Below are 72,089 nucleotides of genomic sequence, written 5' to 3'. Positions count from 1 at the left end.
AAGTCTTCATATGGTGATTGCAAAAGCGCTCCAACATGATGAACCCTCTCAAATCATTCTAAGGATATCCTTCAGTCAGGAAGAGGCAGACATTCATTACTACAACCAAACAAAATTTGAAGATGTAATTAACAAAGTTTTTCTTCAACGACTAAAATAACTTATAAAAACGTACCTAACAACTAGATTTCGATTTTGAAAAAATTAAAAAGTTCGAAATGGCAATGAATTGACTATATACATTGCCACTCGCCCATGGATCCAAACGGAGTAAGTAACGTACAATTAATCACCCACTTCAGTCAAGAACTCATATGTACCGGCCAATGGCTTAATATATTAGTTTGATTCAAAGTGAAAATAACAAGTCATTTGTTTGGTTTTATGTTCCCATTAGCCTCTTCAGGTTCAAGGCGTCAGTGTATATTCTGAAGATCGAAACATGTAATGCAATGTTGCATAGTGTTGTTCTGATTGATGTCGCATTTATGTACAAAAAAAAAAAATTGACGTTAAGTGTGACAGAAAAGTTTTATTCCCATTTAACAGGTGCTGGCTTCATATTTGATGACATACGTCATCGAAGTACATGTAAGTAGTTACAGTAGCATTAGAAGCTACATATTGTAACGATATGACTGTTTTAACTTCTATTTGCTTGTTAACGCTGGTGATAACAACTGCATTTGGAAATGGTCAAGAGCTGAAACCGGTTAGTTATACCAAATAAACAGTGAAGTGTAACTTCCGCTTATTCCAACAAAGCAAATAGCCTGTGGTGGACAAAACGGTTTTGACCTCCACAAAAAAAGGATGTTGTCCCTATTAGCTCTATTCTTTCAACAACCTTTTCCTTAAAAAGTTAAGCCATATAGTAAACTGTAGATGGCCACGACGCAACCATTTCAGAATTAAAACCATGCATCCATACCCTCAAATCCGACTCACTCAGTAACAAACTCACATGTTCCTAGCCGGCCGGTGTGGCTGAGCGGTTCTAGGCGCTTCAGTCTGGAACCCCACGACCGCTACGGTCGCAGGTTCGAATCCTGCCTCGGGCATGGATGTGTGTGGTGTCCTTAGGTTAGTTAGGTTCAAGTAGTTCTAAGTTCTAGGTGACTGATGACCTCAAATGTTAAGTCCCATAGTGCTAAGAGCCATTTGATTTGAACGTGTTCCTAACATTCTAAATTTTGTCTTCCATGGTTTACCTTCAGCGCTTTTCGTCCCCAATATTTAACAAAACTGCTGATAGGAAACGGATGGACCAAATAAAGTGGCCTAGCACAGTACGTTTCAAATATACGCTACATCTAACGGATAAGTTTTTTTTCGGAACTGTTTCACTTGTTTGTATCAAGCCAACTCTTCGACACTTTAGTAAAGTTTCATCACTTTCAGTATATAATCTCTTTCCTTATCATATACTCTGAGGTGACAAAAGTCATTGGCAGAGCTGTCATTTGTAATCACGTGAATCATGTGAAAATATTTCCGACGTGGTTATGGCCGCACGACGGGATTTAACAATCTTGGAATGCGGAATGGTAGTTGGAACTAGACGCATTGGACGCTCCATTTCGAAAATCGTCAGGGAATTACGTATTCAGAGATCCACAGCGTCAAGAGTGTTCCGAGAATACCAAATTTCAAGCATTACCTCTCACCATGGACAACGCAATGGCCGACGGCCTTCACTTAACGACAGAGAGCAGTGGAGCTTGCGTAGAGTTGTCAGTGCTGACAATCAAGCAGCACTTCGTGAAATAACTCCAGAAATCAATGTGGGACGTGCGACAAACGGATCCGAGTACCTCTGCTAATAGCACGACGTCGCCTACAGCGCTTCTCCCAGGCTCCTGTAAGAGGTGCCCACCCAGCATATGCATAAAGTATGAAGAAGAGCAGATAGAAGAGGTTGACAGTCTTAAATTCCTGGGATTACAACTTGATAATAAATTCAGTTGGGAGGAGCACACTACAGAACTGCAGAAACGCCTTAACAAATCTGTATTTGCAATTCGAGTGTTAGCTGACATAGGCGACATAAAAATGAAAACGCTTGCATACTTTGCCTACTTTCATTCCATAATGCCGTATGGTATAATATTTTGGGGTAACTCTTCAAGTCAAACAAACGTTTTCAGAGTCCAAAAGCGTGTAATACGTATTATTTGTGGAGTAAATTCACGGACGTCCTGTAGAAACTTCTTCAAAGAACTGGGTATACTATCTACTGCCTCTCAGTATATTTACTCCTTAATGAAATTTGTCCTAAATAATATATCTCTTTTTCCAACAAACGAGCTCAGTTCATACATACAATACCAGGAACAAAAATGATCTGCACAAGGACTTAAAAGCATTTACTTTAGTTCAAAACACTCAGGAACACTCATCTTCAATAATTTGCCAGCAAACACAAAAAAAAAAAATTAGTTACAAATAAAGATCAGTTTAAAAGGAGCCTGAAAGACTTACTAGTGGCCAACTCCTTCTACTCCATTGACGAATTTTTTAATAGAAACAAATGATGTATTGTATATATTATATTCATACTATTAGTATTGTTATTTCAGCTTAAAAAAGATATTGACATGTTCCACATCCACGAGAATCTCCTCAGCACGGATCTATGGAACGAAAAAATAATCTAATCTAATCTCGTGACCATACTGGTTGGACCCCAGCCGACTGGGAAACCGTGGCCTGGTCAGATGAGTCCCGGTTACAGTTGGTAAGAACTGACAGTGGGGTTCGAGTGCGTCGCAGACCCTAAGAAGACATGGACCTAAGACGTCAACAAGGCACCCTGCAACCTGGTGGTGGCTCCATAACAGTGCGGGCTGTGTTTACATGGAATGGACTGGGTCCTCTGGTCCAACTGAACCGATCATTGACTGGAAATAACGATGGAATTTCTATGGATGACAATACGTCATCTCACCGGGCCACAACTGCCGGGTATTGGTTTGGAGAACATACTCGACAATTCGAACAGATTATAGGGCCACTCAGATCACCCGACATGAAGTCTGTAGAAAATTTATGGGACGTAATCGGGAGGCCAGTTCGTGCACAAAATCCTGCACGAGCAACACTTTCGCAATTATGGATGCATATAGAGGCAGCATGGCTCAATATTTCAAGAGGGGACTTAGAACGACTGGTTGAGCCTATGCCACGTCGAATTGCTGCGCTTTAGCGGGCAAAGGAGGTCCGACACGATATTAGGAGGTATTCCATGACCTATGTCACCTTTGTGTATATTTTTCTTTCTTTGTAATTTCTTCTTAATTTATGGATTTCAAATGTGTGCATGTCCCAGTCTGATAATTTATTGTATTTTCATTTAATAACATGACACCTACGCTCCACCTACACGGTACAGATATATGTCTTCCCCATGTCTTTCACGACAAAGGACAGCTTCCTGAAACGTCATTTGTAGGAACGCAATCCTTTAGCTCAGTTAGAGTCCAATCTCCTACTACATGCACATGTACATCTACATGCGTTCTCCGCCAGCTACCTAACAGTGCATGGTGGAGGCCATCTTGTGCCACTGCTGGTCACTGACTTTCGTATTCCATCGCAAATGGAGCGAAGGAAAAAGGCCAAAGGGCACGCGTTTGAGCTCACGCAGGCTGGTGTGAACGTCTGGAACAGGTCAAGTAATGGAGACTAGCAAATAAAGTACGTAGCTTCTGGAATACTTAACTTTAATCCATAATTGGTAAACATCAGTCTGACGGTACATGCATCACAAGATAAATAGCAAATGATAATGGCGCCTTGCTAGGTCGTAGAAAATGACGTACCTGAAGGCTATGCTAACTATCGTCTCGGCAAATGAGAGCGTAATTTGTCAGTGAACCATCGCTAGCAAAGTCGGCTGTACAACTGGGGCGAATGCTAGGAAGTCCCTCTAGACCTGCCGTGTGGCGGCGCTCGGTCTGCAATCACTGATAGTGGCGACACGTGGGTCCGACGTATACTACCGGACCGCGGCCGATTTAAAGGCTACCACCTAGCAAGTGTGGTGTCTGGCGGTGACCCGACATTCCTCCCCCGAAAGTCGGCGTACGGTTGTGTTATAAGGCTTCCGCCCGCCGTGGGGAGGACCCCATGTTCACGTATGCGACGAGGTGGGGAGCCTAACAACAGGCGAGGCTGTGCCACCCGCACCCTGCCATTCGGTCCGAGGGGAGCTAGGAAACGCCTGAAAACCTAGTCCAGGGTGCACGCCAACATGCGGTGTACGCGCCCGTAGAGAGACAGGAGGGGCCGAAGGGTCGACCTCCATCGGGTCAGGGCACCCGACGGGCGAAGACGTCGTATGGTCCGGAGCGGGCAAGAAGTCCATGGCGGAGGACAACGGGTCACGGGAAGCGATCGGCGGCTCGTGACCCAGGGAGGCGCCCGGCGGTTGCAGCGACGCGTCCACTGCGGGCGTCGCCGGCGGGAGAACAGGCGGCGGCGACGGTGGCGGCGCGTCGCCATGGGGCAAAATGGAAGGCATCGTCGGTAACACCTGGGGCTGAGGCGAGCCAGTAGATGGATCCCCAGGGCACTGACCGGACGGCACGGTCGCTGAAAGCAGACGGGGAGCGACAGCTGATTGAGATGACGACGCACCTCACTAGAGGCCCCCAAAACCAGATATATAGCGCGGCCGAGGCAGCGAAGAATGCGCCCTGCGAGCCAACGCCGTGAACCTCGATAGTTGCGATAGTATACAACGTCGCCTGGGGCAAAAGCAGGTGTCTGCCGCTGCACAGGAACCTGATGCCGCGGATGTAGCAAAGACATCAAGGTGCGATGAGGGCGACCGTGCAACAACTCAGCCGGCGACCGACCATCTCGGGGCTGAGAGCGATACGTGGACAAAAAGAGCAATAACGCGTCTTCCCGAGAATGAGACTCTCTCAACTTCAACATCTGTGACTTGAATGTCCTGACCAAACGTTCATCGGCACCGTTTGACTGCGGCGAAAACGGCGCGGACGTCAGATGTTGAATACCATTGGCCTTGCAGAATGACAAATTCTGCGGACATGAATTGTGGGCCATTGTCGGAAACAATAGTCTGTGGAAGACCTTCAATGCAAAAGATAGCGGATAACACTTGGATGGTGGCAGAGGACGTCGTGGAAGACATCCGGACAACAAAAGGAAAATTACTGAATGAATCGACCAGAACCAACCATCGAGCATTCCAGAATCGACCAGCAAAATCAATGTGTAAGCATTGCCAAGGGGAAGTGGCTTTCGGCCATGCAAAGAATTTCCGCGGTGGTGCGGATTGTTGTTCGGCACACGCCATGCAAGAAGAGCACATATTCGTAATCGCAGCATCGATTCCGAACCAAGTACAGTGCTGACGAGCAAGTTGTTTCGTTCTCACTATATCCCAATGTCCTTGGTGGAGAAGCCGTAAGACAGAGGACTGTAACGAACGTGGGACCACGACCCTGGACTGATCATTATCAGAACGCAACAGCAAAACAGCACGTCGAACAAAAAGTCTCTCCTTGTGAGCAAAAAATCGGCGAACCAACGGATCCTCGATCCGTGACTTTGACAAGGGCCATTGCGTAGCAACAAAACGCAGAATGGTAGCAAGGACAGGGTCAGCAGCTGTGGCTGTAGCTACACGACGAAAATCAATCGGAAACGATTCGACCACGTCATCGGTTTCCGAATCAATGAACATGCAAGCAAGTTCGGAGGAATCGAATGCTCTATCCTCCGCAACAGGCAAACGGGACAACGCATCGGCGTTTCCGTGCTTAGCAGTGGACCGATACAAGATATCGTAGCGGTACTGCGAGAGGAAAATTGACCAGCGAATGGATTTCTGCGCTGTACGTGGACGTACAGGCTTGTTCGGATGAAAAAGCGATGTCAAAGGTTTGTGGTCTGTGATGATGTTAAAGTGACGACCATACAAGAAATCATGAAACTTAGTAACACCAAATACGAGAGCCAATGCTTCTTTCTCGATCTGTGAATAATTTCTTTGCGCAGACGAGAGCAATTTGGACGCAAAGGCAATAGGGCGATAGTGCGATCCATCTGTGTGCGCAAGCACAGCACCGATCCCGAAATCCGATGCATCCACCATCAACAAAAGGGGCTTCCGGGGATCGAATGGCGTAAGGCAAGTATTGGAAAGCAACGCCGATTTCAACTGGCGAAACGCGCGTTCACATTCCGTCGTCCAGACGAACGGAACACCTTTACGGCGTAAGCGATGAAGCGGAGCTGAAATGGAAGAGGCGTGGCGCACATAGCGATGATAATAATTAATTTTTCCCAGCACCCTCTGTAGCTGCTTCAAATTCTGCGGCGAAGGCAAGTCTTGTATGGCACGGAGGTGCTCTGGACTGGGATGTATGCCTTGGGCATTGAGTACATGGCCCAGATAGGGTAAGTCACGAGCAAAAAACACACATTTGTCCTTCCGCAAGCGAAGACCATTTTTGCGCAAGACCTGAAATAATGTTCTGAGATTGGCTAAATGTTCTTCTGTCTTTCCGGAGATCACAACATCGTCCAGATAGTTTGCTGCAGTAGGGACCGACGCACAAACTGTTTGCAGATATTGCTGAAACAAACCCGAATGGCAGTCGTTTGAATCGGTACAAACCAAGATGCGTGTTAACCACCAAAACGCGCTGGGATTCTTCGTCCAACGGTATTTGCAAGTACGCATCTGCTAGGTCCAACTTCGAAAAATATTTACCCGGGCACAGTTTGTCAAAAAGATCTTCCGGGCGGGGTAAAGGAAAAGTTGCAATCACTAGCTGTGGATTCACTGTTGCCTTGAAGTCCACACAAAGTCTCAATTTTTCGGAAGGTTTTGGCAAAATTACTAAGGGTGATGCCCAGAGAGAAGCCTGCACATGTTCAATTACACCTTGTGATTCCAAATCGTTTAATGTTCTTGCGACCTCATCACGCAATGTGTGGGGAACATTGCGCGCTCTGAAAAATTTTGGATGCGCGTTTACTTCCAGTTCCAAATATGCTTTATAGTTCTTAGCGCAACCAAGGCCCGGTGCAAAAATGTCTGCAAACTCTTCACATAGACGAGAAACACTGTCTGAAGGTACAATCTGGTTCACTGATAGGACCTGATTGACTACAGACAAGTTGAACAACTGAAATAAATCTAAACCAAACACGTTCACTGCAGAAGAAGAACGAAGGACGTACAATGACAAGTTTTGTTTGTCCTTTGTATGTTGCAAGAAGGCTGCACTGTCCTAACACGGGGATGGCTTGTCCTGAATAACTACTGAGCTTAACATTTGTGGCACGCAACGGAGGTGTGCCCAGCTGTTTGTACGGGTCCTGATTGATCAATGAAACTGCAGCTCCGGTATCGAGCTGGAATGGTATCACTTTGCCATGAATGTCCAAGTCGACAAAAAGTTTATTGTCCTGGTGACGACAAGAGCGACTGTCTCGTGCACCGTGAACTGACACTGGTACAGAATCACTTGCGACTTGACGGGATTTCCGGCGATGTCGACGCACACTATTCGTGGGACGAACACAGTCACTGTTAGAGAGAGTGTCACTGGGCGGAGTGGCATGAACTACATGAATTTCCATAGGCGAAGTTTCGCAAGCCTGAGTATTCTTGGTTCGATTCCGATTCCAGCGCGAAGCAAAGGGCCTGGAATGGTTGTGAGTGTCCGATCTGAGCTTTTTCTTTGAACATGTCCTTTTTTATTACAGAAAAAGCAAATAGCTTGGCGTGAATGTCTAGAAGCGCACTGCGGGCATGATTTTAGCACTGCATTTGCTGTCTGGCGCGGCACCCGTGGCCGAGAGCCTGGCGGTAGCGCCGCGTCCGGGCGGGAGGACTGTTTACTGTTCCGTGCAGCTCGCCTGGCGGGCCAGTTAACGTGACACACGGGTGGCGAAGTTTCAAATGATTCCTGCGCAAAGTCAAGTGTGTCCTGCCGATCGAATATGTCTATCACTTGTTGAAGGGAGGGATTGACTAGTTTCAAAATCTGTTCCCAGATACGAACATCAGAAACGTTCTGTGCAATTGCATCACGTACCATAGCATCTGAATAAGGAAGTCCACATTGACACTCAAAAGCACAATCCCTAGTAAGGCCTTGCAAGGTTGCAACCCACTCCCGATTAGTCTGACCTGCCGTACGTTTTGTATGAAATAACGTATACTGTTTCGCAACTACATTGATTGATTCTTTGAAATATGTGTCTAATGCAGACAAAATTTCTTCGTAGGACAGTGTTGCTACATCGCGTCGGGGAAATAATTTGACTATCACACGGTACGTGGTCACTCCGACGCAAGAAAGGAGAAAAGGCTGCCGCTCATTACCTTGAATTCTGTAGGCGGCGAGATGGAATCCAAATTGGCGTGACGACTCCGTCCAGCTTTCCAGTGCCGCATCAAAAGGAGGAAAAGGTGGTGCAACTGTGTGTTGTGGCTGCGTGAGCGGTGAAGTGGTGGCTGCCGCATCGTTTTGCATTGCACATTGACCCTGGACGAGCTGGCCAAGGGCATCCAATAAGGCCTGCGTCTGCTGATTCTGCAAGAGATAAAATTCGGACAGTACATCTGGAGATTGTGGCGAAGCCATGACACAAGTAAATTAGGGCAACAGCAAGACGAACGCAAAATCCTCGTCGTCAACTTTTGTGGACTGGCAAGACAGCCAATCCACTAGGACGGGAGGCCAAAGGGCACGCGTTTAAGCTCACGCAGGCTGGTGTGAACGTCTGGAACAGGTCAAGTAATGGAGACTAGCAAATAAAGTACGCAGCTTCTGGAATACTTAACTTTAATCCATAATTGGTAAACATCAGTCTGACGGTACATGCATCACAAGATAAATAGCAAATGTTAATGGTGCCTTGCTAGGTCGTAGAAAATGACGTAGCTGAAGGCTATGCTAACTATCGTCTCGGCAAATGAGAGCGTAGTTTGTCAGTGAACCATCGCTAACATAGTCGGCTGTACAACTGGGGCGAGTGCTAGGAAGTCCCTCTAGACCTGCCGTGTGGCGGCGCTCGGTCTGCAATCACTGATAGTGGCGACACGCGGGTCCGACGTATACTACCGGACCGCGGCCGATTTAAAGGCTACCACCTAGCAAGTGTGGTGTCTGGCGGTGACACCACAAGAAGGTCGTTCTTTCTCCAGGAATTCCCATTAGAATTCACGGAGCACTTGTGTAATACTCAGCTATTGCTCGAACCTATAGATAAATCTAACAGCAAGCCTCTGAAATTGTTTCTGTGTCTTCCTTTAATCCGACCTCATGGAGAATCTAAACATGGGACCAGTACTCAAGGATGGGTTGCACAAGTGTTCTGCTCACGGTGTCCTTTATAGAAGAGCTACACTTTCCTAGAATTCTCCCAATAAATCAGCGTCGGTCATTCCCTTCCCCACAATCGATTTTACGTGCTCGTTTCTTTCGACATCGCTTTGTAACGTTACACCCAGATATTTAACCGAGGTTGTTGCAGCGAGCAGAACACTACTGATACTGTATTCGAACACAACATGATTGTTTTTCATACTCATCTGCACTATTTCATATTTTTTCACATTTAGAGCAAGCTGACATTCGTTACACCGAAAACTAAATAAATAAATAAGTAAATAAAAATCTGTCTTCAGTACCCCGTATCTTACAGTCACTCAAAAATGACATTTTCCCGTGCAATACAGCGTTATCAGCAAAAAATCGCAGGTTCCTGCTCACTTTGTCCATGGGATCGTTTACATACGCTATGTGATCAAAAGTATCCGGACACCTGGCTGTAAATGACTTACAAGTTCGTGGCGCTGTCCAGCGGTAATGCTCAAAATCAATATGCTGTTGGCCCACCCTTATCCTTGATGACAGCTTCCACTTTCGCAAGCATACGTTCAATCAGGTGCTGGAAGGTTTCTTGCAGAACAGCAGCCCATTTTTCACGGAGTGCTGCGCTGAGGAGAGGTATCAATGTCGGTCGGTGAGGCCTGGAACAAAGTCATCGTTAAAAAACATCCCTAAGGTGTTTTCTAGGATTCAGGTCATGACTCTGTGCAGGCCATTCCATTACAGGGATGTGTTCGTCGTGTAACCACTCCGTCACAGGCTGTGCATTATGAACAGGCTCTCAATCGTGTTGCAAGATGCAATCGCCATCCCCGAATTGCTCTTCAACAGTGGGAAGCAAGGAAGCAAGAAGGTGCTTAAGACATCAATGTAGGCCTGTGCTGTGATAGTACCATGCAGAACAACGAGGGATGCAAGCTCCCTCCAGGAAAAACACGACCACACCATAACACCACCGCCTCCGAATTTTACTGCTGGCACTACACACGCTTGCAGATGACGTTCGCCGGGCATTCACCATACGCACACCCTGCCATGGGATCGCCACATTGTGTACCGTGATTCTTCACAACGTTTTACCACTGTTCAATCGTCCTATGTTTACGCTCCTTACACCAAGCGAGACGTCGTTTGGCGCCGGCCGGAGTGGCCGAGCGGTTCTAAGCGCTACAGTCTGGAACCGCGCGACCGCTACGGTCGCAGGTTCGAATCCTGCCTCGGGCATGAATGTGTGTGATGTCATTACGTTAGTTAGGTTTAAATAGTTCTAGGGGACTGATGACCTCAGAAGTTAAGTCCCATAGTGCTCAGAGCCATTTGAACCATTCTTCGTTTGGCATTTACCAGCGTGATGTTTGGTTTATGAGCAGCCGCTCGACCATGAAATCCAAGTTTTCTCACCTCCCGCCTAACTGTCGTAATACTTGCAGTGGATGCTGATGCAGTTTCGAATTCCTGTGTGATGATCTGGATAGACGACCTCCTATTACACATTACGACCCTCTTCAACTGAAGGTTGTGTCAGTCAGTCAACAGACGAAGTCGGCCTATACGCTTTTGTGCTGTACATGTCCCTTCACGTTTCTATTTCACTATCACATCGGAAAGAGTGGACCTATGGATATTTAGGAGTGTGGATATTTCCCGTACAGACGTATGACACAAGCGACACCCAATCACCTGACCAAGTTCGAAGTCTGTGAGTTCCGCGGAGCGCCCATTTCTGTTCTCTCACGATCTCTATTGACTACTGAGGTCGCTGGTATGGAGTACCTGGCAGTAGGTGGCAGCACAATGCACCTAATATGAAAAACGTATGTTTCTGGGTGGTGTCCGGATGTTTTTGATCACATAGCGTATATAGAGAATAACAGTGGTCCTATCACATTTTCCTGGGGCACTCCTAACGATACCTTGTCTCTCACGAACACTCGCCGTGCAGGACTTGATACTGTGTTCTATTACTTAAGAAGTTTTCGTACTGTTCACATATCTGAGACCCTATTCCGTATTGACCTTCGTTAAGAGTTTGCAGTGAGGCAACGTCTCAAACGCTTGTCGGAGATCTGTGTGTATGGAATCTGCCCTTTGCTGTTCACCAATGGTTCGCAGGATATCTTGCGAAAAAAGGACAAACTACGTTTCGCACCAAAGATGCTTTTTAAATCCTTGTTGATTTGTGGATACGAGTCTTCCTTTCCCAAGGAAACTTATTACATTCGAACTTAGAATGTGCTCAAGAATTCTGCAGAAAATCGTTAAACATATTGGTCTGTAATTCTGCGAGTCGGTTCTTTTACTCTTCTTATAAACGGGAGTAACCTTCGCGCTTTTTCCTAGTCGCTTCGGACTCTGCGCTGGTAGACGGATTCGCAATAAATGCAAGTTAAATACATGCCGGAGAATACTCTCTGTAAAAAACCGAACTGGGATTTCTTCTGGGACTGGAGAGTTATTTGTTTTGAACTCTTTCAGTTACATTTTAAGCAAAGTATACCTATTTCCAAGTCCCAGATGTAAAATACCCCTTACTTTCAACCGACATTTTATTTCCTTATTATTATCCGGATTTACATTTTATCGCGTCTGCAGGTATCTGTAGCATTCAATTAGCTGAAGCAGAAGCATTACTGTATAACGGAGAGCAGGGAATAATATTTCGGTTCCCACGCTGGCTGAACAAGTCGCAGGACCATCTGGAGGCACTGTGACTAGCTGTGCGATAGACGGTTACATCAGCGCACGGTACGTAGGGAAACTACAGCCACTCTGGCGCGAAGCAAATGATTTTGTTCAATAAGTGTTTACTAATAAAAGCCACTTTCTCCACTGCAGATATTAGGAGAAGCCTACCGGTCATAAGCACTTTCTTAGGACAATATTACGAAGCAAGAAAGCAGACGCTTCAATAAACAAACAAACAGTGTTTAAGATAATGAAGTTGTTCGAACAGCTACGACGTTTCACGATTGTAAGGACGAGATCTAGACTGCGCGCTATAGTTGCCGGTCGCTGATAAGAGGCCTACGGAAGTAGTTCTGTCGTAAGACCATGCTCCCAAGAAATTGCTAGTTTTGAGTTATCAAGTAATATATTGTTCATTTATTTTCAGATTACGGTGTTTCCGTAAACAAACATGTCTTAAGGGCATCCACGATCATTATCGTAAGTCGTGTAGCACCCTGCATCATCTCTTAGAATTACAGGATACAAAATTGTACTTTCAAGGGAATCCTTCGGCGCTGGTATTGTTCCTGCGAGGGATATCAACCAGGAAAGCCTTAACGGACAGGAAGAACTGCTACGCGACAACTCTTTAAGATAATCCAAGAACGGATTGTATTAATTTCTGCAAATCTTCGATGGCAAAGCTCGGCTATCCATACGGTACATCTCTCACACCATCTTCTGCGGACTCACAAACTAACACGAAATTTAACACTTCAGTTTTTCTTTTGCTGACTTCTACTGCTATACCGCCCTGGTTGACAGGTCGCTGAATAGTTGTTGAGTGCTGTTCGAGGGATGACCGCTGTGACCGAGCGGTTCAAGGCGCTTCAGTCCGGAGCCGCGCTGTTTCTACAGTCGCAGGTTCGAATCCTGCCTCGGGCATGGAAGTGTGTGTTGTCCTTAGATTAGTTAAGTTTAAGTAGTGAAACATCCCCTTAGAAAAATTAACAAATGACAGTGCTGGTAAACCTCTTACGTTATTTGGTTTTCAAACAGCTGAGCAAAACTGTACGTACTCAGATTACTTATTCTGATCAACAGTAAACTGACACACAAATTTTTTTTAGCGCAGCGCAATCTGACTTTCAATAATCCCTACAAAAGAATGGCCGTGACTAGCAATAACCTATACCTTTCATGAATCACTTACCTCACAAAAACCTTCGTTGCTCGGACTACTGCAATACAGCGAGCGCCAATACTACCAGCTAAATAAAAGATTCTACTTACTGAAGGCACTAACTACTGATAGGCATAATCTAAATCTACATCTACATTTATACTCCGCAAGCCACCCAACGGTGTGTGGCGGGGGGCACTTTACGTGCCACTGTCATTACCTCCCTTTCCTGTTCCAGTCGCGTATGGTTCGCGGGAAGAACGACTGTCTGAAAGCCTCCATGCGCGCTCTAATCTCTCTAATTTTACATTCGTGATCTCCTCGGGAGGAATAAGTAGGGGGAAGCAATATATTCGATACCTCATCCAGAAACGCACCCTCTCGAAATCTGGCGAGCAAGCTACACCGCGATGCAGAGCGCCTCTCTTGCAGAGTCTGCCACTTGAGTTTGTTAAACATCTCCGTAACGCTATCACGGTTACCAAATAACCCTGTGACGAAACGCGCCGCTCTTCTTTGGGTCTTCTCTATCTCCTCCGTCAACCCGACCTTGTACGGATCCCACACTGATGAGCAATACTCAAGTATAGGTCGAACAAGTGTTTTCTAAGCCACCTCCTTTGTTGATGGACTACATTTTCTAAGGACTCTCCCAATGAATCTTAACCTGGTACCCGCTTTACCAACAATTAATTTTATATGATCATTCCACTTCAAATCGTTCCGCACGGATACTCCCAGACATTTTACAGAAGTAACTGCTACCAGTGTTTGTTCCGCTATCATGTAATCATACAATAAAGGATCCTTCTTTCTATGTATTCGCAATACATTACATTTGTCTATGTTAAGGGTCAGTTGCCACTCCCTGCACCAAGTGCCTATCCGCTGCAGATCTTCCTGCATTTCGCTACAATTTTCTAACGCTGCAACTTCTCTGTATACTACAGCATCATCCGCGAAAAGCCGCATGGAACTTCCGACACTATCTACTAGGTCATTTACATATATTGTGAAAAGCAACGGTCCCATAACACTCCCCTGTGGCACGCCAGAGGTTACTTTAACGTCTGTAGACGTCTCTCCATTGATAACAACATGCTGTGTTCTGTTTGCTTAAAACTCTTCAATCCAGCCACACAGCTGGTGTGATATTCCGTAGGCTCTTACTTTGTTTATCAGGCGACAGTGCGGAACTGTATCTAATGCCTTCCGGAAGTCAAGAAAAATAGCATCTACCTGGGAGCCTGTATCTAATATTTTCTGGGTCTCATGAACAAATAAAGCGAGCTGGGTCTCACACGATCGCTGTTTCCGGAATCCATATTGATTCCTACATAGTAGATTCTGGGTTTCCATAAACGACATGATACTCGAGCAAAAAACATGTTCTAAAATTCTACAACAGATCGACGTCAGAGATATAGGTCTATAGTTTTGCGCATCTGCTCGACGACCCTTCTTGAAGACTTGGACTACCTGTGCTCTTTTCCAATCATTTGGAACCTTCCGTTCCTCTAGAGACTTGCGGTACACGGCTGTTAGAAGGGGGGCAAGTTCTTTCGCGTACTCTGTGTAGAATCGAATTGGTATCCCGTCAGGTCCAGTGGACTTTCCTCTGTTGAGTGATTCCAGTTGCTTTTCTATTCCTTGGACACTTATTTTAATGTCAGCCATTTTTCGTTTGTGCGAGGATTTAGAGAAGGAACTGCAGTGCGGTCTTCCTCTGTGAAACATCTTTGGAAAAAGGTGTTTAGTATTTCAGCTTTACGCGTGTCATCCTCTGTTTCAATGCCATCATCATCCCAGAGTGTCTGGATATGCTGTTTCGAGCCACTTACTGATTTAACGTAAGACCAGAACTTCCTAGGGTTTTCTGTCAAGTCGGTACATACAATTTTACTTTCGAATTCACTGAACGCTTCACGCATAGCCCTCCTTACGCTAACTTTGACATCGTTTAGCTTCTGTTTGCCTGAGAGGTTTTGGCTGCGTTTAAACTTGGAGTGAAGCTCTCTTTGCTTTCGCAGTAGTTTCCTAAATTTGTTGTTGTACCACGGTGGGTTTTTCCCGTCCCTCACAGTTTTACTCGGCACGTACCTGTCTAAAACGCATTTTACGATTGCCTTGAACTTTTTCCATAAACACTCAACGTTGTCAGTGTCGGAACAGAAATTTTCGTTTTGATCTGTTAGGTAGTCTGAAATCTGGCTTCTATTACTCTTGCTAAACAGATAAACCTTCCTCCCTTTTTTTATATTCCTATTAACTTCCATATTCAGGGATGCTGCAACGGCCACATGATCACTGATTCCCTGTTCTGCACATACAGAGTCGAAAAGTTCGGGTCTGTTTGTTATCAGTAGGTCCAATTCCTCGAGGTAATTTTCAGATGTGCACTCAGTATAATGTCACTCGATGCTCTGTCCCTACCACCCGTCCTAAACATCTGAGTGTCCCAGTCTATATCTGGTAAATTGAAATCTCCACCTAAGACTATAACATGCTGAGAAAATTTATGTGAACTGTATTCCAAATTTTCTCTCAGTTGTTCTGCCACTAATGCTGCTGAGTCGGGAGGTCGGTAAAAGGAGCCAATTATTAACCTAGCTCGGTTGTTGAGTGTAACCTCCACCCATAATAATTCACAGGAACTATCCACTTCTACTTCACCACAGGATAAACTACTACTAACAGCGACGAATACTCCACTACCGGTTGCATGCAATCTATCCTTTCCAAACACCGTCTGTACCTTTGTAAAAATTTCCGCAGAATTTATCTCTGGCTTCAGCCAGTTTTCTGTACCTATAACGATTTCAGCTTCGGTGCTTTCTATCAGCGCTTGAAGTTCCGGCACTTTACCAACGCAGCTTCGACAGTTTACAATTGCAATACCGATTGCTGCTTGGTCCCCGCATTTCCTGACTTTGCCCCGCAGCCGTTGAGTCTGTTGCCCTTTCTGTACTTGCCCAAGGCCATTTAACCTAAAAAACCGCCCAGCCCACGCCACGCAACCTCTGCTACCCGTGTAGCCGCTTGTTGCGTGTAGTGGACTCCTGACCTATCCAGCGGAACCCGAAACCCCACCACCCTATGGCGCAAGTCGAGGAATCTGCAGCCCACACGGTCGCAGAACCGTCTCAGCCTCTGATTCAGACCCTCCACTCGGCTCTGTACCAAAGGTCCGCAGTCAGTCCTGTCGATGATCTTGCAGGTGGTGAGCCCTGCTTTCATCCCGCTAGCGAGACTGGCAGTCTTCACCAAATCAGATAGCCGCCAGAGGCCAGAGAGGATTTCCTCCGATCCATAGCGACGCACATCATTGGTGCCGACATGAGCGACCACCTGCAGATGGGTGCACCCTGTACCTTTCATGGCATCCGGAAGGACCCTTTCCACATCTGGAATGACTCCCCCCGGTATGCACACGGAGTGGACATTGGTTTTCTTCCCCTCTCTTGCTGCCATATCCCTAAGGGGCCCCATTACGCACCTGACGTTGGAGCTCCCAACTACCAGTAAGCCCACCCTCTGCGACCGCCCGGATCTTGCAGACTGAGGGGCAACCTCTGGAACAGGACAAGCAGCCATGTCAGGCCGAAGATCAGTATCAGCCTGAGACAGAGCCTGAAACCGGTTCGTCAGACAAACTGGAGAGGCCTTCCGTTCAGCCCTCCGGAATGTCTCTCGCCCCCTGCCACACCTTGAGACGACCTCCCACTCTACCACAGGTGAGGGATCAGCCTCAATGCGGGCAGTATCCCGGGCAACCACAGTCGTAGTCCGATCGGGACGAGCTGGCCGTCCCCGACAAACCCCCATCCGGACCCCCACAGTGATGCCCATTGGCAACAGCCTCAAGCTGTGTGACCGAAGCCAACACTGCCTGAAGCTGGGAGCGAAGGGATGCCAACTCAGCCTGCATCCGAACACAGCAGTTGCATTCCCTATCCATGCTAAAAACTGTTGTGCAAAGAACGTCTGAACTAATCTACAGAGAGCGCAAACAAATCGACACAAAATTTAAACGGTTATTAAAATACAAGATTGCCTAGTAAATACAGTAATGCTGCTACTTGCGGACTGCTGACACACTGCTCGGCGGCGGAAGGAGACTACGCGATTTTACCCCATTCAGGTACTAAAACGCGATGCTACAACTCTCAAATACTATAATACGCCCGAAATTTATTAATTAAACAATGCAAGTGCCAAAAACACGCAAAGAAATTAAGAATTAAACTATGTAACAAATGAGTGAGCTAGGAGTATACGACTTGCTGCTGCAGCTGCTTATCCAACGGCGGCAGGGAGCAAATGCAAGATTTTGATAGAGAACAAACAATGTATTTACCTTAATAGTGTTCAAAAGTCATAATATATATATCAGTTCATGACATCCAGTCTTATAAATGTCGTTTTTCTGACGGACACACGTCCAGATCGTCGGCTCTCAAAATTCTGCCATCTCTCTCCCCACATCCACCACTGCTGGCTGCTCACCACCAATTGCACAACGCTACGCGCTGTTCACATCCAACTGCCCGACACTACAATAGCAAATATTCCAACAATGCAAACCAGCCACAGATTGCACACAGCACAGTCAGTGATTTTCTTACATAGCGCTACGTGGCGTTACCAACATAAAAACCTAAACAGCCTACTTAAAGTAGTTCTAAGTCTAGGGGACTGGTGACCTTAGATGTTAAGTCCCTTAGTGCTCAGGGCCATTTGAACCATTTTTTCCTGTTCGAGTGTTTGGGATTCGCAGCAGGTCGGATTAATGGAAGACACGGAAGCAATTATGAAGCGGGCTGCTACATTTGCTACCGGTAGATTCGAACAAAACGCAAGTATTACGGAGATGCTTCGGGAACTCAAATTGGAATCACTGGAGGGGACAGAACATTCATTTTTGGAGTGCTATTGAGAAAATTCAGAAAACCGGCTTACAAGGCTGACAGCAGAGCGATTCTACTGCCGCCAATGTACATCGTGCGTAAGGACCATGAAGTAACAATTAGAGAGAGTAGAGCTCGTACGGAGGCGTATAGACAGTCGTTTTTTCCTCGCTCTGTTTGCGAGTGGAATGGGGAAGGAAGTGACTAGTTGTGGTACAGGGTAGCCTCAGCCACGCTCCAGACGGTGGCTTGCCGGGTATGTATGCAGATTTAAATGTAGAGTAGCGGCCAAGGATACAGTTGTGGGTGTTACGTAGGACCAGGATCTTATGTGTTTCTGGCAAGATCTTTCGCTAACGTGTGACTGTGAAAGTAGTTGTGTAAACGCACAGATTTCTAGAAATGTTTTGTTATCGATGTCTCTACTTTCTTATTTGAACCTAGAGTACAACGATCTCTGTTTTCTCAGCCTTCTGCAATTTTGTCACTAACCACCGTGTTTAGTGTTTGAACTTGGCAGTCTCCGTTTGCGCTGTCATTACGGGATACTCTGTACGGACTTCACCCCTAGGAGTGGGGGTGAGCGAGGGGTGCGAGTAATTAGACGAGGGTGTCGGCGCATCAGAGGGCGCACCGCAGGAACCAATAAAACACTTGGGGGTGGGGATGGGGTGGCGAATCAGACTGGCTGCCTCGCCTCGTGGCTGCAGACAGCGCGCACGACACGGGGTCGTTTGTCTGCCGGCTCTTAAAGGGATGGCTCGGGGGGGGGGGGGGGGGCGGTGGATGTGGAAGGCGGGGCGCGAATTAAAATGACGCACGGCCCGCCGCCGGTTATTTCTGGTCGCACCTGCCAGGAGCTGCGCTGCGTGGCCTAGAGAGGAGGGAGGGAGATAGGAAGGCGTGCAGGGCAGAACCGGGGACGTCAGATCCGGTGAACGTGCGGGCCGTGGGTGCTTCGACGACCAATCCACCTGTCACGGAATATGCTATTCAATACCGCTTCAACCGCACGCGAGCTATGTGCCGGACATCCATCATGCTGGAAGTACATCGCCTTTCTGTCATGCAGTGAAACATCTTGTAGTAACATCGGCGGAACATTACGTTGGAAATCAGCATACATTGCACCATTCAGTTTGCCATCGATAAAATGGGGACCAATTATCCTTCCTCCCATAATGCCGCATCATTCATTAACCGCCAAGGTCGCTGATGTTCCACTTGTAGCAGGCATCGTGGATTTTCCGTTGCCCAATAGTGCATATTATGCCGGTTTACGTTACCGCTGTTGGTGAATGTTGCTTCGTCGCTAAACAGAACCCGTGCAAAAAATCTGTCATCGTCCCGCAATTTCTCTTGTGCCCAGTGGCAGAACTGTACACGACATTCAGAGTCGTCCCCATGCAATTCCTGGTGTATGGAAATACGATACTGGTGCAATCGATATTGATATAGCATTATCAACACCGACGTTTCTGAGATTCCCGATTCTCGCGCAGTTTGTCTGCTACCGATGTGCGGATTAGCCGCGACAACAGCTAAAACACCTGCTTGGGCATCATCATTTGTCGCAGGTCGTGGTTGACGTTTCACATGTGGCTGAACACTTCCTGTTTCCTTAAATAACGTAACTATCCGGCGAACGTTCCGGACACTTGGATGATGTAGTCCAGGATACCGAGCAGCATACATAGCACACGCCCGTTGGGCATTTTGATGACAATAGCCATACATCAACACGATATCGACCTTTTCCGCAATTGGTAAACGGTCCATTATCATGGGTAATGTATCACGAAGCAAATACCGTCCGCACTGCTGGAATGTTACGTGATACCACATACTTATACTTTGTGACTATTGTAAGTAGGCTGTTTAGGCTTTTATATTAGTAACGCCACGAAGCGCTCTGTATGAAGATCACTGGCTGTGCTGTGTGCAGTCTGTGGCTGGTTTGCATTGTTGTTGGCCATTGTAGTGTTGGGCAGTTGGCTGTTAACAGCGCGTTGCGTTGCGCGGTTGGAAGTGAACCACCAGCAGTGGTGGATGTGGGGAGAGAAATGGCGGAGTTTTGAAATTTGTAAGACTGGATGTCATGAACTGCTATATATATTATGACTTTTGAACACTATTAAGGTAAATACATTGTTTGTCCTTTATCAAAATCTTTCATTTGCTAAATATGCCTATCAGTAGTTAGTGACTTCAGTAGTTAGAATCTTTTATTTAGCTGGCAATATTGGCGCTCGCTGTATTGTAGTAGTTCGAGTAATGAAGATTTTTGTGAGGTAAGTGATTCATGAAAGGTATAGGTTAATGTTAGTCAGGGCCATTCTTTTGTAGGGATTTTTTAAAGTCAGATTGCGTTGCGCGAAAAATATTGTGTGTCAGTTTAGTGTTGATCAGAACAAGTAAAGAGGGTAATGTCTGAATACGTTCAGTTTTGCTCAGCTGTTTGAAAAGCAAGTAATGTAAGAGGTTTACCAGCACAGCAATTCATTAATTTTTCTAAGGGGACGTTTCATATGTCGACCCTTAGACGGGGATACCTCACTGGAATCTTCTGATTTTTTCTTGTAGTTTGTACAATTAGTGCAGCCTTTGTTTATTACTAGCGCGTAATTGTAGAGAGAATTTCCTTTGTAGTTGTAGTTTTCATTCTTGTACAGTAAAACAGTTGTGGCATGCATGTAGATTTGCACCAAGTATTTCGCAGCTGCGCTTGCAATTAGTGAGATATTATTTTCAATGCTATGTTAATGTGTTTTCTTATTTTGCTCTTCAAATTGTGCTTTTCTGTGTTATCGTGTGAAATATTGTGACAATAATGGCGTGTGAAAAACGTAATACTAGGCTCCAACGTAAACTGAGAAATGACAGTGAAGATGAAAGCAGTGTGTTAGCGCCACCGTGTAATGAATTAACTAATGTTCAAAGCAGTAATTTGGTAATTGTGCATAGGGAAATGGAGCGGGCTGCAAGTAATGGTGTAGGCAGTGAAACAATTAGTGAACAGGGAAGCATTATCGATCGATCGGTCGGCAACAGCTTGCCTCAGGAATCCGAAATGACAGGACACAATCTTGCAAATACTGTAGATTCAGGTTTTGCGTCCTCGCCGTTTTCTCAAATAAGTCAAGACGCATTTTCTGCTTTTCAAAATGAGAATATTGCCGGTTCAAATGCATTGCCGAATAGCACTGAGGAACATGTTTCAGACACCAGTGCATTGTTATTACAATTAATGCAACAAATGGGACAAAAGCTTCAAAAGTTAGACACAATGGAACAAAATCTTCAAAAGTTAGACACAATGGAACAACAACAGAGCCAAACACAGCAACAGTTAGACACAATGGAACAAAATCAGAGACAAACACAGCAAAAGCTTCAAAAGTTAGACACCACACTTGAACAAACAAGTGAAGATTTAACTACTGAGTTACATAACATTGAATCGAAATGTCAAAAAGTCTGTAATGACGTAAAAACACACATTTGTGAGCATTTTCAACCTATTTTTTCGCGGCATGAAAATGCATTACAGAATCACGAAGCAGCCATAAAAGAACTGCAAACCATTGTTCATGAAAATCATGAGACCTTGTGGGCTAAAATGACTCAGTTGCATCTACCGATTCGGTTACGCAACTTGCAAAAACTCAGGAAAACTTAAAGAACACAGTAGATACGATTTCAACACAAATGGACACTCTGAAACTTGGTTCAGAAAGACACACTGAGGAAATAAGTGCACAATCGGAGAAAGTAGCCGAACTTTCGGTTCAGTTCACTAACTTATCTGCAAAGGTAGATGATGATCTGAATGACACAAGACCTGTAGCCATCACTGACACAGAAGAGTATGAACAAATTAAGAAATTCAAACAAAATCAGAATCAAATTAATACGCAATACAAAAGAGAAATCCGGGAAGTACAAGATCAGTTGGCACAAGTAATACAAAAATTACATATTTCAGAGGACAGTCGCGCTCCAACACGGGAAGAGGAACTTAGAAATACGGAAAAGCCACAAAATAATAACACAGGGCATTTCGGAAATTATAAAAGAAATTGGCAAGGTGCACCGAATTTAGAGATGGAACCGCCGACACGACGTAACAATGACCGATATGCTACTCGCCGACACGATGATTTTGACTATAAGCTGTTCATTACTACACGTAAATTCAAAACATTTAAGAATTCTGGCAACGACATTCATCCACAAGCGTGGCTCCATCAATTCTTTCATTGTTTTCCTCCCAACTGGTCATTAGAGCACAGATTAGAATTTATGTGTGGCTAGTTAGAGAATGAACCAGCTGAAAGAATGCGATCGGTCATTCACGATTGTCACAGTGAAGGAGAATTTTATCATGCCTTCCTCTCAGCATATTGGTCTCAAGCTACACAAGACCGAGTAAAACATAGCATCATAATGATGAAACATTTCGAACAATCTGAATTTTCCAGTCTTGTGAAATATTTTGAAGACATGTTGCACAAGAATCAGTACCTGTCAAACCCATGCAGCCCCTCAGAACTCATCCGCATTTGCTTAAACAAATTGCCTGAACATTTACGACATATTATTTTGGCAGGACGTTGCAAAGATGACACTGAAGCTCTTCAGGGACTGTTACAAGAATTGGAAGTTGACACTGACAACAGGAACACAACAATTACAGGTCACATCCGTCACAATTCCGCAATGAAAGAAATAATAACTGGACAGGACAAGGCTATTCTCACAACACAAATCGTGACCAAAACAGACACCACCCGTATGACAACCGTTGGCAGCATAGTAATATTTACAGGGAAAGATCACCTCTCCGCAGTAGTAACTATCACAGAGACAATCAGAGAAACAGACAATATGGGAACCAAAATAATTATTATCAGGGGAGACAGAATAACTTCAGACGCAACGGTCCACCGCGCAGTTACGATTCCGGGAGAAATTCTCCACCACATGACCAACAAAAAAGAAACTATGTAAACTACCGACAAAACGACAGACCTGAATTTCATCAGAACTGGCGGGATTCAAACAGGGCAGGGCCCTCTCGACAAAGGGAATTTGTAGAAGTTAGGTCTCCTAATCCTAATAACGACGCGCGCCAACAAAGAGACAGACAATGACTCGCACCACAGGCAGCCGCGTGCGCCGGCTGGCTCAGAGAAAAATAACATAGACGCTAACAATGAGAAAAATTCCAGCGATCCTTACCGACGTATACCACATGATAATTGCGTTGAAGTTGAAACTCTGCTTACTAGAAAGGGTAAAGGCTTGCACCACATTTCACATGTAAAACCGTTTATTGAAAGATAATCTACTTTTTAACTTTGTCTTTGCCATAAAACTTTTCACTTCACGTTACTACTATGCGTTGTCACACTTTGAAACTTATCATGCAACAATGTTTTAAGGTTAACTATCCAGTTTAGAACCTAGGGAACATATTTAGACAGTAATTACCACTGCATTGTGATAGTGAACAGAGGACACAGTGTTACTGTGTGTGTACATTCTTGCTTGCTAGTTGCACGATTACGTAACGACTATAAGACTTACATACTTAGAACATATACTGCTAATGAGATTTCAATGCAACATTTTGGTTTACTTGAAAAGACATTCCTTATTTGAAGTAGATTTTGTGAGATTAAAGATGACTTAGTATTTGGTTTCTTTGACAGCTACCTGATTATATCACGATGCTACTAATGTGTGACACAATTTACATTGTTGCTTTTGTGCTGTATCTGCTCAGTTTTTCTGAATTCTTCTGGAAAGTAAAACATGTTTTAGTAGTAACATTTGTGGTATAGCTAGAATGAGACAGCTTTTTTTGTAGCACAACAATACGTTACAGTATAGTACATTCTTGATCACAGTAATGTATGTAATAACTACGTAATCTATCTGCCTAGCATTTCACTTTTGTTTATCATGAGGTAAGTACATTGACTTCTGCAGAACTTAGCTTTCGGAGGACGATAACTACGACACTTCCACAGAGATTATCTTACAACAAGACGCACAGTTTAGCGCTACAGTACATGTATTAGAGTGACTAATTTTGTACTTAAAACATTTATTTTTAAAGATTTTTGAACTACAAAGATACAAAGGTTTTCCGTGATACATTTCATTCCATTGCTGTAATCTGTAGCACCTGAGGGTATAATTACATTAATCCTCAATGGGGTACACGCCTACTTTGTGTACCATGTGTTTGGCAAGCGCAAGGAGCCCTAGCTAATATGGTATTTGCTTATACAACTTTACACATCGGTACCATATTTCTCTAACACATAAATTACACAGCTATCTGATCATTTAACTGAGAGACAAACTTTTTTTTTTACTACATCAGTGACATGTTTACGCAATTACACAGCTGGATAACTTCACACTTATAAAAATGTATTTTGTCTGTACTTTGTGAACTGTTCATATTTTTTCGGAACCATTGTGATACTATGAGAGCTTTGAATGATATATTTGGTATGGGATCACGATTTTTAAAGTATGATTGAGGTAGATGACACTGTTGAAATGAGCAGAGAATTTTTTTAGGTTTTGAAATTATTGCAGAAAGCTACAACGTTTTTGAGATTTGACTGGGGTGTTATGATGTTATTATTACAATGACGATGTGTATTATACTGTTGAGGTATGTTTATAATCAATAAGCTGATACTATATGAGGAATTTGATTATGCTACGTATTTATTATGATGAAATATTGAAGAAGTGTCGACGAATATGTATATGTGTAATAAGGTAAGGTATAATGAGTAGTGAAAAAGGATGTTGGAAACCAAGAATTGTACTTTAAGAGTTATGAAATGTGTGTAAATGCGTGAATGTATCACAATGCCGACGAATATTTTTTGACACTGTTATATTTATAGGATTTTGTTTCTACAGATATGCAACGCAAATTCTCGACCTGTGAAATTTTTATACGAGACTGTCACTGTAGTGCAAACTGGTGTCGTAAATATTTCGGTAAGAAAGTTAAGTGGCCACCTTCACGTAATGCGTCATGGGCACCCAGCTGCGCGACAGTCGCCTGGAAAAAAGCCATTAGTGTGTGCTTTTCAGAGGCACAGGTGGAGAAAAAAGGAGACCATAAACCTCGCTATTGACATTTCTTTGTAGAAAGCATCGCAAATACGACACACTCAAACTTGAAAACATATGATTATACTGTGGAGCTCTCAATTTATGATATTTACTAAAATGACTAATGAAATGATGAGAAACATTTTACATCTATTGTCTTTCTAGTTGAGAGATTGCTTATTTTGTTTAATATCTAGTTTCTAGCTGCACTGCAGCATTGGTTAAAATAAAATTTAATAGATCTACTAATATCACTATTTTCTATCTACAGACCCAGTAAAGAATACGTTTATGATGTACTTTCTTAGAAAATAGAACACAAATAATCATTTCCCTTCACAGGAACTGCTTAAATAATTTTTTTACGATTTGGTAACTTGTCTGCTGGAGTAAGTTCTCGTGATGCATCACTCTAGTGTTAAGATGTGACATAGGTATTAAACATGGCCATTTTTACAGTAATATTTTTTCTGCTTGAGCTTTGTCATGTTTAGATATAAGTTATTACATTTACTGCTGCTTGCTTTGCCAATTTGCATTTTTTTGTCATTGCTGTTTGTATTAATTGTTTTGTGCTGCTGTGTTGCCTTGTCCCTTAGTTTATGCATCTGAGCTCAGTAGATTTAAGTTAGCTTAAGATGGGGTAGGATATATGAGAGAACGAGTTGTGATGGATGGAAAGAAATGCATTGAGAAGCTATAAGAAAATGGTTTGGCCAAAAAAGTATTTTGAAAGAGGATATGAACAAAAAAGTAGGGTTTAGGGACAACAGGTTTAGGTAGGATTTTCTTGGAATTAAATGATGAGGTAAGATAATGGAAAATAAATAATGAGGTAAGAAACATGTGAACATATAAATACAGAAAGCATGCTTGGATAGGATATTTTTGGTGGAAACAAATGTTGAAATAAGTCGAAAAATCTATGGAATGAAGTTTTGGGTTGGACTGCAGTACCAAATGTTACACTGAAAACAAACCCTGCACTTTCCTCTGGTGTTATTCTGCTATGTTTTTGTGTACTCTTGTGTATTTGTGTTTTCCTGTCTTTATGTGTTTCGCTGATGAGAGTTATGCTGTAGAATTTTTCTAATACTATGTTATTTACTTTGTAAAGATGTTCAGACATTATTTATTCTGTTTTGTTTTAATGCTCATGTGTGAAGTTGATGTTTCAATAGTTATTCTGATCTTTTATGTATGTACTTATGTCATAATTCTTGTAACACTGATGTACATGTTTATTTCTATTCTTTTGTAAAGCCTGTTTTACTACAAATGTTATTTGTATTGTTATGTTCTTTAATGATGTATTTTGTACCTTTGTAATTGTATTCTTATGTTGTAAATTTATAATTGTATAGACACCAGTTCTTCAAACTAAGTTACATTTCACTGCACACGTTTCTGTTGGTCATACTATATGCACAATATGTGAGAAGTAGGGACTGTTAGTGTTTGCACGTGTGTTAATAATTCAGCAAGGGACTGGATAACAGCATTGCTGGTTCTAAGGACATTTCAAAAAAAAAATTTTGTGAGTGCACAAGTGGTGGTTTATGGACTTGCTATATTGTCTGCAAGACTCTTCGATGGTGATTGTGCACCTGCACAGTCGCAACGGATGGCTGCTAGCCATTTCTACAAGGACTGCAGTGGGTCTGCACCTTTGATGGCCCACCAATACCACCATTGCTACAAGGACTGCAGTGGGTCTGCACCTCTGGTGGCCCACCAATACCGTAATCTCTACCAGGACTACAGTGGGTCTGCTCCGTGATGACCTACCAAACGATATTCTTCAAAACTTCGACTGACTCTGCTGCGGGATTGCTCTGTTGTGGCCCATTACCTGTCTGCATGTCGAAAGTCAGCACTGTCTTTCCGTTGGAAGGACAACACTACTTCTTCAAGACTGCATGGAAATCCACTACTTCCGTGTGCATTTTCTTTTACTGCTCAGACTTTGAAAAAAAAAAAATCTGCAAATCTGTATTGGCCACTGCCCAAAACAATTTGTAAAATTTTTTGTGGAGAGCATGGGGGCTATGTAAGTAGGCTGTTTAGGCTTTTACATTGGTAACGCCACGTAGCGCTCAGTATGATAATCACTGGCTGTGCTGTGTGCAGTCTGTAGCTGGTTTGCATTGTTGTTGGCCATTGTAGTGTTGGGCAGTTGGCTGTTACCAACGCGTAGCGTTGCGCAGTTGGAGGTGAGCCACCAGCAGTGGTGGATGTAGGGAGAGAAATGGCGAAGTTTCGAAATTTGTAAGACTGGATGTCATGAACTGCTATATATATTATGACTTTTGAACACTATTAAGGTAAATACATTGTTTGTTCTCTATCAAAATCTTTCATTTGCTAACTATGCCTATCAGTAGTTAGTGCCTTTAGTAGTTTGAATCTTTTATTTAGCTGGCAGTAGTGGAGCTCGCTGTATTGCAGTAGTTCGAGTAACGATGATTTTTCGTGAGGTAAGTGATTTGTGCAAGGTATAGGTTAATGTTAGTCAGGGCCATTCTTTTGTAGGGATTTTTTAAAGTCAGATTGCGTTGCGCAAAAGATATTGTGTGTCAGTTTAGTGTTGATCAGAATAAGTAAAGAGGGTAATGTCTGAGTACGTTCAGTTTTGCTCAGCTGTTTGAAAAGCAAATAATGTAAGAGGTTTACCATCACAGCAATTCATTAATTTTTCTAAGGGGACGTTTCACTATTACAGCGCTATCTATCACAAAGCGAAAAAAGTGGTCCACCTAAAACATTCATATTTCTTTACGTACTACACTATGCAATAAAAATTGGGTTTCATAATACACAAACGCAGTTTATATCTGTTTGATCTATGGCAGCGCCATGTAGCGGGCCAACCCTAGCGCCATCTGGTTTCCCCTTCAAGCTAGACGAGTTTCCCTCTTTGCAGTTTTTTCGATTGATGCTTATTTCGTGAGATACTTGGCTCGGTCACTATCAATGGACCACCCTGTACGGAAGTGATTTAACACTGCACGCTCACCGGTTAAAGTAAGTGGCAGGTAAGCAATTGAAAATGTGAAATGTTGGTACATTAGTAACTGGTGGAACAGCCAGAATGCTGAATGCAAGCACTCAGACATGCATACATTGTGTTGGACAGGTGCCGGCTGCCAGTTCATTGGATGGAGTTCCACGCCTGCTCCACTGGTCGGACAATACAGCGTCGGTTACTGCTGTTTGTGGATAATGCTGGTCGTCGGATGATATATCGTGTGTGCTCGATTTGAGGCTGATGCGGTGATCGAGCAGGCCTAGGTTGCATATCGACAGTCTGTAGAGCATGTTGGGCTATAACAGCGATATATGGGTGACCTTTATCTTGTTCAAAAAAAAAAAAAAAAAAAAAAAAGAAAAAAAGAAACTGGAATGCTGTTAATGACACCACAACAAGTCGAATCCCCAGACTGACGCAAAAGTTTGCAGACTGCGTGGGATAACTCCGAGAGTGCTCCTGCTGTCATACGAAATCGCACCGGAAACCATAACCTGAGGTGTAGGTCCAGTGTGTCTAGCAGGCAGACAGGTTGGTTGCAGGCCCCCTTCTGGCCTCGTTCTCGTCAATAGACAGGCACCACTGGCACGAACTCAGAACCAGCTTTCATCAGGAAACACGATAGACCTCCACCCTACCCATTAATCAGCTCTCGCTTGACACCACTGAAGTCGCTAATGGCGATGGTTTGGGGTCAGAGGAATGCACCCTACAGGCCATCTGCTTGGTACCTGCCCTTGAAGTAACCGATTTGTAACAGTTCGTTGTGCCACTGTGGCGCCAACTGCTGCCCAAATTGCTGCTGGAGCTGCAGTACGATGCGCCAGAGCCATACTCCGACCACGATGATCTTCTTTCTCTGTGGTGCCACTTGGCCGATCGGAGCCAGGTCTTCTTGCCACCGTATCTTCTCATGACCACCGCTGCCAGCAGTCATCTACAATCTACAGCGGAGCCATTCCTGCCACGTCTTTCTGTAGTACCGCAGAAGGAACATCGAGTATTTCGTAGCCCTATTACGCGACCGTGTCTCTGTCGCCTTAATAGCGTTCCTGACCAACATCAACTCACCATGTCTAATCTCAAAGGTAACTAACTCCCACGACCACTACAGTGAGTATTTAAAGCAAACCTGGTCTGCCTCCTCAAAGAGGTGCTAGTAGCGCTGTTACACTTTACCAAATAGGTTAACAGGTGTTCTGTATCACGGAGTTCTACGCGATTAATTACCGGCACTATTGTAGAGGGTTACTGCTACAGAAAGACAACGACCACGGTTGACGTATGAGAGGGAACCACCCAATTTTCTACTGATCCTGCTACAGTACTTCACTGCACAGTTTCATGGGCGATGAATTGGCCAAGGTGGTCCATTAGCGTGACCTCCACGCACACCTGACCAGAGTCCGCTGGATTTCTGGCTCTGGGGACATTTAAGGCCAATGGTGCGTGCCCACACCATCGAAAATGCGCTGACGTTACAGGAACCTGTGACCAATGCATGTGAAGCAATCCAAATGCAGCCAAGGGTTTTAAAAGAGTGCATGATTCACTGTCGAAGAAGTGGTGAAGTCCGGGACAGGATGCATGACAATCGCACGCAGATTGCCTATAATGTTCACTTCTAAGTAACAGAAAGATGGGAATGAGAGGACTGGAGGGCCCTTTACCTCAATATCTACTGGTTTCAAGGCGTATCATTATAGGGACTCTTCTTCTAGTTTTGATCACCTACGTCCTACAGGAATATGTGATACATTGTTTTAATCTAATTGTTTACCTCTAAAGCAAAGCCTTGCTTTTAGTCTGTAATTGTTTTACACGATTCCCAATTCGTAGGATTATCTCCGTATACCATGAAATCACCAGTATCGTGCTAATATTAATTTTCGTCGACGAGATGGGGGACTGGATGAGGGCATAAATACGCAAACAGTAGGCATGTTAAGTGATGAAAACATATCAATAAGTTTCAAGAAAAACTGCTAGTGTCTATAGGTTAATCCTACGGTACACGTGCTCACGACAAACCAAATAGTAACTGTATAATCATGTAAACATCATGTAGCACAGATCTGCAATGTAGTTTTAGAGGTGCACCGATATAAATTACAACTAACGAGAAGAACACAACAAGTTCCATAACCCGAATTCTCAGGAACTTAGCTCAGTTGAAATGGAGTCAAAATAAGCGAACACGTGCCTGAGCTTATGTGTAGATACCCGACCGTTTCTGAGAAAACGACGGTGAAACTTTTGAGAGTAATTTAGATGCATTTTAGCACACAACAATCTCAGCCGAAATGGTGGCACGGTGGCCAGCGGCGCGGTTTTCCCGCTTACGCACCCTGTGTTCGAAACCCGATTATTGCTTCTATTTATTTTATTTGTTCATTTATTTTCTCAAGTCTGTGGAACGGTTCTATAGGAATGTCTCTTTTCACGATAGGGGATACAAGGGCGTTATATTATTGTAAAATTGTAATTGTATTTCGTGATATATCTCATGTTGTTGTTGTGGTCTTCAGTCCTGAGACTGGTTTCACGCAGCTCTCCATGCTACTCTATCCTGTGCAAGCCTCTTCATCTCCCAGTACCTACCGCAACCTACATTCTTCTGAATCTGCTTAGTGTATTCATCTCTTGGTCTCCCTCTACGATTATTACCCTCCACGCTGCCCTCCAATACTAAATTGGTGATCCCTTGATGCCTCAGAACATGTCCTACCAACCGATCCCTTCTTCTAGGCAAGTTGTGCCACAAACTTCTCTTCTCCCCAATCCTATTCAATACTTCCTCTTTAGTTATGTGATCTACCCATCTAATCTGCAGCATTCTTCTGTAGCACCACATTTCAAAAGCTTCTATTCTTTTCTTGTCCAAACTATTTATCGTCCATGTTTCACTTCCATACATGGCTACACTCCATACAAATACTTTCAGAAATGATTTCCCGACACTTAAATCTATAGTCACTGTTAACAAATTTCTCTTCTTCAGAGACGCTTTCCGTGCCATTGCCAGTCTACATTTTATATCCTCTCTACTTCGACCATCATCAGTTATTTTGCTCCCCAAATAGCTAAACTCCTTTACTACTTTAAGTGTCTCATTTCCTAATCTGATTCCCTCAGCATCACACGATTTAATTCGACTACATTCCATTATCCTCGTTTTGCTTTTGTTGATGTTCATCTTATATCCTCCTTTCAAGACACTATCCATCCCATTCAACTGCTTTCCAAGTCTTTTGCCGTCTCTGACAGAATTACAATGTCGTCGGCAAACCTCAAAGTTTTCATTTCTTCTCCATGGATTTTAATACCTACTCCGAATTTTTCTTTTGTTTCCTTCACTGCTTGCTCAATATACAGATTGAATAACATCGGGGATATGCTACAGCCCTGTCTCACTCCCTTCCCAACCACTGCTTCCCTTTCATGCCCCTCGATTCTTATAACTGCCATCTGGTTTCTGTACAAATTGTAAATAGCCTTTCGCTCCCTGTATTTTATCCCTGCCACCTTCAGAATTCGAAAGAGAGTATTGCAGTCAACATTGTCATTCTCTCTAAGTCTACAAATGCTAGAAACATAGGTTTGCCTTTCCTTAATCTAGCTTCTAAGATAAGTCGTAGGGTCAGTATTGTCTCACGTGTTCCGATATTTCTACGGAATCCAAACTGATCTTCCCCGAGGTCAGCTTCTACTAGTTTTTCCATTCTTCTGTAAAGAATTCGCGTTAGTATTTTACAGCTGTGACATATTAAACTGATAGTTCGGTAATTTTCACATCTGTCAACACCTGCTTTCTTTGGGATTGGAATTATTATATTCTTCTTGAAGTCTGAGGGTATTTCGCCTGTTTCATGCATCTTGCTCACCACATGGTAGAGTTTTGTCAGGACTGGCTTTCCAATGGCCGTCAGTAGTTCCAATTGAACGTTGTCTGCTCCGGGGACCTTGTTTCGACTCAGGTCTTTCAGTGCTCTGTCAAACTCTTCACGCAGTATCGTATCTCCCATTTCATCTTCATCTACATCCTCTTCCATTTCCATAATATTGTCCTGAAGTACATCGCCCTTGTATAGACCTTTTATATACTCCTTCCACCTTTCTGCTTTCCCTTCTTTGCTTAGAACTGGGTTTCCATCTGAGCTCTTGATGTTCATGCAAGTGGTTCTCCCCTTTCTTCAAAGGTCTCTTTAATATTCCTGTAGGCAGTATCTATGTTACCCCTAGTGAGATAAGCCTCTACATCCTTACATTTGTCCTCTAGCCATCCCTGCTTAGCCATTTTGCACTTCCTGTCGATCTCATTTTTGAGACGTTTTTATTCCTTTTTGCCTGCTTCATTTACTGCATTTTTATATTTTCTCCTTTCATCAATTAAATTCAATATATCTTCTGTTACCCAAGGATTTCTACTAGCCCTCGTCTTTTTACCTACTTGATCCTCTGCTGCCTTCACTACTTCATCCCTCAAAGCTACCCATTCTTCTTCTACTGTATTTCTTTCCCCCATTCCTGTCAATTGTTCCCTTATGCTCTCCCCGAAACTCTGTACATCCTCTGGTTCTTTCAGTTTATCCAGGTCCCATCTCCTTAAATTCCCACCTTTATGCAGTTTCTTCAGTTTTAATCTACAGGTCATAACCAATAGATTGTGGTCAGAGTCCACATCTGCCCCTGTAAATGTCTTACAATTTAAAACCTGGTTCCTAAATCTCTGTCTTACCATTATATAAGCTATCTGAAACCTTCTAGTATCTCTAGGTTTCTCCATGTATACAACCTTCTTTCATGTTTCTTGAAAGAAGTGTTAGCTATGATTAAGTTGTGCTCTCTGCAAAATTCTACCAGGTGGCTTCCTCTTTCATTTCTTAGCCCCAATCCACATTCACCTACTACGTTTCCTTCTCTCCCTTTTCCTACTACCAAATTCCAGTCACCCATGACTGTTAAATTTTCGTCACCCTTCACTGTCTGAATAATTTCTTTTATTTCATCATACATTTCTTCAATTTCTTCGTCATCTGCAGAGCTAGTTGGCATATAAACTTGTATTACTGTAGTAGGCGTGAGCTTCGTATCTATCTTGGCCACAATAATGCGTTCACTATGCTGTTTGTAGTAGCTTACCCGCATTCCTATTTTCCTATTCATTATTAAACCTACTCCTGCATTACCCCTATTTGATGTTGTGTTTTTAACCCTGTAGTCACCTGACCAGAAGTCTTGATCCTCCTGCCACAGAACTTCACTAATTCCCACTATATCTAACTTTAACCTATCCATTTCCCTTTTTAAATATTCTAACCTACCTGCCCGATTAGGGGATCTGACATTCCACGCTCCGATCCGTAGAACGCCAGTTTTCTTTCTCCTGATAACGACATCCTCTTGAATAGTCCCCGCCCGGAGATCCGAATGGGGGACTATTTTACCTCCGGAATATTTTACCCAAGAGGACGCCATCATCATGTAACCATACAGTAAAGCTGCATGCCCTCGGGAAAAATTACGGCCGTAGTTTCCCCTTGCTTTCAGCCATTCGCAGTACCAGCACAGCAAGGCCGTTTTGGTTAGTGTTACAAGGCCAGATCAGTCAATCATCCAGACTGTTGCTCCTGCAACTACTGAAAATGCTGCTGCCCCACTTCAGGAACCACACAATTGTCTGGCCTCTCAACAGATACCCCTCCGTTGTGGTTACACCTACGGCTATCTGTATCGCTCAGGCACGCAAGCCTCCCCACCAACGGCAAGGTCCATGGTTCAAGGGGGGGATATATGTCATACATTTATTATATACGTATGTACAGTATTTTCAGGGTTTACAATATTTTTAAATTCTCATAACCTTATATTTCATTCTTATATCAATTCTTATATTAATTTTTATATTTTGTTCTTATATTTATTCTTGAGGAAGATACCGATTGTAGAAACATTCGAAAGATAGAAATTCTGAACACCATGAGCAATGCGTGAAGGCGTATTGGCCACAGTGACATTTCTTTGCATGAATATTGCCGGGGAAAGAAACGTTAACAAAGATGAAGATTTCACGCGTTGGCAATAATTTCGCGAAGACCACGGATAACGAATCACTTTACCGATATCTGGCGGTTGTAATTGATTATAGACCAAGATACACTACAGGAATTCCATTAAAAATAATTTCAAATAACTTTATCATTCATTTACTGTTTTTTTTTTTTTTTTTAATTCGTTCACCAGACGTACAATTAATAGACGAATGAGGACATCATCATTTCAATGTACGCTGGAAAACATTCATGTAGTAATCTTCTACGGACATGGGTAAGTAAATGAAAAACAAAAATAAAAATAACAGTCGGGTTTCGAACACGGGGCTCAAAGTTGTAGAGCCGCGACGCTGGGCATTGTGCCAGCGCTTCGGTTGTGCTAAGTACTCGCTATGTGGCACATGACGTACATAGAAAACGTTGGCAGTCGTTTTCTCAGAAACGGTCGAGTGTCCACGAAAAAGCCGAGACACGGATTCGCTTATTTTGATTCCTCTTTCACTGAGCGGAGTTCATGAAATTCGGGTTATAGCACTTGTCGTGTTCTCCTCGTAAGAGGTCTAAATATGCTAGCCCAGTCTTAACACAAATCCAGCCCAGCCACGTATTTTTTAAGAGTAATGAATAAGCAGCCAATAATAACAATAAAAATAAGACCGTGGTGGGTTCAAAAATGGCCGCTCCTGTGTAGAACAATTTGAAATTCATCTTAAGGAAATATTGCCTAAGAAGCAAAAATCTTATTGTAACCTTTGTAGGCGACTTCAAGTACGCCCATGGCCCCGTGAACAGACAAACACTCTCATATACGCCAAAAGAACTCGGAAAAAAGGCCTTGGCCGTAAATGAAGAAACACTGATGGAAGAAAAGTCCGAAATAAAATTCTGAGTAGGGATTTCGGAATCATTTGAAATCAAAACTGGTCTTAAGACGAGGTGATGTCCTCTCCTCAATGCTCTTTAGCGGCGTTTTGGAAAGAGTTAATAAGGGAATGGAATCTTAGACTTCGAGAAGAAGGAATTCACGAAATCTGTTTGGGACATAAAAACTCGAATGTCAAACTTCACTAGGTAGTCCTTACAGATGTTTCAGCAATATTTTCCAAAAACGTCGATACAGCAATGAGCAAATCGACCTGTTGAAACAAATTTCTTTCGAGAAGACTGAAATCAAAACGAACATGGTAAATACTCCAAAATTCCAGAGCAGAAGAGGTGGTAGAATCAACAGAGTGAATAAACTTACGTACTTCGGAGAAGGAATACAGCCTAACAATCTAAGTAAACAGGCAAATTAAATCAGAGCCCAATAAATGGAAATGGCTTATCAACTAACGAAGGAACTTACATCAAAAAATCACTCTCAGTTAAGAGTCCAGCAGTCATAAAACAGGGATACCTCTGAGCAGCACCGAGCGAGGTGGCGCAGTGGTTAGCACACTGGACTCGCATTCGGAAGGACGACGGTTCAAACTCGTGTCCGGCCATCCTGATTTCGGTTTTCCGTGATTTCCCTAAATCGCTCCTGGCAAATGCTGGGATGGTTCCTTTGAAAGGACACGGCCGACTTCCTTCCGTAATCCGATGAGACCGATGACCTCGCTGTTTGGTATCTTCCTCCAAACAACCCAACAACAAAATCTGAGCAGCGGAACGGTTACTCCTCAACAAAAAGGGGGGAACTGAAGTGTTGGAAATAAAGGAAATGAAGGTACTACGAACAATTCTCAGTCCAAAAAAAGTTGAAAAACTACGAGTTTTTATGTAAATGAGTAGCGGCTGAGATTGACAAGTCGAGTCAGCGAAAGTACAGAAACGGCGAGTTCGGAGATGACGCCACAGGACTCCCTGGTGTGTTCGAAGTGTGCATACAAAGCTCGTTGTCGATCTCTAGCACGCATCTTTTTGTCCACAGTTCAAGGAAAGTGTTACCAGTGAAAATTATTTTTGGCGTCTAATGTTCAGTAAACGAATGTTGAATTTTCTTCTAAATGAGGTCGGTTTTGTAAAGAGCGGATCCCATGACGGAGTTTATGTAGATGAATGGCTGTGTTTAAATTCTGAGTCGGCAGAACAATGGCATACACCATGTGGCATCATATATGTCCTAAACCCATGCTCCCTCTTCTGGGATAAGAATATGATTGATGAGTACACAAAGGCGACACAAAACGTAACACCACGTGAGATAACAGAGCAAAAGTAAACAAAGTAAACAAGCCTTTGTGTTTCAGTGTCGGGAGACTGGAGATAATTCTTGCAGCGAAGATAGCAACAATAGGGGTGATTTGGCTGCCCCGGCCATTGGGTTTTATGCAACCCGCAACGCCTTCTAATACCACCCACAAGATTATCAAGTTCTTTCGATTTCTACTTGCGAACTATTAGTCCTACAGGAAAAATGAACGGGACCTTCTGTGGGAATTTTAATGCAGTTAAAGTTTTATACTGAGATACGTTTTCGCTGGTTGCCACAATTTTTGGGTTATTCAAGGAATACGCGTTTGAATGTTACATTTGTACATTTTTCTAGAATAATTCCTAAACTACAGCCTGTAGCGAAAACGCAGAATTTAACTCTACTACATTTCCTACAAAAAGGTACAGTTCATTTTTGTGTAGTTTGCATGCGGAGGGCGAAAGAATCTGAAAATCTTGCAGGTGGTAGGCTTGTATATGAAGGTACAGTGGATTGTATAAAACCCAGTGGTTGGAACAGCTGAATCACCGCGTAATGAAAGCGAAGTTTCCAAGAAAGGTTCTCATCCAGCCTCAGTGCTAAGAAGCTTAAATAGTCGTCTTCATTAACTGCTTAGCTGTCTTTGGAGATCAAGAATTCGCTTTTATGAGAGTTCCGTACGAGAAACTGTATGCATTGCGTTTTCTTCCAGTTAAGCATTAATCTGTTTGTAAAACCATAAATGCTGATAAAATACCTTCTGAACCATCCAAAATTTTTTGCCAACTAGGATCTGTTGATAACGTGTGATATACTTTTATTTCTGAGTCTGTAAGCTTTATTACAGAAACTACATTTAATATGTAAGGGACGTAGTCGTGTATTTATTTGTGAACATGTACAATTCATTGTAATCATAATGTAAATATTGTAAATTGCTGGGTAATCACGAAGAGAACTTTGTATAAATGTATCGATATCAATGACGGAATGGCAGTAGCTGTACATTTTTTTCCTCGCGTTTGGAAAGTCTCTGTCGCACAGCAAGCAGAGAGAAGGCACAGCACCCCGAGTCTTGAAAGAGTGCGGAGGTGTTGTTCGGGCGCGGTGTGCAGCTATGATCGCGCCAATGTAGGAACACCTGCTTTATTAACCAGCAAGTATTGAGAGTAGCTCGGAGTAGACAGGTCGAGGAAGTTGCAGTTCTAACTATTGCCTGTTCCATAATTACCTGTGGCTCTGGAGATGGTTCAAATGGCTCTGAGCGCTATGGGACTTAACATCTGAGGTCTTCAGTCCCCTAAAACGTAGAACTATTTAAACCTAACTAACCTATGGGCATCACACAAATCCATGCCCGAGGCAGGATTCGAACCTGCGACCGTAGCAGTCACGCGGTTCCGGACTGAAGCGCCTAGAACCGCTCGGCCACCGCGGCTGGCTGGCGCTGTAGATGACTCGGGGTCCCTAACCAGCAGCAGCAGCGGCTGCTCGGCATTGTCGTCAGCTATATTCTCCACTGTCCACACAGCTAAAACATCCTGAGACTGTCGACTCACAGAGTTTAACTACCATTGTACAAGTGTTACCAAGTGGCGTTTCTTTAAGAAACTTTAATGACTAATTTCCTCGAATAGTATCCTGCAATAATTTAAACTTGTAGGGCACCTGTGTTGTCACTGTCCTCAGACATTATTATCAAGCACGGTCTCTACCCTTATCCACGTAATCACAGAGTGTCGTAAAAATATGAAAACTGGTTAAGTATTTACCGCCAGTTTTGTTTGTTTGCTAATGACCAGTTTAAGTGTAGATTTCGCTGCCTCAGTAACTGTTCATTCTTCATAACGAATTTGAAATTTGTAGTATTAACTTCACTCACTTAAAGTAACATAAAACTTCACCGGGAAATGTAATAACTAAAAATCAGCACAAATTAAAAGTGCGCAATTTCATTTATTCTGTATTTAGCTTTTCGAGTGACTTCTACTGGTTTGGTAGGTATTTTAATGTTCCTATGTTAAAAACAAAGCAATTGCTCATTTGCTTAAAGTAAATTAAATTCAATCTTTCAATAATTCAAGTTAAATTGCTTGATTTTTCCAAATTTTGCAATACGTTACGGTGAGGTTACTGAAAGTCGTTTTGTAATAACCAACTTATTCATTGCCCTAGTGGGCTGGCGAGCATGTAATCGTCCCTTTCGTTGCTTCTGGGTATTTTTAGCGTTACACATTACGTGGTACCCTTTTTCCCCCGTGTGGTTCGTGAGCGATTGCACTAAATTCCGTCCACTTCAAAATTATTATCAGTATTTAGATTAGGTTTAGAATAGGTTCTTCCTTCAGAAGGACCTGTTGTACACTTACCTCCTCGTAACAGCTATTATTTTCCCTCGGTCATGAGAGCGTATTTCGTTGTGAAATGTCATTAGGCATACACGATTACGGTCATTTTTATCGCAATCCAAAAGGCCGTTTAGTAAGGGGAAGTTACATGTTCTTTGAAAGCCAGGGGAGAGTGTAGAGTTTATTTCGATGAGATCGTGCCAGCTGAAACTGAGCTTTGCTTCTCGAAACCGATAAGTTGTCCTCAATGGTGAGTGTTCATCGGAAGTGAGGGTATCATCTGGAGTGCCCCAAGGAAGTGTGCTAGGTCCGCTGTCGTTTTCTATCTACATAAATGATCTTTTGGATAGGGTGGATAGCAATGTGCGGCTGTTTGCTGATGATGCTGTGGTGTACGGGTAGGTGTCGTTGAGTGACTGTAGGAGGATACAAGATGACTCGGACAGGATTTGTGATTGGTGTAAAGAATGACAGCTAACTCTAAATATAGATAAATGTAAATTAATGCAGATGAATAGGAAAAAGAATCCTGTAATGTTTGAATACTCCATTAGTAGTGTAGCGCTTGACACAGTCACGTCGATTAAATATTTGGGCGTAACATTGCAGAGCGATATGAAGTGGGACAAGCATGTAATGGCAGTTGTGGGGAAAGCGGATAGTCGTCTTCGGTTCATTGGTAGAATTTTGGGAAGATGTGGTTCATCTTTAAAGGAGACCGCTTATAAAACACTAATACGACCTATTCTTGAGTACTGCTCGGGCGTTTGGGATCCCTATCAGGTCGGATTGAGGGAGGACATAGAAGCAATTCAGAAGCGGGATGCTACATTTGTTACTGGTAGGTTTGATAATCACGCGAGTGTTACGGAAATACTTCAGGAACTCGGGTGGGAGTCTCTAGAGGTAAGAAGGCGTTCTTTTCGTGAATCGGTACTGAGGAAATTTAGAGAACCAGCATTTGAGGCTGACTGCAGTACAATTTTACTACCTCCAACTTACATTTCGCGGAGAGACCACAAAGATAAGATGAGAGAGATTAGGGCTCGTACAGAGGCATATAGGCAGTCATTTTTCCCTCGTTCTGTTTGGGAGTGGAACAGGGAGAGAAGATGCTAGTTGTGGTACGAGGTACCTTCCGCCACGCACCGTATGGTGGATTGCGGAGTATGTATGTAGATGTAGATGTAGATGTTTGAATGAATGCTATCTAAAGTAACTGGGTTAGTGTTCTTACTCGTCTATCGTTCTGTTTTCCGCAATCACGAAGTTCTTCGTAATATTCCTTATGGGTAAAATTAGCGACTAGGAGTACTTTCTGTGAGCTAGGACAACTGCCAAGACTTTACAGACAATTCCTCCTGATGGAACGCTGTTTGGACGTTTCGCGACAGACTGCGAAAGCTATAACGGTTCGGCGCCGTTTTCCAGAGGCCCGACATTCCTACCACGGCACTGCGATTCGTCGGAGTGCTGGCGCGCCTGGGAACGTGCGACGTTTCAAGTTTTACGGAGTGGACGGCATCCTTAGTGAGAGAAACGACCGACCGACTGACTACACCTACCCTTCGCCCCCTCCCCTCCCCACCCCCACACTTATCTTTCCGGTCACCACTTATCGCGGGAGATTTCCCTGGCCAAGCACCCTCCTCCCTCGCTCCCTCTTTTACTCGGCCGCGATTTGCTTTAATTGCCTTAATTAAAACAATGGGGGCGGCGATACTCTACTCTCGCGGAGGCAATGTGCTGAGACCGCTTTAAATTAACGGAAAATTGCACCAAATCTAATTACGACCGCTCCACTTAGCTCTCAATTGCCGGCGAGAATTAATTACCTGAAACTTTCTGCCCGGCAATTCATAACTTAATTTTTGGTGCGCGGGGCAAGTTGTCTGGCCGCGGTTCAGGCTGCGCCTACTGTTATCGATGCGAGATGCCAGGGCAGAGAGAGGAATGCTGGCATTATCTACGGTGTTCCGACAGCTCTCCCCACCGCCGAATACTTGCGCCCAACAGGATTTTCGATATGAACAGGTCCCTCACAACTCCCTGCATTTTGTGGTAAAGTGAGGCTAAGAACAGCAATGCAGTTATTGCTAAAATACGCGATCCTTCGTCCACTGCATACCGAATTACTTCCGTGATAGCGAATCGGGAATACAAGATCTAAAACAGTAGTTACAGTACGATACAAACAGAGCAGCTACACGGAAGCTAACAAGAAATGAAGAAATACTTAAATTACATTATGTAAAGTAACTGCTATAAACAGCATTTCGTCGAAATGTGCATCTCGTTAAAATGTGATACAAATTTTATGCAAAACAGGTAACCAATCATAATCGGTTGTGAGAACACCGACAGCCCTCTCTGGGCATTTATTGCAAACACGCAGATTGTATTCCAGCAGAGATAGTGGTTCAGTGACGCCAATGGTTCCCATGGAGGCGGTGTTGTGGCAGCGATAAGCGCGATTCTGCAGAAGATGTTTCAGAGGTGCGACAGCCTCTGAATGTTAAATACGTACTGGCATGCAGGTCGACCTGTAGAAACGTATACAGGTATTTCAGATTGCTCCTAGATAGAAGTGGCATCAAAAATACTGCTTGAGTTACGCCCTTATTTTCCATGGTAGCGGCGTAGAGGTGTCGATATGCACGTTTCGTCAGTAGACGAATTCATAGTTGCGACAGCGACTACTCGATACAAAGGACTGGAATGCAAGTAAGACGATTGTTTTAATATGTGTCAGATATCTCAGATGATGATGACCAAGTAACCAACAATATAAAAAGTAAAGTAGGGTACATAATACATAAAGCATTGAAACAAATGTTACAACAAAAGAACTACGGCACTGAGCTAGTCAAAACATATGATAGAACAATGGGCATAAGAAATTGATGTTTAAAAACTGTCTACATAGTTGTTTACAGTCATAGATATTCCACGAAATTCCATAACGTAGGTGTACATAATGTCAGATGTACGGAAATATAGATTACATCACTACAATATAATACATCATATACCCATACACGTAGTCATAAATGTAAAACAAATGCTTAAGCAGCCAAAAGTTATAAGACATTGTGAATATAGTTGTTTACAGTCATAAAAAGTCCATAAAATAGAAATAAGCATGAAGTTACAATTATTATTTGGAGAAACAAAAGAGGAACAGAAATGAACAGAAGTAAAATAGTGTTCTTTAGTTACCATAGAGTAAAATCATGATATTGCATGGAGGTAGGCACTGCACAACAGTTGTCGTAAAAAAAACTGGGACTATTAAGGTAGTGATGAATAAAAAGTAAAAAACATAATAAGGCAAGAGTTTAAAACATATTGAACAAAATTTTATACAATCACGAATAAATTTCATAAAATATAAGAGTATACGAGGAACAGAAGAGCAGGAAAATTCTACAGCGAGTTTTTAAAAAGCCCACAGAAATAGTTTTCTTTGAAGTCTAATTGCTCGTTGAGCATGGACGAAGGCATATTTTTGAAGTGATCATAGATTTCTATCTCTTCTAATGTGTTAAGTAACATTTATTTAGGTGCATTGTGAAAAACTTTGGCAGATTGTTATAATTTGTTTAGTTGTTTTTGGATCGCATCTGGTTCCAGAGGTAATTTAAGTAGTCTGTGAATTAGAGATTTGAAAAAGGCTATTTTTATTTATAAGGATGACATCAGTTTGAACTAATAATTACATCAGTGGCAGTTGCCTTCCGGTAAATGACAAAACAATTTTTACCGCTGCAATTTGAAATGGTTAGATCCAAAAAGTTAATCTTATTGTTGTTTTTGTGTTCTACTGTAAAAACAAAATTAGGATAAACATTATTTAAAATGTTAGTGAGTGGATACACCTCGTCTCTGGAACCTACGTATAACAACAAAGTATTATCAAAACATATCTCTTAAAATATAAACTTTTATTTGTGCTCTGCGGACTGTTTTTGCAAAAACTGTAATTCTACAAGGTTAACCAACATGTCAGCTATTGGTACCTGCTAGTGAATTGGTCATGGCTAATCTGTCCTTTTTGGAAATAGATAATGTCATTAAATGAAAAATAGTTGAAAGCAAGAATATTTTCGAGTAACTCAATGAACTCTGCTATTCCTCCTGTAATCATAATCTTATTTTGAAGTAAATTATTTGCAATAATGGCCGTTGTTTCAATGTCTGGTATTTTCGTAATGTCTTATGACACCAGTCTAGCATAGTCAGGAATTTAATTGTTGTAGATTGACTGTGCTACTTCAGAGCTGTTCTTTATGCTAAAAGCCGGCCGCGGTGGCCGTGCGGTTCTGGCGCTTCAGTCCGGAACCGCGGGACTGCTACGGTCGCAGGTTCGAATCCTGCCTCGGGCATGGGTGTGTGTGATGTCCTTAGGTTAGTTAGGTTTAAGTAGTTCTACGTTCTAGGGGACTTATGACCTAAGATGTTGAGTCCCATAGTGCTCAGAGCCATTTGAACCATTTTATGCTAAAATTCTCTTCAAAAACGTAAAAAGCTTTCAAAATATCATTAGGTTGTGCGATGGACAGTTTATATTATTAAAAATTTGAGGAAACGGCTTATTAAGTTTATATAGCTGTGGTTGGGATCTTCATTTATGTACTTGAGGATTCAACATCTTCAGTGAAGTTTTTTTTCGGTAAAAGAAGGAAATTATTATCATTACTCGGTTCTTTAGTCGTATTTTGAAATTTCGGAGCTGGATCCTTTTGAATTACGGTAATGTCATTTTCACTAAAAAAAACGTCAAAATCTTTGAGATATAACCACTTTCATTAATTTTGGACTCATGTATTTCCTGTATCTGGCTTTGTCACAATTGCTTTATTAATTTTAAGCTTGTCATTAAATTTTTTTAACTATTTGGGATTCATTTTCTCTTTTTCCGTTTACTTCTTTATGATTATGTCTTTAGTTTTTAGGGCAAGTTTGCAAAACGTCTGATTTACTAAAATGGAATCGTTCCTTCGCAACTTCAGCATTTGATGTTTACATCTTTAAGAGTGGGCGTTAAATTATATTTTAGTCTTGTGTTTAAAAGGTATGTTTCAGCGGGAGTAAAATGAATGTCAGGGAAATTGAAAATCCTTGGATAGAACGTATGCACACTAATGAAGGACTCCCATGCTATTTTATGTTGCTGGCTGATAAGAGTATCTGTTTTCTTCTGACGCTTATTCATGAGTATTTCCCATAAAAATTAATTCTTTGTTTAACAGGACTGAGTAGTATAGAGAATAGAGAAGATCAAAGTACGCATCTTACTTAAACACCGGGCTTGGCTAACGCTTGGATAGGTCGCCCGTCTGGGTCTGCCGAGCGCTGTTGGCAAGTGTGAAGCCAATTGAAGATGTACTTGACTGATAAGTGACTGACTACTCTGTACTGACCTCGAGCCCCTCCATTCTGCATCCAGTGAAGCCTATTTGCTGAGCATGACACGGTGGTCGGTCGGTACCGTTGGGTCTTCCGAAATCTGTTCGGACGGCGGCAGTAATTATGATAACAAGTGTTGATTATATCATATCTGTAGCGGAGTTAACTTCAAAACAAACAGCTGGGGCACACAAGGATGTTATGTAACCCAGTGACCTACTTGAATATGAATGTGTAAGCCTTCGAATCATATCACGGGAGAAAATAAAAAGTGACTTAACACACGTAACTGTTTTAATTTTCCTCTACATTGTCATCGTCTGGAGAAATTTCCCATAGCACTAAAACGGTGCACCTCCGACTTTACGATCCGCGTGAGAAATTTTGCACTAATCGGGCTGTCCTACCTTGCTCTGACCTTAATACCAGGCAGTTTATCTACATTTTGTACAAACTATGGTTCTCACCTGCTTACGTGCCTACCGCTCGCAGAGACACAGAAACTGAACGCTTTTGAGAGCAGTATCAGAAACATTCCCTCGTGTAATGGAACAAAAATACAGCAAATTAAACGGAAACCATCTGCTGTTTTCCGAACCGCTTGTAGCGAAATTGCGTGTGGTGGGAGGAACGTTCGCGCCCACACGCGTGAACCCGTACCGCGGACGCAAACGAAACGCATTTCGCTCGATTTGCTGCTAATGGCTTTGTGGTGTCGGAGCTGCAGATATACCCAGGTGGTGATTCCATCACGCCGAGTACCCGGCAACCGCCCCGCTGCCGCCGCGACGCAGGGTCACGAGATCGATGCCTCACGAAGACCTGTACAAAATTTCGCGACCGACTGGGAAAAACGCAGGGGGAACCAGAAAAAATGGAATAATCTCTGTTAAATGACACAATCATTTCGCCTTCCCTTCCGTTTATTGACTTCTCCAAGACGTGTTGCATACTTACTGAAACATAAATCGTAAAACACATTGTGAAGGACTACAGCAGCTAGACAAGTACAGACTTAGTAAATAAATAATAGTCGACGTGGAAGCGAAAATTATAACTGAAGAAGTAAAAATGCGCATTATACCCCTTCAGTTACATCGGTGTGTACATACACAGAAGTAAAGAGCGTGAAACAGGAAGCGAGAGGACTATAATGCTTAGATTCACCCTCTACAGTGCTTAGATTTACCCATTACATTGGTGTACATAAAATATACTTGGATTATACATCGCCACGCACAGGCTCACAATTATTGAACTATACGAAATAAAATCGTCATAACTTCTGTACGGTTTGCTTTAGGACGTTCAAACTGCACGGTTGGCACCGGGGCATGATGGGAATTAGTATGAGCATGCTTGGTTTGGTGCAGCGACGAAGCTCACTTTCATTTGAATGGGTTCGTCAATAATCAACACTCGCGCTTTTGGGGGACTGACAATCCGCATTTCGCGATCGAGAAGTGTCTTCACCGTCAAAAGGTGACCGTGTGGTGTGCAATGTCCAGTCAAGGAATAATCGGTGCGATATTCCTTGATGGGAGGGTGACTACCGAACAGTACGTGAAGGTTTCGGAAGATGGTTTCGTCCCCATTATACAAAAAGACCCTGATTTCGACAACATGTGGTTCATGCAAGACGGAGCTCGACTCCTTCGAAGCAGAAGAATGTTTGATGTCCTGCTGGAGCACTTTGGGCACCGCATTCTGGCTCAGGGGAACCCGGATGCCACTGGAATGGGACTCGATTGGCCGCCATATTCTCCTCATCTGAACACCTGCGACTCGACTCCTTTTTGCGGGGCTATATTAAAGACAAGGTGTACAGCAATAATCGATAAACCATTCCTGAGGTGAAAACAGACATTCAGGAGGTCATCGGCAACATCGATGTTCCGACACTTCATCGGGTCATGCGGAATTCCGCTATTCGTCTGCGCCACATCATTGCCAATGATGGCACGCATATCGAACATGTCATAACCTAAATGGCTGGCTCTGAGCACTATGGGACTCAACTGCTGTGGTCATAAGTCCCCTAGAACTTAGAACTACTTAAACCTAACTAACCTAAGGACATCACACACATCCATGCCCGAGGCAGGATTCGAACCTGCGACCGTAGCGGTCGTGCGGTTCCAGACTGTAGCGCCTTTAACCGCTCGGCCACTCCGGCCGGCATAACCTAAATCCGAATATCTGTAGTGACGTTTACATGTTGAGTAAAGTGTGTGCACGCTGTAGTTTGTAATTAGTTTGCGTTTTTTTCTCATATAGTTCAATAATTGTCACCCTCTTCATCCAGGTATATAAAGAGCGAACGCGAGCTCCATCGACAAAATGTCGGAGGTTGTTCAGGGATATTTTCTGGGTATTTCGTATGAGAGACCCGTGGTCTGCAGCAGATCGATACAGAGTAATAATGTAATTAGGATGTTTCGATTTGTAATCTAATTTATGATTGTTTCTTTGAAAATGACATCACAAAACTGAACAAGTGTGTAACATGCAATTACCATAAACTACAGCACAAAATAGAGAGTAGTGCTATAGTGGACAACACACTTTTATCACAGTGTGCACGATCTATTCCAACGGTGTACCGTACAGTTCATAACAAATGCGGAACTGTCTTCTTACCGGCCGGCCGGAGTGGCCGAGCGGTTAAAGGCGCTACAGTCTGGAACCGCACAACCGCTACGGTCGCAGGTTCGAATCCTACCTCGGGCATGGATGTGAGTGATGTCCTTAGGTTGGTTAGGTTTAAGTAGTCCTAAGTTCTAGGGGACTTATGACCACAGCAGTTGAGTCCCATAGTGCTCAGAGCCATTTGAACCATTTTTTGTCTTCTTACACGTATTATTCAAAATGTCGACCACCATGATCACGGGGTAGTGTGCGGTGTCGCACCGTCATCTGTCTTACACACTCACGAATCTGAGGAGTTTGGCGTACCTCTTCCGCTGCTGCAAAAAACTTGGCAACGAGATCGCTCTGAATATCGAGCGCAGTCTGGTCCACTAGGCTTTTCAGATTACCCCTGAAGAACATTGGTGTCACGTCTTGTGCACGAACTGGCCATGGAAGTGGATCACCGTGACCAAGCCATTGTTATCCAAGCTGCTCTTCCTGGGAGCAAAATTAAGTCCCCCACCCCTCACCGCAACCCCCTCTCCCCCGCCACAAGATCAGAAGGAAATGAAATTAAACTTCGCGGATTGAGACGGTATGTGATGGTATTTCAGTGATTACAAAACCGAGTCCAATTTACAAAGAACTTGGCAGTATAAGCCGACTTCATCAATACGCAGTTGCACCCCTTCTGGCCTGGATGCATACACTGATTCGGTTGGGAAGGATATCCTGTCATGAGGCAAGATGGCCGGCCACACGTGTTGTAGCAGCTGATCCTAAATATTCTGGATACTGGCGCTGGGAGGCAGATGACGTTTGAACCGGCCCCACACATGTTCTACTAGGGACTGAAGTGGAGATCATGGCGTCCACAGTAGTATCTCAGCATCACGCAGAGTCTTTATAGAGACATGTGTCAAATGTGAATAAGCTTTGTGGTGTTGAAAAACGGCATGGCCACACCGTCACATGAGGGGTAACACATGAGGTCAAACGATGTCCGTACCGTTCTGTTCTGCAGTCAGTTTTCCTTCAGTAACCTCAGGTCATCCGCAATGGCTCCACACACCGTGACGCCGAGGGTAACAATGCTGCGCCTCTTGAAAACATTGGAAGTGTGGGACCTCTGCACGGATTGCCACCATAGCCACCGACGATAATCATCCGGTGAAGTATAGAATGGCGATTGATAGCTGAAAGCAATGCAGCGTCATGTGACGGCACTGTGTACTCCACAGCGACGGCTCCACTGCAAGAGCATTCGTTTATTTTACACTGTCAATGGCAGCCTACGCATAGAACGGAAATCCGCTAGCCCGGTTGCTGCAGTTTTCCGATTGCTGGTACTGAATGACGCAGAATACCGCACTAAGCCCATTACTCGTTATCGAACAGCAGGCGAAGAGTCGAAGAGGCTGCAATGAGCTGGGTGCAGAAACCGGCGATCCACCCTTAACGGTGGTCAGACTTGGTCGATTGAAACTTTTACAATGAGCACTCCTGCGCTCACGTCTCCGTGCAGTGCGTTATCAGACCACTGTCACACCCGAATGCTCCAGCGTATCCGACTTTCTTGCCAAATGGAGTCCCACAATGTAGCCTCTTTCAAACTCTGTTACGTGCTGATAACGCTGCCTCACACGGGTACGCCACAACTCCTTCACAGTGTCCACTTAACATCTGACGGTATTCACGCCCCTCATTTAGGCTACCAGACCTGCGAACAACACTAGGCGACAGCGATAGTAATGCTGTCTTGTCGCCATTCTACCTGTGACGGGGAATTGTATCTCTGATCATTCACATACAGTTCGATGACGCCTACGAGTACCAACTTACACTGACATGCAACCATATCTTCTGGGTGCTTCATTCTTTGTCAAATGGTTCAAATGGCTCTGAGCACTATGGGACTTAACATCTATGGTCATCAGTCCCCTAGAACGTAGAACTACTTAAACCTAACTAACCTAAGGACGGCACACAACACCCAGTCATCACGAGGCAGAGTCATTCTTTGTCAGGCAATATACATGGATGAGCCAAAACGTTATGACCACCTGCTTAGCAGATTGTTTGTCCGTGTTTCAAACTAAATACATCACTGATTGTGCGTATCAGCGATCCGACAGTTTTGTGGTAGGTTTGTGGAGGTATGTGGCATTAACTGTCTACACACAGGTCATGTAATTCGCCTAAATAAGGGGCCGCTGATTAGCGTACGCGGTGATGGTACTCGCCAGTGACCCAGATGGCTCACACACGATTTCCATCAGGTTAATTTGGTCGCAGAGACATCAACCGGAGTTCACTGTAATACTCTTGAAACCACTGTAGCACGGTTCTGGCTCCGAGATACGGGCAATTATACTGCTGAAAGATGACGTCGTCGTTGGGGAAGGTATGAAGCATGAAGCATGGAGGGATGCAGGTGGTTCACAGCTGTCAGCGTATCTTCGGTTACTACCGCACGTCTCACGCAAGTGCAGGAGAACGTCTCCCATAGTACAACACTATTCCCACCAGCCTGCATCCGCGGCGCGCTGCACGTTTCGAGCCGCCGTTCGCCTCGATGGCGACGTATGTGGAGACGACCATCGATCTAGTGTAGCGAAAGTGTTATTCACCCGAAGAGCCGACACGTTTCCATAGATCGACGGTCGAATCCCGATGGTCCCGTGCCCACTGCAATCGTAATTGCCGATGTTGTTGGTCAATATGTGGACACTTAGGGGTGATCTGTTGTCGAGCTACATGTTCAACGGTGTACGATGAACGCTGTGCTCCAAAGCACTTGCGTGTTGCGGGCTTTCAAAATAAATAAATAAATAAATAAATAAAATAAAATAAAAAAAAATTAAAAAAAATTAATGGTGGCCCTCAACTACGTACCCTCAGACACGGAGTTGAAACATTAAAAGTTTTGGCTGGTTTCGTTGTCTAGGCGCTGGGATACGCAGTTGCCGCATTACAAGCCAAATACTGTTGAGTCTACGGTATGCAATATGAATATACACATGAATCGAATTGTCGAATGTTCCTATCACTCGGCAATTGCGAATTTTGAATGTAAAATAGAAATTTATTAATGAAAGACTGCAATTGAATAAAATCTGCTGGTACTATTTTTAACGACTTTAAATAATGTGTACGTAAGGAGAAGTACCTTTAAGAATGCCGTTTATTACTGCAAAACACTTATTGGTGTCGATGGTCCAGCAATTAAATAAAATATAAGTTGAATAACAGGGAAACGATAGATTTATACTTCACTTATTTAGTTATGAGCATCAACATAACTCGCGAGATATTCGCTTCTAAACGCAACTACGTCTTCACTGAGAAGCCACGGAAATCTCACAAGTGCTCCAGTGGGCACTACGAACTATTTCTATCTCTCGCGACGACGCGCCAACTGCTCAACACTCTCCAAATCTTTCCCGCGACCGTCCGTCGCGCCTTCCCGTCCAGCACTCCCCCTTGTCCTGTGCGACCCGATGCTCCTCCCTCACTTACATACAGTCTCTCCATTGACTTCGGTAGTCGCCTACCACACTAACGAGCGCTGTGACTGGCTAGAGCGCTCCTGCCAGGTCTCCAAGCCAATGCATACTCACAAACATATTGAAACAAATACGAAATACTGGATTTACATTTAAATAACTTGAAATTAAATAAATATTACTACGGCTGGACCATAAACACGATCTAACACATATTATTATATACATAAACAGATTAAATAAACATATATCAAAGGAATAGAAAGTAGGCCAGTAGCCTAGTGCCTCTGTTCTTTCTAAAACACAGTAAATATTTGACCAGTTTCTTCATGAATAGTATATATCGGATATAAACAAATACATAGACGGATAAATATATTTATAAGCATGCTGCTACCGTTTTTTCGTGTAACTGTGGAGTACTTATGGCCTGACGTGATCAATAGTAATCGATCACTTTGGCCTCCAATAACTCATGTACTATTCAAATTACATGGCTGTAATTGATACCAATTTAAGTTTACAATAATAGCTTCCTAAAGACACGTCGATGGACAAAATCGGATGAACCGTTTAGATTTTGGAAATTCGTTGCTTGGTGTTACTTGTATAATTTACAGTCAGATACTAAACTTTAAAGCCGGCCGTGGTGGCCGAGCGCTTCTAGGCCCTACAGTCTGGAACCGCACGACCGCTACGGTCGCAGGTTCGAATCCTGCCACGGGCATGGATGTGTGTGATGTCCTTAGGTTAGTTAGGTTTAAGCAGTTCTAAGTTCTAGGGGACTGATGACCTCAGAAGTTTAGTCCCATAGTGCTCAGAGGCATTTGAACCATTTTGAACTAAACTTTAAACTAATAAAGTTATTGAAAATCTGATTACACCATCAGAATTGTTGTGCAAATAATTGTAATGTACATGTTTCTTTTTAAGGTATCATGATTCATCTGGCTACTATTAATTTCTACGAGGCCTGTTCAGAAAGTAAGCTCCGATTGATTGCCAAATTGAAACCACAGTGAACATCAGAAATGTTTTACTTGTAACAATTAGCTACACCTTTCAGCTACTTCTCTACGTAGTCGCCGTTCTGACTTAGAATTTTGTCATAGCGTTGTACCAACTTTTCAATAGCCTCATCATAGAAGGCAGCCGCCAGTGCTTTCCGCCAATTCCCCACGCTGGCCTACACCTCGTTGTCTGTGTCAAAATGTTGTCTTCAAAGACAGCGGTTCATGTGACCAGAGATGAAACTCAGGGGGAGACAATTGCGGACTGTATTGTGGGTAATCTAACATTTCCATTTGAAAACGATGCAGGAGCATCTTCATTGCCCCTGCAGAATGCGGCTGAGAATTGTCGTGAAGACGAAACAGCACGACAGTTATGTAAAGTTAGCTGCATAGCTTCAGGCGAAATTTCTCACCAGGCCCTCGTACTTGGCGGCAGACACTATTTTCTAGACATCTTTACGCACTCACTGCGAGCTCAGAAATGAGAAGAGCGACGTGATGCTAACTGGGGTTATACTAGAGACACTACCCAACACATCTGTGCAAAGCTTTATCGGATTTTCATAGTCGTTTCCATTTCGCGACCGATCGGAGCTTACTTTCTGAACGCCCCTCGTACATGTACTGTGAAATGTCTGCCATTATGGTTTCACAAAGTCCGCTATCTTTGGCACTCCTGGCATACAAATCTCCTTCATTGACACAAAGCACAGTCCTCGACTCAGCGTCAACACGGAATTCCAAGCCACGCGCTAGGGCTACCCTCTTGCTACGGCTAATGTTGAGCACCACGCGGTTGCTGACGAGCCCCAGCTTGTCGAGCAGTCCGTGCGGCTACGCCAACTCTCAACTTAGAATATTTTCAGTGAAGTGTTGGCAGAAGAGCCAACACCGTGTTGCTAGAGGAGACCGAAATGCACGCTTGTAAGCTCACGCAGATTGGCGTGAGGTCTGGAACATTACAAGGAAATGAGAACTTAGAAAAACGGACGCAGTTGCTGTAATACTTAACTTTAATCCAGAAGTGGTGTACATCGGTCTGACGGTACAGGCATCACAAGTTATATATCTATTGATAATGGCGCCTTGCTAGGTCGTAGCAAATGACGTAGCTGAAGGCTATGCTAACTATCGTGTCGGCAAATGAGAGCGTATTTGTCAGTGTAGCATCGCTAGCAAAGTCGGCTGTACAACTGGGGCGAGTGCTAGTAAGTCTCTCTAGACCTGCAGTGTGGTGGCGCTCGGTCTGCAATCACTGACAGTGGCGACACGCGGGTCCGACGTATACTAACGGACCGCGGCCGATTTAAAGGCTACCACCTAGCAAGTGTGGTGTCTGGCGGTGCCCACATTCGGGGCGCCACAACTCGCCAGTTACCTCACAGCATGCACCAGCACTGCTCTCTTTCGGCAGAGGTGCCACGGTGGTATCTATCTTACTTTAAAGAGCAGACAGGCCTCCTAATCCCACGTTCTGTGGCAGTGCTTAATGGTGGTTGCACTCTCCTTTTACGTCTTTCCATAGATGCTCACGACAGTAGCACGTGAGTATTTGACGATCTTCGCCGTTTTCAAGATACTCATTCACAAGCTCTGGGTGATAATTATCTTCCTTTCATCAGAGTCTGTTATCTCTATGGATTTCCTCATTTACAGCCCATATCTTGAATACAGTTATTCCCCGTCCATGTCTGCTCTGCTTAAATACAGGGCTATTACAAATGATTGGAGCGATTTCATAAATTCACTGTAGCTCCATTCATTGACATATGGTCACGACACACTACAGATACGTAGAAAAACTCATAAAGTTTTGTTCGGCTGAAGCCCCACTTCAGGTTTCTGCCGCCAGAGCGCTCGAGAGCGCAGTGAGACATAATGGCGACAGGAGCCGAGAAAGCGTATGTCGTGCTTGAAATGCACTCACATCAGTCAGTCATAACAGTGCAACGACACTTCAGGACGAAGTTCCGCAAAGATCCACCAAGTGCTAACTCCATTCGGCGATGGTATGCGCAGTTTAAAGCTTCTGGATGCCTCTGTAAGGGGAAATCAACGGGTCGGCCTGCAGTGAGCGAAGAAACGGTTGAACGCGTGCGGGCAAGTTTCACGCGTATCCCGCGGAAGTCGACGAATAAAGCAAGCAGGGAGCTAAACGTACCACAGCTGACGGTTTGGAAAACCTTACGGAAAAGGCTAAAGCAGAATCCTTACCGTTTACAATTGCTACAAGCCCTGACACCCGATGACAAAGTCAAACGCTTTGAATTTTCGGCGCGGTTGCAACAGCTCATGGAAGAGGATGCGTTCAGTGCGAAACTTGTTTTCAGTGATGAAGCGACATTTTTTCTTAATGGTGAAGTGAACAGACACAATGTGCGAATCTGGGCGGTAGAGAATCCTCACGCATTCGTGCAGCAAATTCGCAATTCACCAAAAGTTAACGTGTTTTGTGCAGTCTCACGGTTTAAAGTTTACGGCCCCTTTTTCTTCTGCGAAAAAAACGTTACAGGACACGTCTATCTGGACATGCTGGAAAATTGGCTCATGCCACAACTGGAGACCGACAGCGCCGACTTCATCTTTCAACAGGATGGTGCTCCACCGCACTTCCATCATGATGTTCGACATTTCTTAAACAGGAGATTGGAAAACCGATGGATCGGTCGTGGTGGAGATCATGATCAGCAATTCAAGCCATGGCCTCCACGCTCTCCCCACTTAACCCCATGCGATTTCTTTCTGTGGGATTGCGTGAAAGATTTAGTGTTTAAACCTCCTCTACCAAGAAACGTGCCAGAACTGCGATCTCGCATCAACGATGCTTTCGAACTCATTGATGGGGACATGCTGCGCCGAGTGTTGGAGGAACTTGATTATCGGCTTGATGTCTGCCGAATCACTAAAGGGACACATATCGAACATTTGTGAATGCCTAAAAAAACTTTTTGAGTTTTTGTATGTGTGTGCAAAGCATTGTGAAAATATCTCAAATAACAAAGTTATTGCAGAGCTGTGAAATCGCTTTGGTTATCACACGTACCCGAAACGCTACCATGTGGCGTCCAATGTGGAGGTGGGCAGTGACCATAATGTTTTGGCTTATCAGTATATGTATAAGTACACAGTACACGACTGCGCCTAGCACTGTTGCTTTATGTACCAGTCAACTACAGGTAACAAAAAATACTTTTTTACGCGCTTTCAGCTGATTCAAAGATGGTAAAGATTCCGATCAGCCATAGTTGTTGGGTGTAAAAGATCACTGCTGTGTCGCTATCGCTTACCTCTTCATCCGTGCAGAAGCGACACCGAAACGGAGATAAGCGACCACACCCGGGGTACCACTGTTTGAACGCACAGACACAGCTGTGACACACCACGCAAAATGAACTCATGATGGGTGAATGTAAAGAGGTGTGAGGTTCTCTGTGCTATGGTAAACAGTGCGGCGAGTGTTCTGCTGTACTCGTACGCAACGAGTGTGCACTTGTTTGAAACTTACTGGCAGATTAAAACAGTGCACTGAATCGAGATTCTAACCCGAGTCTTGGCTTCCGCAGGCATTGCTTTTATCGACGAAGCCATAAGGTACAATCACGATGAGCCGTGGAGGATCGTTTCGGGTTGATACGCCGGCCGCTGTGACCGAGCGGTTCTAGGCGCTTCAATCCGGAATCGCGCGGCTGCTGCGGTCGAAGGTTCGAATCCTGCCTCGGGCATGGATGTGGGTGATGTCCTTAGGTTAGTTAGGTTTAAGTCGTTCTAAGTCTAGGGGACTGATAACCTCAGATGCTAAGTCCCATAGTGCTCAGAGCCACTTGAACCATTGGGGTTGATACATCGCTGCTTGCGTATCTTTGGTTTGACCAGCCGGTGTATCGCGCGCAGGAGGTAAGCTAAGTGAGGGGGACCTGGCGTAGCGGCAGAGAGACAAGTGCGCTGAGCCTGCCTAGGCCGTTTACGGGGAAGTGCGTACTATTGGGCGACCTACACTTCGGAGGTAGCTCTGCTGCACGTTTTTTTTCTTTTTTTTTGGGGGGGGGGGGGGGGCGATTTGTCAGCATTTTTACAGGCGTCACTATCCTGGTGGTCATGTGCAGCAGTTTGGTTGCATATTGGCCAATGGGCGGAACTGAATTTTGGTTCAAATGGTTCAAATGGCTCTGAGCACTATGGGACTTAACATCTATGGTCATCAGTCCCCTAGAACTTAGAACTACTTAAACCTAACTAACCGAAGGACATCACACACATCCATGCCCGAGGCAGGATTCGAACCTGCGACCGTAGCAGTCGCGCGGAATTTTGGTTCAAAATGCTTCAAGTGGTTCTAAGCACTATGGGACTTAACATCTGAGGGTATCAGTCCCCTAGAACTTAGAACTACTTAAACCTAACCAGCCTAAAGACATCACACACATCCATGCCTGAGGCAGGATTTGAACCTGCAACCGTAGCAGTAGCGCGGTTCAGGACTGAAGTGCCTAGAACTGCTCGGCCACAGCGGCCGGCTCATTTTTGGCATCTTGTGTTTGTCCGTTAAGGGGGAACGACAGGTTGACGTTCGAAAAACTCGATTTTCTTTTGTAACGCAATTTAAATGTATATAAATCGAAGAATTATTCCCTAAAATATTATGCACGAACTCCAACTAACGATTCTGTGAGCCCTACAGTCTGGAACCGAGCGACCGCTACGGTCACAGGTTCGAATCCTGCCTCGGGCATGGATGTGTATGATGTCCTTAGGTTATTTAGGGTTAAGTAGTTCTAAATTCTGGGGAACTGATGACCTCAGAAGGTAAGTGCCATAGCGCTCAGAGCCATTTTTGACTCTGTGAGCGTTTGAATCCGAGTGTGTACGGCACGCCTCGGCGTTGGAGGACCGGTTGCCACAATTCGTTATCGATGCCATCACCCCTATTTATACCGATCTGACTAAACGTGGTTTGCTGGAATGTTGTCTGGCTGGTTTTACTCAAAATGTGAACGAAAGTTTCAATAGTCTCATTTGGAGATACGCACCAAAATAACATTCAGCCGAAATGAAATTGTCAACATTGCTCCAAATTTGGTAGCATGTCTTCCATGTAGGCCATATTGCATTAATACACGTGGCACATGCCCTTTTCATCAAAAGCGCCGACAAAATGCGCCGATTCTATGAAGACAGAGACGCTCAGCGAAGAAAAGGGCTTTGAGGACTAAAATGAGAGCTTATCAGATAAATGTAAATGTCGTGTTACTAGGGGCTCCCGTTGGGTAGACCGTTCGCCGGGTGCAAGTCTTTCTGTTTGACGCCATTCCGCAGACTTGTGCGTCGTTGGGGATGAAATGATGATGGTGTCAACACAGCACCCAGTCCCTGAGCGGAGAAAATCTCCAACCCAGCCGGGAGTCGAACTCGGGCCCTCAGGACTGACATTCTGTCGCACTGACCACTCAGCTACCGGGGGCGGACGGCTTACCAGGTAGAAGTAGCAGAAAGCGACCATCCACTAGACGGAGCAACAGTTATTATAGACAAGGCATCGAAGATATCTCGTAAGTTTCAAGCTTTGTTCCTTTTTTTTATACAATAAATACTTGTGAAGCTTTAAACACGTTTTTCTCAAAACCATGATTTTCGGTGTGGTTGTCATCGTCTACGCTACAATTTTCAGCCGATTTTAATGATTGTTCGTCTCCCTTGAAGCAAACTGAATTCTCTTCAGTTCATCGTAGCCGATTTTTTTACGTTTATATTTAGTATCTTTTTCGGCCAAAAAAATAGGAGCCCAAAAATGGCAATTTTTTCCAAATATCTATAATTTAGACTTTTTTTTACAAATCCCTACCATGAACTAAAATTACATCTGTAGCTATCAGGGTGATATGATAATTTCATGTTTCAGATAACACAACCACAGTTACAGAGAGAACCGACGGTCTACCTACTTTTAGAGCTGCCTCAGGAAAATCCCAATTACACAGCAAAGATATTAATATTTTTCAATCAATAAATACCAATAAAAATTTCAATGTATCCTTTCATCATTGCTGCAAACCCCATTTCCCTACTATATTCCAGTATGGAGAAAATAATCATAAATTTGAGCAAAATTTTCGTCCATCACCTTGTCGTTCCTCCTTAAAGCCATATTCTTGGAGAAGGAAGCCGATATTTCGGAAGCGCAGGTATCAGTGCTCTGGACCTCGTGTCCAAGCGTTGTGATTGTTTTCTTCTGCACTTGTATTGCCAGGGAGATTGAGAGCTGGCGCCGGCCGGAATGGCCATGCGGTTCTAGGCGCTACAGTCTGGAGCCGGGCGACCGCTACGGTCGCAGGTTCGAATCCTGCCTCGGGCATTGATGTGTGTGATGTCCTTAGGCTAGTTAGGTTTAATTAGTTCTAAGTTCTAGGCGACTGATGACCTCAGAAGTTAAGTCGCATAGTGCTCAGAGCCATTTTTTGAGAGCTGGCTCGAGATTTTATTTTAAGTGACTGCCTTTGCCCGTTTTGGCTCCGGCTCCGAGTAATGTGACGTAGTTTAAGTTTGCATGTGAATGATTTGTTTTAAATCCATGTATTTTTTTTCTACTGAAGATTGATGTAAATGTTGGTGTGTTCTAGTGTTGCCAAGTGGACTACTAAGATTAAAATACGGTTACGTCACTTGTTCGCTGGGGGTGTAAGACCTGTTATTTACTCGTGAGCTCACTGGTGGGACTGTGATAAACTGTAAGCTACTGAACCTTAATGTGTCTTGTTTTAAGTTCTCGAACCTCCTTTATTTAGTCATTTATTTATTTGTTTTCTTGAAGAGACACATCGCGAGGTCTTGTCACAATGACGATAATCCACACACCGCACTGCTGTTTGCCGACTTTTGTAGTAAACGAAAATCATGCCCACTTTTTCGAATGCTGAACATGTTGTGATAATATGAACAGCTTCACCAGCAAAGTTGTCTGATCGCGATAACAACAGAGCACAGACCGACGGGCTTAAAGGACGAGCACACAGGCATTTAGTACTGTAGGGGAGACGTTTATGTGAACTCTTTTGCTCAGGTAAAGAAGTTGTAGGCGCTGCTGCCTTTTACTATTTGATCAGCTGCCAAGCCTGCTATGTCGTGAAGTCCTATTCGAATGCTCTTTCTGACACCACGGGGGAAAGTATAAAGTTTCATAAAAAAATTGTCCTAATTCGTCAAAAATTACTTCCGTACGTAAGAAAATTCGCAATATTATTCCCAAGAACTTTTGCTTCTCCCTTCTGTATACGCACTGCGAGCCTTTAACGTGTGTCTTGTACCTTCTGCGTAGGAGACAACTGAACACGGGCGAAAATTTAGAGATCACAAAAACAAATTCAGTAGTTGGCAATAACATTCGACACCTCCACTGTAAGAAGTACTCGGTGATGTAAAATGTTTTCACATTATTTCGCATTTACCGATTTCTGAAGCACAAAAGGACCACACCCTAACCACAAAAAACACCGCCATACTGTACTACCACGTCCTTCTTACTTCACTGTTGCCACCTCACACGAGGGCAGATAACGCTCTCCGGGCAACCCAGTTGCTAGCGCAATGGACTCTCATTTGGGTGGACGACGGTTCAGACCCGCGTCCGGCCATCCTGATTTAAGTTTTCCGTGATTTCTGTAAATCGCTTCAGGCAAATACCGGGATGGTTCCTTTGAAAGGGCACGGCCGACTCCCTTCCACATCCTTCCCTAATCCGATGGGACCGATGACCTCGATGTTTGGTCCCTTCCCACAAACCAGGCAACTAACCAACCAACCAACCAACCAACCAACCGACCGACCAACCAGGCAACTGCTCAACCAAAACCCTTCCATCGGATTAACACACCGCATAGCGTCATTCAGCATTACAAATCGCTCCTGTCAAGGCATCCCCTGTTTACGGCAACTCAAGCGTTGCGTAGCACTGTCCGCGGAAACATGTGGCTTATGACGAGTTGCTCGACCATTGCACCACGAGGTTTGCCTGGTCTTAGGTTAGCTGCGGCTGTTCCTTGGCTTTTCCACTTCGCGGTCATATCGCCAGCAGTTGACGTGGGAAGCTTTAGAAGGATTGAAACATGCCTGATGGGTTTGCTGCTCAGGTGACATTGTCGAACAACTACTTTGCGTTCCAAGTCACTGAGCTCTCCAGGCCCACCCATTCTGCTGTTTCTGCTCCTCTTCTTACAACACGGTACCCCACGCCGTTTATACTGGCGGAGCCGCCTCCTGTGACACCCAGTCGACAACTTAGCACTACACAGGTGTGTCCGGATTACTTTTTATCAGGCCGGCTGGAGTGACCGAGCGGTTCTAGGCGCTACAGTCTGGAGCCGCGCGACCACTACGGTCGCAGGTACGAATCCTGCCTCGGGCATGGATGTGTGTGATATCCTTAGGTTAGTTAGATTTAAGTAGTTCTATGTTCTAGGGGACTGATGACCACAGCCGTTAAGTCCCATAGTGCTCAGAGCCATTTGAACCATTTTTGAACTTTTGATCAGATATCGTCCTTATTAATGTCCTTCGAGAACGACCTAAAGTGAAACGACCACTTTAAAGTAATTGTGTTAGAGGCAGATTGTAACCTCCCCCTCACTTATCGACCTCAATGACAGTGAAAAGTTAAACCGCGTGTACCTAATGGAAATTTGGGAAAAGCAATCGTCACCGAAGTAAATCTGTCGGTAAAGAGGGAGGAAGGGTTATATCTAAATGAAAGGAAAAATGCAAATGAAATTGGTGGAAATTAACTTTGAAAAAAGGTAAAGTTAATAAAGAAAGTAAATGTGCAGTCGTTACATTAACAATTAACTAGCGTTAATTAGATATTTGAGATTTGGGGAAAATTACTGTCGCCAGTACTATGGACAACTACTATAATAACTGAAAAAGAAAGGTTAATGCACATATAATTATCACTAAAAGCGTGGCAACTGAAGGTTGACACGTTTTGTGTGAAAACTGAATGTTTGTCAGATGTAGTAAATTTTGCTACACTCTGACTTAATTTAGCAAAAGAATTAATAAAACTGGAAAATTGAAAGTTAATTTAGTGATTGAAATTAATAGTGAACTTTGTTTCTGAAGCACTACGAAATTAAATAAAATGAGGTTAGTCTTGGGCTACCTCAACAATCATCTCAAAAGCAACTTGAATCTACGCAATTTAGAAATAAGAGCTTTAACTTTGAACTTGAATTAAATGATTTTGAACAATTAACAATAGTAAAATTTAGTACGTACCAAGCTGAGTAGCAGTCGCAGGTAAGCTAAAATATGGTAACAAAACTCGCACCCTTAATTTGTGCTTGTGTAATCTAAATATAATTCTGTTTGGTTATGTAGCCAGCTATGACTACTTTAAATGAACTTTGAAATCAAAGCAGTGAAATCGAATGATATTACTTTAATGCTGGCGTTTGAATTTCGACGACACTCGGCCTCATTCCGGAAAGGGAAGGGACCCTGCTTGGTAATGCAATTGGGACAATGAGCAACAAAGGTTCATACTAAGTTGCTGTATTTTAGTGATTCGAATGGAACAGTTTGAAAAGCTGAGGTCTGCCATACAGTTCTAAAACTTTACATGCCTACAGTATTCCTTGCTGGTTGATTGAAGGTTTGAAGTCGTCGACCGAGGAGGTGGAGACAATCACTTATTGCCGGTCGTCATTGTTGCAGAAGCTGGATGTTGCCGCACCTCCTTCTCGACATGGTCTCCAGGCGAAACGGACCCTTGATGTGTTCAAGCTAATGTTTCCCGTCCGCGACACCATGCCAGAAACTATCATAGCAAGTTGTGTGCAATTACATTCTGCCAAACCCGAAAATCGCGGCAACTCACGGGAGCATCACTCAACACACCTGCTCCACCGCCCTTCTCCAGCCAGACTCTGCTCTGCCCGCACTCCAAGCGGCAGAGCCAGCACTACCAAAGATCCTAAACATTTTGGTTCTCCACATGACCTATCGATGTAATCATTCGACATAATAGTTTTCCCTAGGCAAGACCCAGCATAAAAATACAAATAGTATTTACAAAACAAACTGTAAGATGGCAAGAACTATGCCCCTTACATGAAGGCATTAAAGATCACCTAACTCACATTGAGCGAACAGTAGGGCTGAACAAAAATGACTGACAAGGCACAATGCATCTTGTAGAGGCTATAGTATGGACGTATTGGAATAATTAATGTCAGGTGATGGTTTTAAAGTAATTCATACAACATGAAAACTTTGTGGAAACGCGTCGATTTACTGGAGGCTAGTTTACCCCAGGGAAGTACTCAGAATTGTCCGTGGCCACTAAGGGAGTGGCTAAGGAAAGCGACTATAGGCAGCTTAGGGCGGCTCAAGCTCTGAGAAAGCAGTAACGGGACGCAGCCTCCAGCCACCTTAAGACGAGTAACAGTGAGTGGGTGGTTGACCCCGACTCTATGCTGGTGTACCGGGAAACAGATGGAGAACTTGTACGCCTGTTGATAAATGTCCGTCGTCCCATTTTCTGTGAAACATGCGAGAAAGCCGCACAAAGCTACGGTGGAGCGGTCAACAGAGGTCAAAATATGCGTTTTTGTGACTATAGCAACTTCACGCTGAATTCACGGTCTGCAGAGTCTGAAGCAAATCAGGTGAAGAGCGACAGAATGAAATACACCGGCCTCTGATGAGAACGTAGGACCAAGGAATTTGAAGTACTCTCCTGGGAGTCAGATTTTTCCAGAAAACTTGGTGTTGTGCAGACGCTAACCTTGATGGGTGGCCTGGGAGGAGCTAAATTACAGAAGTTGAGAGGAAGGGAAATTTTGTGGGAATTTGTTCACTTCCCAGAGCAGGCATTGGTCGGCGCTGGGAAGTGACACATAATTAACGCGACATGTGCTGCAATTTGCGTAAGTGATTTTGCTTGAGGGGAAACCAAGGCGAAGAGCAGACTGTGAGAAGTCTCCATAGAGGTCTTCCATTCCCAGCTTGCATAGAGTGCGGACGTGGCGTTCTTGACTCAGCTTGCCTGAGAAAGAGTGAGCATCTCTGCAGTTTAGGACTTAGAAAAGGGAACGATTGAGCTTGAAGATAGGAAGTTTTGGTTCAGCTATGTACTGAGCAAGATATCTAGGAGTGAATAGACGAGCGCAGCCTTGCAGCACCACAAGGTCACCCAACGTCCACACAACAACGACACTCTGCCATGCTGAATTCCGTGATATTGCGCCCGCTCCGGCCACTGATTAATTTGTTGGATCACATCGGCAAAGTTTCCACAAGGGTTTCATGGGCCATGAATTGTAGAATTCTTCTCACACTTCGCATTACACCTGGGTCAGTCGATAGAAATTACTTTTGATTTATCGCACTTTACTCCACGCAAACGCAATTTATTACCACTGTCTGTTAGGAGAGTCATGTAATGTGATGATTGAAGGTCGTGAGTTAAAATAAATCTGTGCTATTCGACTGCATCTGTTTTCAATAAAGTAGTCGAAATCCCAAGTCACTTTCTTTATTAATTTTATGTTGAACATTTGCATCTCGTGTTCAATAGCTAAATATAACATCAATGTGCACCCCATTTTAATTAAAAGGGATCAATTCTGAATCAATTAATGTCAACACTGCCACTGCAGTTCAATAAGGAGTCACAGGGCCTTATTACTTTCTTTGTGTTATCCGACATTGCGGCAGTTTTGCACTCTCTGTTGATCTGTTAGTCAATTACCTGGTGTGAACACACACCAAAACCAGATAAGTGATCGGTGGGGCTTTACAAAACCAATTATACATCCACGTTTAAACATATATATATATATATATATATATATATATATATATATATATGTGTATATACAGGGTGTTACAGAAAGGTACGGCCAAACTTTCAGGAAACATTCCTCACACACAAATAAAGAAAAGGTGTTATGTGGACATGTGTCCGGAAATGCTTAATTTCCATGTTAGAGCTCATTTTAGTTTTGTCAGTATGTACTGCACTTCCTCGATTCACTGCCGTGATTTCATACGGGATACTCTACCTGCGCTGCTAGAACATGTGCCTTTACAAGTATGACACAACATGTGGTTCATGCACGATGGAGCTCCTGGATAAATTAATCATAGCTAACACTTGATTCAAGAACCATGAAAGAAGGTTGTATACATGGAAGAACCCTGGAGATATTAAAAGGTATCAGATAGATTATATAATGGTAAGACAGAGATTTAGAAACCAGGTTTTAAATTGTAAGACATTTCCAGGGGCAGATGTGTACTCTGACCACAATCTATTAGTTATGAACTGTAGATTAAAACTAAAGAAACTGCCAAAAGGTGGGCATTTAAGCAGATGGGACCTGGATAATCTGACTAAACCAGAGGTTGTAGAGAGTTTCAGGGAGAGCATAAGGGAACTATTGACGGGAATGGGGAAAAGAAATACAGTAGAAGAAGAATGGGTAGCTCTGAGGGATGAAGTAATGAAGGCAGCAGACGATCAAGAAGGTACAAAGACGAGGGCTGGTAGATATCCTTGGGTAACAAGAAATATTGAATTTAATTAATAAAAGGAGAAAATATAAAAATGCAGTAAATGAAGCAGCGTAAAAGGAATACAAACGTCTCAAAAATGAGATACAGGAAGTGCAAAACTGCTAAGCAGGGATAGCTAGAGGACAAATGTAAGGATGTAGAGGCTTATCTCACTAGGGGTAAGATAGACACTGCCTACAGGAAAATTAAAGAGACCTTTGGAGAAAGGGGAGAACCACTTGTATGAATATCATGAGCTCAGATGGAAACCCAGTTCTAATCAAAGAAGGGAAAGCAGAAAGGTGGAAGGAGTATATAGAGGGTCTATACAAGGTCGATGTACTTGAGGACAATATTATGGAAATGGAAGAGGATGTAGATGAAGATGAAATGGGAGATACGATACTGCATGAAGAGTTTGACAGAGCACTGAATGACCAGAGTCGAAATAATGCCCCGGGAGTAAACAACATTCCATTAGAACTATTGACGGCCTTGGGAGAGCCAGTCATGACTAATCTCTACCATCTGGTGAGCAAGATGTATGAGACAAGCGAAATACCCTCAGACTTCAAGAAGAATATAATAATTCCAATCCCAAAGAAAGCAGGTGTTGACAAATGTGAAAATTACCGAACTATAAGTTTAATAAGTCACAGCTGCAATATACTAACGCGAATTCTTTACAGACGAATGGAAAAACTGGTAGAAGTCGACCTCGGGGAAGATCAGCTTGGATTCCGTAGAAATGTTGCACCACGTGAGGCAATGCTAACCTTACACCTTATCTTAGAAGTAAGATTAAAGAAAGGCAAACCTACGTTACTAGCATTTATTGACTTAGAGAAAGCTTTTGACAATGTTGACTGGAATACTCCCTTTCAAATTCTAAAGGTGGCAGGGGTAAAATACAGGGAGCGAAAGGCTATTTACAATTTGTACAGAAGCCAGATGGCAGTTATAAGAGTCGAGGAGTATGAAAGGGAAGCAGTGGTTAGGAAGGGAGTGAGACATGGTTTTAGCCTCTCCGCGATGTTACTCAATCTGTATATTGAGCAAGCAGTAAAGGAATCGAAAGAAAAATTCGGAGTAGGTATTAAAATCCATGGAGAAGAAATAAAAACTTTGAGGTTGGCCGATGACATTGTAATTCTGTCAGAGACAGCAAAGGACTTGGAAGAGCAGTTGAACGGAATGGACAGTGTTCTTGAAAGAAGGATATAAGATGAACATCAACAAAAGCAAATCGAGGATAATGGAATGTAGTCGAATTAAGTCGGGTGATGCTGAGGGAATATAGATTAGGAAACGAGACACTTAAAGTACTAAAGGAGTTTTGCTATTTGGGGAGCAAAATAACTGATGATGGTCGAAGTAGAGAGAATATATAATGCAGACTGGCAATGGCAAGGAAAGTGTTTGTGAAGAAGAGAAATTTGTTAACATCGAGTATAGAATTAGGTGTCAGGAAGTCGTTTCTGAAAGTATTTGTATGGAGTGTAGGCGTGTATGGAAGTGAAACATGAACGATAAATAGTTGGATAAGAAGAGAATAGAAGGTTTCGAAATGTGGTGCTACAGAAGAATGCTGAAGATTAGATGGGTAGATCACGTAACTAATGAGGAGGTATTGAATAGAATAGGGGAGAATAGGATTTTGTGGCACAACTTGACTAGAAGAAGGGACCGGTTGGTAGGGCATATTCTGAAGCATCAAGGGATCACAAATTTAGCATTGGAGGGCAGCGTGGAAGATAAAAATCGTAGAGGGAGACCAAGAGAATTTATAGTACAATAGACGGAAATAGGAGGATATGCATTTCCGGCGTTACAAGATGTCGGATTCAGTAGAGGAATCTTACCTGAAATGTAATCTATCCACCAAGGAAGTGGCTTACGAAACACTCGGTCGACCAATTGTTGAGTATTACTCTTCACTCTGGGAATCTTACCACGTTGGATTAATAGAGGGAATAGAAAAGATCCGACGAAGAGCGACGTGTGTTTTGACATGATGACTTTCAGGTATCTCCAGTGCGACACAGAGATGCTCATCAAAGTTCAGTGGCAGACGCTACACAAGAGGTACTGTGCAACACTGGGAGGTTTGCCCTTGAAATTCCGAAAGCGTGCGTTGCGAGGAGAGTCGGGTGGCATGTTGCTTCCACCCACATACGTCCGACGAAATGACCGTGATTGCAAAATCGGAGAATCAGAGTTCGGAGGTTTACGGACAATCGTTCTTCCACGAACCAGTGGCGACTGGAGCAGGAAGGGGTGGAGACGCCAGAGAAGCAAGTTTCGTCACAGACCATAAATTGCTGATTTAGTTTAGGCGTTGTTACACGAATTAGCTCTTGTTGCCATTTAATATTTAAATTAATGATCTGAAACACTGTGGGTCACCATCCTCATTTCTCGAGCATATAGTAATTGACATTGCAACCTAACTACTACTTTTTCGAGAAACGTTTACTTTATTATCTGCAGTAATGACATAGTTTGTGTGGAAATTGTGACCATTTTCTCCAACCTTCCTTTGCGATCGTTTCCAAAAAATGAAGCTACTTATTAGAGATTTTTTATGAAAATCCACGAATCAGCTGGTTTTACAAAGCATCGCTCGAGCGAAACTCAGCTTGCCCTTTTCCCACATGATATAATCCGTACAATGGATGAGGGGCAACAGACAGATTCCATATTTGTAGATTTCCGGGAAGCATTTGACACGGTGCCCCTTTTCAGGCTGTTAACGAAGGTACGAGCATACGGTATGAGTTCACAGACATGTGAGTGGCTCGAAGACCTCATAAGTAACAGAACACAGTATGTTTTCCGTGACGGCGAGTGTTCACCATAGACAAGAATATCATCAGGAGTGCCCCAGGCAAATACAGTGTGGTCCAAAAGTCCGAAAACACCCTGATAAAATCCAAATGGAGTAGCAAACAAGGAAAAAGAGTCTTTACACACGAGGAACGGGAAGGGGGTAACTTTATAGGCTATGCAACCAACATGGCGGCTGTTGTGGTTGGCAAGAGAGCCAACACCGTGTTACTAGAGGAGGCCGAAAGGCACGCGTTTTAGCTCACGCAGGCTGGCGTGAGATCTGGAACAGGACAAGAAAATTAGAATTTAGAAAAACGGACGTAGCTGGTGGAATACTTCACTTTAATCCATTAATGATGAACGTCGGTCTTGACGGTACATGATTCACAATATCAATAGTAACTGATAATGGCGCCTTGCTAGGTCGTAGCAAATGACGTAGCTGAAGGCTATGCTAAACTATCGTCTCGGAAAATGAGAACGTAAGTAGGCAGTGAACCATCGCTAGCAAAGTCGGCTGTACAACTGGGGCGAGTGCTAGGAAGTCTCTCTAGACCTGCCGTGTGGCGGCGCTCGGTCTGCAATCACTGATAGTGGCGACACGCGGGTCCGACGTATACTAACGGACCGCGGCCGATTTAAAGGCTACCACCTAGCAAGTGTGGTGCCTGGCCATCTTGAAAGCCGCCATCTTGGATTCAACTCCAAAATTTCAAATGGGAATGTGGTCATGTGACATATCAAACGGATAGAGAATTTCACCAGAAAAACAATGCCGTTGTTATTTTAAGCGCGAGTATTACGTACTGAGAAGTCATAAAATGGAATCTGAAACGGTGCAAAGTGACTATCCCATGCCTGATATGTTACATGTGTTTAACTGTTGGGTATCTTTTACTCATATAACGTTTTAATCATTGTTTCCTTATTTATAGGTTACAAAATGTCCTTAACACATGAAGAACGCATTGAAATCATCTTGATATCAGGAGAAAGAAGCATAAGGGTCATTGCTGAGGATTTCAACAGTCGTCAGCCAACCAGACAGCCCATCACTCATTCCGAGCAACAGGTTCTGTCGCAGATAAACCTAAGGCTGGAAGACCAAAATCCGCCACCGATGAAGCAACAACAGTAAGCGTGTTGGCATCATTTAGCAAGAGTCCGCAGCGGAGTACTCGTCGCCTGTTACAAGAATGTGGGGTTAGCCGTACCTCCATACTGCGAATTTTATCGCAGCACAAATGGCACCCGTACAAAATTCAGCTGCTCCAACACCTGAACGAGAATGACCGAGATCGTCGGGTACAGTTCGCAGAATGGGTGACACAGCAGTTGCAGATAGACCCACGTTTCCCCTATCAGGTGCTGTTCAGTGATGAAGCCAATCTCTTTATCAATGGTGGAGTGAACAACAGAATCACAGATACTGGTCCGACACAAATCCGCACTGGATTGATACTTCCAAAACGGTCGACTCACAAAAAGTGATGGTCATGTGTGGTGTGTGGGGTACCAAAGTCGTTCGACTTTTTTTTTTTTTTTTTGATGGTACGTTAACAGCCAACGGTTATCTGAAGTTATTGAATGAAGAAGTGTTTCCCTCGTTGTTAACGGAGGACAGGACATCTCCGGAATTCTTCCAGCATGATGGAGCCCCACCACATGCTGGGCACAATGTGCGAGCATACCTGGATGTGCAGTTCCCTCAAAAGTGGATTGGTCGTAGGGGTGCTGTGGAGTGGCCACCACGTTCACCAGACTTGACTCCTTTGGATTTTTATCTTTGGGGTCACGTCAAAGCTCTGGTTTATTCTGTGAAAATACGGGATTTGCATCATCTAAAGCAGCGCATTGTTGATGCATGTGGTCAAATTCAGCCAGATGTGTTGATCAAAGTTCATCAGGACTGGGATAGCATTAACAATCCAACATAATGGACAACATATCGAGCCATTCCTATGACTGTTGGTGGTTCAAATGGCTCTGAGCACTATGGGACTCAACTGCTGAGGTCATTAGTCCCCTAGAACTTAGAACTAGTTAAACCTAACTAACCTAAGGACATCACACACATCCATGCCCGAGGCAGGATTCGAACCTGCGACCGTAGCGGTGTCGCGGTTCCAGACTGCAGCGCCAGAACCGCGCGGCCACTGTTGGTGGTCTCTCGAGACTGTGTAACATCGGCGTAATGTCTCTTCGGCACATAAGACACATGCTGCCGAGCGTCCCACCGCTGCCACATGTAACTGGCTATAACCCGAGAATGAATAAAGCTATGTTTTAATAACAACGGGATTGTTTTTCTGGTGAAATTCTCTATCTGTTTGATATGTCACATGATCACATTCCTATTTGAAATTTTGGAGTTGAATCCAAGATGGCGGCCTTCAAGATGGCCGCCATGTTGGTTGGCATAGCTTATAAAGTTTCCCCTCCCGTTCCTCGTGTGTAGGGACTCTGTTTCCTTGTTTGCCAATCCATTTGAATTTTATGAGGGTGTTTCTGGACTTTTGAACCACCGTGTATAATGGGAGCGCTGTTGTTCTCTATATATTATTTGACGGGCAGAGTGGACAGAAACTGCGGTTGTTTGCTGACGATGCTGTGGTGTACGGTAAGGTGTCGAAGTTGAATGACTGTAGGAAGATACAAGACGACTTAGCCAAGTTGATGTGATGAATGGCAGCCAGCTCTAAATGTGGAAAAATGTAAGTTAACGCGGATGAGTAGGAACATCAAACCTGTAATGTTCAGGTACAGTGTTACTAGGTCCTGCTTGTCACAGACAAGTCGTTTAAATATCTAGGTATAAAGTTGTAAAGCGGTATGAAATGGAACGAGCATGTCAAAACTGCGGTATGGAAAGCGAATGGTCGACTTCGGTCTATTGGGAGAATTTTAGGAAAGAGGGTTTCATCTGTGGAGGAGACTGCATATAGGACGCTGGTGCGACGTATTGTTGTGTGCTGTTCGAGTGTTTGGAATCCGTACCTGGTCGGATTGAAGGAAAACTTCGAAGCAATTCAGAGGCGAGCTGTTACCGCTAGATTCGAACAACACGTAAATGTTACGGAGATCCTTCGGGAACTCAAATGGGAATCCCTGCAGGGAAGACGACGTTCTTTTCGAGAAACACTATTGACGAAATTTAGAGGAACGGCATTTGAAGCTGATTGCCAAACGATTCTATCACCGCCAACATACACTGCGCTTAAGGCCCACAAAGATAAGATACGAGAAATCAGGTTTCATACGGAGGCTTGCAGACACTTGTCTTTTTCCGTCGCTCTGTTTGCGAGAGGAGCAGGAAAGGAAACGACTAGCTGTGGTGCAGGGTACACTCCGCCACGCACCGTACGGTGCCTTGAGGAGCATCGATGTAGATGTAAATGCAGAAATAATAATATAGTAACTTGCAGCATTCTGGACCAAAATGTAATTATGAAATATGAACCTGTTCGTTCTGAATTTTAGATCGCTACGGACAACGAACGTAAATTATACATATCGTATTCAAGAGGAAACATTACCTAATAACTCCACTGTATGAGATTTGCTAACGCTTTCTTCCACTGACTGAAGACTGGAAGGACTTCATCTTGAGATGTTTAATTTCTGCCATAGCATTATTAAACCGTAAGGCTGTCAAGAACGTCAGGCATATCTGCAGAAAACGACGTCCACAATTCATTAGCCGAGTCTGAAGCTCTCTCTGATGTTTCGCGACAATTTATCATTCCAAGTTGCGTCAGTATATCTCATTAGAAAGACATTCTTGCCGTCGTTTGTAAATGGCTCTACTGTATTCTTTTTATTCGAATCGTAAACGACAATTGCATTTCGATGAGGAAGACATTAAAAGAACATTAGTACAAACAATGGAAGTTTCTTTCAGAAAAGAAAATTGGATGCGACAAGTGATTACCGTTATGTATTAGTGATGTATCAGGGGGTAAATATATGGACATATATCTATTGTACTGTTACACTCCCAATATTTACACATGGAAGACACTCTGGAACGTATGGGGATCGACTGACAGGTCTGTCAAACCTTTCAGGAAGCATGCATATAGACTAAGATGACAAAAATCATGGGATGGCTACGTGCACACATACAGATAACGGTAGTATCGCGTACAAAAAAATGGCTCTGAGCACTATGGGACTTAACTTCTGAGGTCATCAGTCCCCTAGAACTTAGAACTACTTAAACCTAACTAACCTAAGGACATCACACACATCCATGCCCGAGGCAGGATTCGAACCTGCGACCGCAGCGGTCGCTCGGTTCCAGACTGTAGCGCCTGGAACCGCACGGCCACTCCGGCCGGCCAGTATCGCGTACACATGATACAAAAGCACACTGCATTGGCAGATCTGTCATTTGTTTTCAGGTGATTCACGAAATGATTTCCGACGTGGTTATGGACGCACAACGGGAATTAATAGACTTTGAACACGGAATGGTAGTCGGTGCTAGACGCATGGGACATTCCATTTCGGATATCGTGAGGGAATTCAGTATTCCGAGGTCCACACTGACAAAGAGTGTGCCGGAAATAGCAAATTACAGGCATTACCTCTCACCACAGACAACGCAGTGGCCGACGGACTTCATTTAACGATCGAGAACAGCGATGTTTGTGTTTAGTTATCATTGTTAACTGACAATCAAAAATGCGTGAGATAACTGCAGAAATCAATGTGGGACGTACGACGAACTTATCCGTTAGGAGAGTGCGGCGAGTTTTGGCGTTAATGGACTATGGCACCAGACGACCGACGCGAGTGCCTTTGTTACAGTACGACGTCTGCTGCAGCGCCTCTCCTGCTTGGGCTCGTGACCATATCGGTTGGACCTTAGACGACTGGAAAGCCGTTGCGTCGTCAAGTGAGTCCCGATCTCAGTTGGTAAGAGCAGACGATAGGGTTCGAGTGTGGCGCAGACTCCAGGGAGCCATGGACCAAAGTCATCAACAAGGCACTCTGCAACTTGCTGGTGGCTCTATAATAATGTGGTTTGTATTTGCATGGAATGGACTGTGTCGTCTGGTCAAACTGAACTGATAATAGACTGGAAATACGAGGTGTGGCTAGAAAAAAACCGGACTAATACTGGTGAAACAATAAAACGAGTGCAATAAGGCTGAAAGTCGCGTGGCCTGTCACGTGACTCTCGCTCCGCCTACTGCACTCAGTCTGCCCGTGGCGTCTGTTTTAAGTAGTTGACGTTTTGTCTGTGCGTCGGA

Source organism: Schistocerca americana, chromosome 8, assembly GCF_021461395.2.
Source record: "Schistocerca americana isolate TAMUIC-IGC-003095 chromosome 8, iqSchAmer2.1, whole genome shotgun sequence".
Taxonomy (NCBI): domain Eukaryota; kingdom Metazoa; phylum Arthropoda; class Insecta; order Orthoptera; family Acrididae; genus Schistocerca; species Schistocerca americana.
Note: the sequence above shows the minus strand (reverse complement) of the source record.